At 51.0% G+C, this 70624-nt stretch overlaps 2 protein-coding genes across 2 annotated transcripts in view; both read left to right on the top strand.

The window, feature by feature from the left end:
- Positions 1-25877: 25877 nt before the first annotated feature.
- On the top strand, positions 25878-42376 carry LOC128826471 (epididymal sperm-binding protein 1-like). Its single transcript, XM_054009760.1, has 9 exons — positions 25878-25980; positions 31250-31396; positions 31901-32065; positions 32478-32633; positions 36526-36690; positions 37114-37278; positions 38783-38947; positions 39818-39971; positions 42170-42376. Exons 1-8 carry the CDS (start codon positions 25914-25916, stop codon positions 39964-39966), a joined length of 1179 nt encoding a protein of 392 aa, XP_053865735.1. The 5' UTR covers positions 25878-25913; the 3' UTR covers positions 39967-39971; positions 42170-42376.
- Positions 42377-68138: 25762 nt separating this feature from the next.
- Positions 68139-70624, top strand: part of LOC128826472 (epididymal sperm-binding protein 1-like) — an 8446-nt gene continuing 5960 nt past the window's right edge. The window contains exons 1-3 of the mRNA XM_054009761.1: positions 68139-68223; positions 69772-69918; positions 70349-70513. Of these exons, the coding sequence (XP_053865736.1) occupies positions 68157-68223; positions 69772-69918; positions 70349-70513 (379 nt within the window). The 5' untranslated portion in view covers positions 68139-68156. The remainder of the gene's footprint in view (positions 68224-69771; positions 69919-70348; positions 70514-70624) is intronic.

The raw sequence follows: 70624 nt of genomic DNA on the forward strand, positions 1-70624 counted from the left end.
CTCCATTCACTGCAGCATGAGGTCTCAGGTACCTCCCTCCCTCCCCCTCTTTCCTGTTGGTAGTGGCCAAGGGAATGCTGGGAAATGTAGTTCTTTCCCTGCTCCAGGGCTGGCTCTATAGGCAGGGAGCTAACCAAGGAACTTCAGCTCCCAGGGCCCCCTGTTGGTTCTCAGCTGCCATGCTGGATCCCTGCCGCCCCTGCAAATGGGCTGCCCCAAGCATGTGCTTGCTTTGCTGGTGCCTAGAGCCGCCCCTGCATAAGACATACCCACAACAACACCGTGCTAAGGTCGTACAAGCAACCTTCATACTGGTGTTTCCTAACGTTTAAAGGCCTGGTCTGCACACAGTTCTTGGTAGTTCTAGAACTATTTTGGGTAGGGATGCATTTATTTACATCTCCCTTAATAGTTGTCCCAGCACAACTTCTACTGTGCACACAGTTCTATCCTCATACAAGTGTCTTACACCAATATAGCTTATTCCCCTCACTGTACTGGTCTAAAGCACCGTTATACTGATAGGACTGTCCCCATGCTAGGGGGGTTGTACGGCTTCAACTATACTAGTAGAGCTCAAGCACTACAACTTTCTAGTGTAAACAAGCCCCTGCTCACTATCACTAGTGGACCTTTATATTGAAATAGAACAAAAAAGTCAGTCTCTTGTTACGGGGGAACAGAGATTGCCTCCCCACAGGACAAATGACACTCAGATACTTGGCCCTCAGATACTGTGGTGATGGGCACCAACTGAGAAACCTCGATAAATAGCTCCATGTAGATGAACGAATGTCAGTGCAGAGGTGTCATGGGGTTGCTGGTCCCTTTAAGTGGAGTCTGGGCCCAGGCTACGTATGGGAAGCTAATTTAAAAGCAAAGAGCCCATGTAGGGCAGATGATTGTCTGTCAGGCACCTGGCCCTGATCAAAGGCCATCAGGACTCAGTGGCAAGGAGGGGCTCTTGGGACAGGCCCGTTCTGTTGCTGCAGGACGAGACCTACAGCCTGTTTAACTCTCTAAGCTGTCAGGTAAACTGATGGAGTAGAAAGGGTCCAGCTTTAGCCCCCAGCTCAGCCAATCAGCATTGAGACTCTGCGGGGCGGGAGGCTGAGGGGTCTCACCACATAGCCCAAAGGATGGCCCAGCTCACCTGTGGGGATCACTGTCAGAGCACTCTTCCTGTCCCATGGCTTTGTGAGGGCCTCCCACAATGAGGGCTGGAGAGCAGCCCCCTCCTCGCCTGTGGAGGGAGGGAAGAAGGGAAAAGGGAAAACAAAAGAGACACAAACCCCAATGTCCCCAGTGACTCTAAGGGACAAAGGCCAAAGTGGGGGGAAAATTCTCCCACCTTAACCTAGTGTTTTCCATGCCTAGAATTTGGCCGGCACCAGATGGCTCAGGCTGAACAGGTTCCAAATCGCTCGGAGGCTCTGACCTTCTCCACAGGGACGGCTGTTTTCCAGCTAAATCAGTAGTGGGAAAGGGGGAAACGCCGAAGAGGCTCCTCCTTGCGCTCACGTACCTGAACCTGAATTCTCCCTCAGGCCTCAAGGGGAGACCTCGGGAAGGAGACTGGCTGCAGCAAACCAAGGGGAGTCTCTGAGATTGCCCCTGACCTGCAGCCTGTCCTGCCTCCCCGTTGCCATGGACTCTCTGTGAGGTCACCGCCTCCCAACCTCTTTTCACCAATCAGCCGAGGTGCTGCAAAAGGCCCTTATGATGTCACTGCCACACCCACCCTGCCCTGTGGGGCTAATGTCCTACTCCTGGCCAGCCCCTTTCCATGTTTGAACTACTCCCCCTCTATCGCCCCCCCCCCCCCCCACTCACTGTTAACTCTGGGGATCAATCAGGCTACTCATGGAAACATCAGAGGCTGCTCAATGTGCCACAATCCGGTTTTCAGAGATTTCTAGACTTTAAGGCCAGAAGAGACCATTAGATCATATAATCTGAGCCCTCCTGCCCCCCGCCTCTTGCATAGCATCTTGTATAGCACAGTGGCTAGATATCACAGACCTCTTGTATAGCACAGTGGCTAGTTTTGGACCAAAGCACACTCCAGAAAGGCATCTAGTCTTCATTGGAAGACATCAAGAGATGGAGAAACCACCACTTCCCCTGGTAGTTTGGAGGAAACTGATGCAGAGAGGGGAAGGGAACTGACCCTAAGGCCACACCTGTGAGTCTGTATCATAAGACATATGCACAACGACACCGTGCTAAGGTCGTACAAGCAACCTTCATTCTGGTGTTTCCTAACGTTTAAAGGCCTGGTCTGCTCACAGTTCTTGGTAGCTCTAGAACTATTTTGGGTAGGGATGCATTTATTTACATCTCCCTTAATAGTTGTCCCAGCACAACTTCTACTGTGCACACAGTTCTATCCTCATACAAGTGTCTTACACCAATATAGCTTATTCCCCTCACTGTACTGGTCTAAAGCACCGTTATACTGATAGGACTGTCCCCATACTAGGGGGGTTGTACGGCTTGAACTATACTAGTAGAGCTCAAGCACTACAACTTTCTAGTGTAAACAAGCCCCTGCTCACTATCACTCGTGCACCTTTATATTGAATTAGAACAAAAAAGTCAGTCTCTTCTTACGGAGGAACAGAGATTGCCTCCCCACAGGACAAATGACACTCAGATACTTGGCCCTCAGATACTGTGGTGATGGGCACCAACTGAGAAACCTCGATAAATAGCTACATGTAGACGAACGAATGTCAGTGCAGAGGTGTCATGGGGTTGCTGGTCCCTTTAAGTGGAGTCTGGACCCAGGCTACGTATGGGAAGCTCATTTAAAAGCAAAGAGCCCATGTAGGGCAGATGATTGTCTGTCAGGCACCTGGCCCTGATCAAAGGCCATGAGGACTCAGTGGCAGGGAGGGGCTCTTGGGACAGGCCCGTTCTCTTGCTGCAGGAGGAGACCTACAGCCTGTTTAACTCTCTAAGGCCCGGTCTACACTACGAGTTTAGGTCGACTTTAGCAGCGTTAAATCGAATTAAGCCTGGACACGTTCACACGACGAAGCCCTGTCTTTCGATTTAAAGGGCCCTTTAAACTGGTTTCTTTACACCACCTTCGACGAGGGGATTGGCGATAAAATTGGCCTTTGCGGGTCGGAATTGGGGTAGTGTGGACGGAATTCGACCTTATTGGCCTCCGGGAGCTATCCCACAGTGCCTCATTGTGACCGCTCTGGACAGCACTCTCAACTCAGATGCACTGACCAGGTAGACAGGAAAAGACCCGCGAACATTTGAATTTCATTTCCTGTTTGCCCAGCATGGACAGCACAGGTAACCACGCAGAGCTCATCAGCACAGGTAACCGTGATGGAGTCCCAGGATCGGAAAAGAGCTCCAGCATGGACCGAACGGGAGGTACGGGATCTGCTCGCCATATGGGGAGATGAATCAGTGCTAGCTGAACTCCGTAGCAGTAAAAGAAATGGCAAAGTATTAGAAAAGGTCTCCAAGGCCATGAAGGACAGAGGCCATAACAGGGACACACAGCAGTGCCGTGTGAAAATTAAGGAGCTAAGGCAAGCCTACCACAAAGCCAGAGAAGCAAACGGAACGTCCGGGGCAGAGCCGCAAACTTGCCGCTTCTACGCGGAGCTGCATGCCATGCTAGGGGGTGCAGCCACCACTACCCCAACCCTGTGCTTTGACTCCATCAATGGTGAATCACGCAACAGGGAAGCGGGTTTGGGGTACGAGGAAGATGATGATGAAGACAATGAAGATAGCTCACAGCAAGGAAGCAGAGAAACCGGTTTCCCCAACAGCCAGGATATGTTTATCACCCTGGACCTGGAACCAGTAACCCCCAAACTCACCCAAGGCGTGCTCCCAGACCCTGAGGGCACACAGGAGACCTCTGGTGAGTGTACCTTTGTAAATATTACACATGGTTTAAAAGCAAGCGTGTTTAATGATTAATGATTAATTTGCCCTAGCAATCGCGGCCAGTACAGCTACTGGAAAAGTCGGTTAATGTGTATGGGGATGGAATGGAAATCCTCCAGGGACATCTCCAGAAAGCTCTCCTTCATGTACTCCCAAAGCCTTTGCAAAAGGTTTCTGGGGAGAGCTGCCTTATCCCATCCGCCATGGTAGGACACTTTACCACGCCAGGCCAGTAGCACGTAGTCTGGAATCATTGCATAACAAAGCATGGCAGCGTATGGTCCCGGTGTTTGCTGGCATGCAGACAACATCCATTCCTTATCACTCTTTGTTATCCTCAGGAGAGTGATATCATTCACGGTCACCTGGTTGAAATGGGGTGATTTTATTAAGGGGACATTCAGAGGTGCCCGTTCCTGCTTGGCTGAACAGAAATATTCCCCGCTGTTAGCCACAAGGTGGGGGGAGGGGTGAAGTGATCATCCCAGAGAATTGGGTGTGGGAGGGGAGGGGGGTTTGTGCTGCATGTTAACCCGGAAACTGCAGCCCCTCCTTTTATATTGCAAACCCATTTTAAATGGCCAACCCAATGGGTGCTTGGTATGGGAAATGAGGGCGCTGCTGTTTGAAACCATTCCCACATGTTATGAAGGTTAAAAAAGCCAAAAGACTGTGGCTTACCATGGCTGCCTGCAAGCCGAATTCTGTTGCCTGGCACTGCATGAGTGATCTCTCACACCAAACTGGCAGGCTCTCAATATAAGAGGAAAAATGCGACTTTGTAATGAAAGCACATGTGCTGTGTAATGTGAACAGCAAAATTTAATGTGAAAGAGTGTACCCATTGTTCTCTAAAATGTGTCTTTTTAACCACCTCTCCTTTCTCCTCCACCAACTGCAAATGTTTCTCCTTTGCAGAGGCTAGTGAAGATTAGAAGGAGAAAACGGTGGACTCGGGATGATATGTTCTCGGAGCTCCAGATGTCCTCCCACGCTGACAGAGCACAGTAGAATGAGTGGAGGCAGTCAATGTCAGAGTGCAAAAAAGCACAATATGAACGAGAGGAGAGGTGGCGGGCTGAATCGCGGGCTGAAGAGAGCAAGTGGCGGGCTGAAGAGGCTAGGTGGCGTCAGATTGCTGACAGAAGGCAAGAGTCGATGCTCCGGCTGCTGGAGCATCAAATTGATATGCTCCAGCCTATGGCTGAGCTGCAGGAAAGGCAGCAGGAGCAGAGACCACTGCTACAGCCCCTGTGTAACCAACAGCCCTCCTCCCCAAGCTGCATAGCCTCCTCACCCAGACGCCCAAGAATGTGGTGGGGGGGCCTCCGTCCACCCAGCCACTCCACCCTAGACGATTGCCCAGGCTTCAGAAGGCTTGCCTTCAATAAGAGTTAAAGTTTTAAAGTTTTAAACTGCAGTGTGTCCTTGTCCTTCCCTCCTCCACCACCCCACCGGCGCTTCCCTTCTCCCCCACCCCTCCAGGGCTACCTTGGCAGTTATCCCCCTAGTTGTGTGATGAATTAATAAAGAATGCATGAATGTGAAGTAACAATGACTTTATTGCCTCTGCAAGCAGGGCTCGAAGGTGGGAGGGGAGGGTGGTTAGCTTACAGGGAAGTAGAGTGAACCGGGGATGCGGGGTTCATCAAGGAGAAACAAACAGAAGTTTCACACCGTAGCCTGGCCAGTACCAAAACTGGTTTTCAAAGCTTCTCTAATGCGCACCGCGCCCTGCTGTACTCTTCTAACTGCCCTGGTCTCTGGCTGCACGTAATCAGCAGCCAGGTGATTTGCCTCAACCTCCCACCCTGCCATAAATGTCTCCCCCTTACTCTCATAGATATTGTGGAGCGCACAGCAAGCAGCAATAATTGGAATATTGGTTTCGCTGAGGTCTATCCAAGTCAGTAAACTGCACCAGCGCGCTTTTAAATGTCCAAATGCACATTCTACCACCATTCTGCACTTGCTCAGCCTATAGTTGAACAGCTCCTGACTACTGTCCAGGCTGCTTGTGTATGGCTTCATGAGCCATGGCATTAAGGGATAGGCTGGGTCCCAAAGGATAACTATAGGCATTTCAACATTCCCAATGGTTATTTTCTGGTCTGGGAAGAAAGTCCCTTCCTCCAGCTTTTGAAACAGACCAGAGTTCCATGCGCAGCGAGCATCATGTACCTTTCCCGGACATCCTATGTTGATATTAGTGAAACGTCCCTTGTGATCCTTGTGTCTAGGTTGGACATTAGGAAAAAGTTCCTAACTGTCAGGGTGGTTAAACACTGCAATAAATTGCCTAGGGAGGTTGTGGAATCTCCATCTCTGGAGATATTTAAGAGTACGTTAGATAAATGTCTATCAGGGATGGTCTAGACAGTATTTGGTCCTGCCATGCGGGCAGGGGACTGGACTCAATGACCTCTCGAGGTCCCTTCCAGTCCTAGAATCTATGAATCCATCAGGGCTTGCAGCTTTTCGGTTTATGTACTCGGTGGCTTGGTGCTCCGGTGAAAAGATAGGATATGGGTTCCGTCTATCGCCTCACCACAGTTAGGGAATCCCATTGCAGCAAACCCATCCACTATGACCTGCACGTTTCCCAGAGTCACTACCCTTGATATCAGCAGGACTTTGATTGTGTTGGCTACTTGGATCACAGCAGCCCCCACAGTAGATTTGCTCACTCCAAATTGATTCCTGACTGACTGGTAGCTGTCTGGCTTTGCAAGCTTCCCCAGGGCTATCGCCACTCACTTCTCAACTGTGAGGACTGCTCTCATCCTGGTATTCTGGTGCTTCAGGGCAGGGGAAAGCAAGTCACAAAGTTCCATGAAAGTGCCCTTACGCATATGAAAGTTTCACAGCCACTGGAAATTGTCCCACACCTGCAATACGATGCGGTCCCACCAGTCTGTGCTTGTTTCCCGGGCCCAGAATCGGCGTTCCACAGCATGAACCTGCCCCAGTAACACCATGATTTGCACATTGCTGGGGCCCGTACTTTGTGAGAGGTCTATGTCCATGTCAATTTCTTCATCTCTCTCGTCGCCACACTGCAATTGCCTCCTCACCTGGTTTTGCTTTGGCATGTTCTGGCTCTGCATATACTCCAGGACCATGCGTGTGGTGTTCATAGTGCTCATAATTGCCGCGGTGATCTGAGCGGGCTCCATGATCCCAGTGCTATGGCGTCTGGGCTGAAAAAAGGCACAAAACTATTGTCTGACGGAGGGAGTGAGGGAGGGGCGAGTAACGACATGTCTTACAGGGAATTAAAATCAACAAAAGTGGCTGTACATCAGGGAGAAACACAAACAACTGTCACACAGAATGGCCCCCCCAAAGATTGAAATTAAAACCCTGGGTTCAGCAGGCACTGATTTCATGGAGGGAGGGGGAAGCAAATGAATACAGAACAAATCTGGTCCATTTACTGTTTGGACCCACTCCATCTATCTTTTACATCTTAGGCTGGCAGCAGACGGTGCAGTACGACTGATAGCCATCGGCATCTTCTGGGTGCTTGGCAGAAGATGCTGCATTACAGTTGCTAGCCATCATCATCAAGACGGTTCAATAGGACTGCCGGCAGGACTGAGTCTCCAGGAGACAAAACATGTCTGTCCAGGCACCTCTGACCAAACTCACCGAGGAGTACGACGACAACGGATATCAATCGTAATACACCATCAGCTGCCAAAATGCAATGAGCAATGCAGTCCCATGTCTGCCAGCACCCAGATCGCTGATGACGGCTACCAGTCATACTGCACTGTCTACTGCCAAAAGGCAATTAGCTGCTGCTGTGTAGCAATGCAGTACCACGTCTGCCGGCACCCAGATGACATATGGTGACAGTGAGCTGAGCTAAGCGGGCTCCATGCTTGCCGTGGTATGTTGTCTGCACAGGTAACCCAGGAAAAAAGGCGCGAAACGATTGTCTGCCATTGCTTTCACGGGGGCGGGGGGGGCTGACGACATGTACCCAGAATCCCCTGCAACACTGTTTTTGCCCCATCAGGCATTGGGATCTCAACCCAGAATTCCAATGGGCGACGGAGACTGCGGGAACTGTGGGATAGCTACCCATAGTGCAACGCTCTGGATGTCGACGCTAGCCTCAGTACTGTGGATGCAGTCCACTGACTTAATGCACTTAGAGCATTTTGTGTGGTGACACACACATTTGACCTTATAAAAACGATTTCTAAACAACCGACTTCTACAAATTTGACCTAATTTCATAGTATAGACATACCCCCAGTCAGGAACCTAATGTCACACAGCAGCCTAATTAAGGCATGGTTCCCTGTAGGCGAATTGAAGTGTTTGAAGCAAATTTTGGCCCTGTCAGGAACCTAATACCCCCCCCCCTTCCCCTCTGCTTCAGGCAGACAGGGGGAGTGAGGAAGGAGACAGGACTGGAATTTGGAGGTGTGTTGCTGAGATTTGAAAGATCAGAGAATTGGAGGAAGGGAGCCCCTGTCCCAGCAGAGCAGGGAGACTCCCTCCCCCAGTTAGGAACCTGCAGGGGTTGAGAGGGGCTGGGGCTCAGACCCAGATCCCTTCCCTGTTTCCCTTCTCCACCACCTTCCTGGGCCACTAGCGGGGCCCTCGGTGCCCCAAGAGCAGGGACAAGGAATGATGTCCTAGCTTGCTGCAAGAAAAGAGTGGGACCCACTATACCAACATCAGCCATTTTGTCACAGTGCTTTTAGTAAAAGTCCTGCACAGGTCATGGGGAATTGACAGAAATTCATGGGCCGTGACCTATCTATGACCTTTATTATGAATACCCCTGACTAAACCTTATCTGGGGGACCCCTGGGGCTACTGCTCTGGTGGGCCTCTGTGAGGACTCTCGATGCTGCTGTTCTGGGGAACCCGGGGGCAGCCCCACTGGCCACTACTCCATCCGTCCATGGGGCTAGTGGCACCAGATGCTGCTTGGGTAGGACCTGGGGCCAGCCGCTGGGCATCGCCCAGCAGTGGCTGCTCCAGCCACACAAGCCGCTGCTCCCCATCTTTGTCGCAAGTCCCAGTGCCCCCTCCACTGGTGCACAGGGAGATGATCAAACCCTGCAGCACTAGGGCGGGGGAGAGGGTTATGGATACGGATTGGGGGAGCTGCTCCCTGGATGACACCTGAGGGTGAGGCCATGTTGGTGATGAGGGTTCTGGGGTGGAGAGCACAGTGAGGTTGGGGGTCCCTGAGCAGGGGCACAGTCAGTTTGGGTGGTCCTGGGGAAGCGGCTGCAGTTGAGGTGGGCATCCCAGGCAGGGGTCAGAATCTGTGTGGGGATAGAGTTCCTGGGGCAGGGGGCAGAGTCAGAGTGGGGAGTGGTCTCCAGACAAGGGGATGGAATTGGGGTGGGGATCCTGGGGAAGGAGGTGCACCTGAGCCAGAAGTCCAAGGGCAGGAGGTGCAGTCAGGCTGGGGGTCTCTGGGGCAGGTGGTGAAGTCGGGATGGGGGTCCACAGGGGCAGGGGGTGCAGTCACGGTCTGGGTCCCCAGGGGAAGGGGGTGCAGTTGGAATAGGGGTCCCTGGCCAGGGCCAGCTCTAGGTTTTTTGCTGCCCCAAGAAAAAAAAATTTTGGCTGTCCCCCACTCCAGCCCTGAGCTCCCCGCCCCAACCCCCTGCTGCCCCAGCCCTGGGTTCTCCTCCCACCCTCCCACACACCTGCCGCCCCAGTGCTGGGCTCCCTCCTTTCCCCCCCCACTAGTGCCCTACCCCCACCCTCCTGCTGCCACAGCCCTGGGTCACTGGTAACTCGCTCCCAGGGTGGGTCATTCAGCAGGAATTTTGGATGTGCACAGAACACAGACAGGATTGGTTCCCATATGGTTACAGAACTGCAGTAAAGTGGAACAATTTTCAGCTTGTGTGATTGGAGGATATCTGGATGCATATTATAAGACTGTCCTACATAAATGAGGAAAAGTTGAGGTGCCTTTATTATTCTTTTGTTCCATTCTTTGTTTCTATGGGGAATTGGCCAATGCAATATCACTGTCTTCCTTTTAAACAAACAAACAAACAAACAAACAACAATGGCTGTTGAAAATAGCAATTCCAGTCCTAATAACCACTGGGAAGCATTTCTTGCTCAATTTTATCCTACTTTTTCTACAGCAAGTTACAGTGGATCAGTAGATTTGATTTGGGAGAAATGAAGTAACAGCTGCCCAAACTGAGCTTGAGCACTCCTGAATGTTGAGGGTGTTCAAATCTGGAAGGCAGGTGCTGGATTCCCTTTCTGAATATTAGCTATATCTGGAAAGGAAAAGTCCATTTCTGCTTCCATGGCTCAGAAGTGGAAATCCTCCTACGTGCCTGGTACTGTATCTAAAGCAGCCCAGTCTCCTCCCCTCCCTTACTTTTCATTTTAAATTCTAGTGGGATCCACGTACCTCCCTTGCTAGGCGTCAGATAGAGAGGGGCACTGTCCATTTAGTCCACCCAATTCTTTCTTTGGGGGAGAGCCCAGGGCTGGGGCAGCAGGAGGTGCGGGTGGGGGAAGAGCTGGGGCAGCAGGGGGTGAGGGTGCAGGGGGGGAGAAGAGCCCAGGGCTGGGGCAGCAGGAGGTGCGGGTGGGGGCCAGAGCTGGGGCAGCAGGGGGTGCGGGTGCAGGGGGGGAGAAGAGCCCAGGGCTGGGGCAGCAGGAGGTGCGGGTGGGGGCCAGAGCTGGGGTGGCAGGGGGTGCGGGTGCGGGGGAGAGCCGGGGTGGCAGGAGGTGTGGGAAGGGAGTGAGGGGAGAGCCCAGGGCTGGGGTGGCAGGAGGTGCAGGTGGGGGGAGAGCCCAGGGCTGGGGCAGTAGGAGGTGTGGATGGGGGCCAGAGCTGGAGCAGCAGGGAGTGTGGGCAGGGAAGAGTCCAGGGCTGGGGCAGCAGGGGGGTGCAGGTGGGGGCCAGAGCTGGGGTGAGGGGACAGCAAAAAACCTAGAGCTGGCTCTGTCCCTACCATTCACAGCAAGCTGCAGCATGAGGTTTCAGTTCCACACTCCTTCCCCCTCCCTTTCCTGTTAATTGCAGCCAAGGGAATGCTGGGAAATGTAGTTCTTTCCCTGATCCAGGGCTGGCTCTATAGGCAGGGAGCTAACCAATGAACTACAGCTCCCAGGGCTCCCTGTTGGTTCTCAGCTCCCATGCTGGATTCTTGTGCCCCTGCAAATTTGCTGCCCCAAGCACCTGCTTGCTTTGCTGGTGCCTAGAGCCAGCCCTGGGTGTGACCTCACCTTGCAGCAGCCCCCAAAGAAGGAATTGGGTGGACTAAATGGACGGTGCACCTCTCTATCTGAAGCCTAGCAAGGGAGGTACGTGGATCCCACTAGAATTTAAAATGAAAAGTAAGGGAGGGGAGGCTCTGCTAGGGGACTTCGGCAGATTTAGATACAGTACCAGGCACTTAGGAGGATTTCCACTTCTGAGCCATGGAAGCAGAAATTGACTTTTCCTTTCCAGATTTAGCTAATATTCAGAAAGGGAATCTAGCACCTGCCTTCCAGATTTGAACACTTTCAAAATTCAGGAGTGCTCAAGCCCCCTGCAAATGTGCCACCCCAAGCACCTGCTTGTTTTGCTGGTGCCTAGAGCCAGCCCTGTCCCTGGCACAGGGGGTGCAGTCAGAGTGGAGGTCCCTGGGGCAGGGGGTGCAGTCAGAGTGAAAGTCCCCAGGGGCAGGGGGTGCAGTTGGAATGGAAGTCTCCAGGGGTACGGGGTGTAGTCAGGGTGGAGGTCCCCGGGGGCAGAGGGTGCAGTTGGGATGGGGGTCCCCGGGGGCAGAGGGTGCAGTTGGGGTGGGGTCCAAGGCTGTGCCCATCTCCTGGCTTTTACACATGTTCCCCATGGGGGCTCACAAATATGTTTGGTGCCAGGCCAACAAAAGGTTAATCCAGCCCTAGCCACCGGCAGAGCAGTCCCTTCCCCCACAGAAAGGCTGAGGGGCTTGGGAGGGAGGCCCTCGCCAGCCCCCTGCCGGAGATGAGGCTGCCAGCGGCTGCTCCCTCGGGGGCTCAGGCCGGGGGCCCTGCAGCTCTTGTGCCACCAAGGCCGCAAGGGCCGTTTATTTCTCAAGCCGCAGTTGTGCGCATGGGGGAGGCCCAGCCAGGGCTGAGGTGACTGGTAGGTGTGAGACTCAGGAGTGAGGGCTCCCAGCCGCACAGTTCTTGTGCCACCGTCACCACCACAAGTGGCCGTTTATTTCCCAACCTGCATTTGCAACAGAAGGGGGAACTTGATCAGCAGAGATGCCCTGTGCCTGGCCAGGTGTGGGGAGTTGGGGTGGGGTGTCACCCAGCCAGGCTGGGCCATGAACCCCTTTGCCAGGGTGAGCGCCCCACAGGGACAGGCACCAGCCCAGCCAACGAGTGACATGACCCAGCCCTGTCCCATTGTTCCCAGTGGGGGTCCAGCCCCCACACGCAGCCTCCCTGGGGCGGGGGTGCTGATTGGGCACAGATAGTACACGCAGCATGATGGCTTCCTGACTGTGAGGGGCTCAGTGCCTCCCTTCCAAGCCCTGACCCCAAACAGCCTCTTCACCACATGTCCAGCCCGTCCCCACGAAGCCGTTACTGGCAGGGATGGCACCGGGAGCTCCTGGAGGATGGGGGGCTGGCAGGGAACCCAGCCAGTGTCCTGCCCTCAGCGCGGGGTTCACAGCCAGGACAAGGGCCCCTGCATCCTGCCCAGGCATTGGGCGCAGCCAGAGTGAGAGCAACATGGAGCAACAGTAACAGGGAATCGCCCCATCCCTCCGGGGAGCCACCCCAGCCCAATTCCCCCTGCTGGACCCTGGGCACCTGGCTCCCCAAGGACCCCAGTGCCCTGGAGCCCGGCCAGTGGCTGTGGCCCTGCTCCGACCAGTCAGGGGAAAGGACCCTCATGGGTTATGGCTCCCTCCTTGGGAGGGGCGTCCAGGCCAGGAGCACCCCAGCCAGTAGATGCACTCGCTGTGCTGTTCTACCTCCCTCCTGCCCGCTGGAGACTCCTGCTCTGCCCTGCTCCCTCCTTCTAACCCGGATCCTGGCCACATTCTCCTGGGGGCTCATGGCTGGGGCCAGGGAGGTCCCTTCACCCCCAGAGGAAGGGTGAGGGGCTTGGGAGGGAGGGACTCGACTGCTCCCTACTCCCTGCCGCAGACGAGGTCACCAGAGGCTGCTCCCCCAGTGGCTGGAGGCTGCTGGCCCCATGACTCTTGTGCTACCATCACACTTGCAAGTGTCGTTTATTTTTCAAGCCGCAGTTGCACTAGCAGGGGGAGCTGGACCAGGGCTGATGGCAGCTTGGGGAGTGGGAGGGAGAGTCCCACTCAGCCAGGCTGGGTTATGAACCCCCTTCCCAGGGCGAGTGCCCCACAGGAACCAGCATAGCTGCCAAAGGGCATGACTTGCCCAGCCCCTTTGCCCTGGGGGGGGCACCACTTGGGCGCAGAAGGAACACGCAGACTGGCGATCTCCCCAGGTGTGTCAGACACTCAGTGGGTCTTTCCTTCATCCTAATGTCCACAGGAGGCTGTAGGGGGCGGAGATGCTGCTGGCGTGGGGCTCTCGGTTACATTTCTCTGTCGCAGACCTACCTCAAACCTCCATCAGTCCTGGATCCTAGCGACTGAGAAACGCTGGCTGGTTTGGCAAGGGCTGTGCTGCATTTCTGCCTGTCTCTGTGGGGCATGGTGCACTTTCCAGAGGGAATATCTGCCCCTGCTGAGCACCAGTATGGAACCCATACTATGTGTCAGGCTCCAATCTAGAACCCCCTCTTCCCAGAGTGTGTAACAACCTCCAGTCTAGAATCCCTACCCCTCCTGAGTGTGCACCTGGCTCCGGTCTAGAACACCCAGCCTCTATGTCCATGTGGCTCCTGTCTAGAATGTCCACCCCATCCGGAGTGTGTGCCCTGGCTCAAATCTAGAATCCATACCCTGTCCTGACTTTGCTCAAGACTCCAATCTTGAACCCTCCCCTCACTTCTTAGTGACCTCTGTGCTTCAGTCTAGAACCTCTGCCCCTTCCCTGAGCAAGTGTTAAACTCCAGTCTAGATACCGCACTCTGAGCATGGTCTAAGTTCCCCACTGGAGCCTCTCCCCAGCCTGGGGTTAGCTTGGAGAGAGAATTCCCAGCTGGAGCAGCTCCATTGATGTCAGGGCCGATTGGCACCCGCTGGGACCTGCCTGACGTCCCATTTCATTGCACAGTGCTGCTGGCACAGGCAGCCGCAGTCCAATCTCGTTGAGCGACAAATGGGCATGTTCGGCCTCCTGCCCCGTCCCCAGCACTCTGTGACTGGCCCGACAGGGTGGAAGAGAGCCGGACACACGGACAGAGATGCGGGCGCCTGTGATGGGTTTTCTGGGGGTGCAACCTCAAACCGGGGTACCGCTAAGCCCTGTCTGCCACCAACCTGGCCTCCCTCTCACCCCCCAGCCTCCTGCCTCCCTCATTAACCTGCCTGCCCTGTCGAATAGACTGACCTGGAGCACTGGTCTCTCCCCATTGCCCCTGGGGATTGTTACACTCAGGGTTCTGATTTCCTGTCAATCCTTCTGCTTGGTAGTGGGAGCTACCCAACCAAAAACTGCACCGAGTTTACTAAGGGGCCAACAGTCCCCTTACATAAAGGACAGATCCAGCCAAAACCAGCCCCGTTAGGAGCCAGCACTGCTCCCATGGGGTCAGTGTCTTATGCTTAGAAGAAGCACATGGGACGTTTTTAGGGGAAAAGGCAATATGCCGCATCCATTGAAGATACAACAATTAGCGTATGCATTTAATTATATCACACACACACACACACACAGTCCTACCAGTCGACGTCATAGTTACCAGTTTAGAGTTTGGATCTACCTAGCGGTCAGCTGGGTTGATCACCAGTAGGGAGAAGCTGGTCACAACACGATGCTCCGGGGAAGTCTTGGCAGGATGAACCCAAAGTTTCATGGCAAGGCATCCTGTTCATATAGTGATTTTTTTTTTATTGGGAGCAATGAATTTTGCACTATCATGTTGTTTTGTTCTTTGACGAGTGCTTGTTATTTTAAATTGTTTTTTTTTATTTTATTTCATTTTTTTTATTAAGTTCCTCAGGGAATTATTTTATGCTGGTTTTGATTATGGCTATTTTGTTCCCATTCATAGGTGCCTGTTTTATTTTTAGACTCGTTAATTTGCCCTCCTCTGACATTTTAATAGGGTCATGTTGCAGCCTTCTGGCACCCTTGTGTCTGTGTCCAGTTCCTCCCTAGACCATCTGGATCAGCGATGGCCTTCACACTTCTCTTTTAACACACACATTTCTTATTCACACACAAAACAACATTAATTGACACAGAACATTTTGAACAGGAACATAAAATTTCAATGCAAAAGAAAAACAATTATTGCATTTTTTGTACTTATTTTAAAATGCTAAACTTACAACAAATTGGTGACCCTCAAAGGTCTGTCACTGCCTTGAAATCAGCACAGACACAGATTCCGGCTGATGTATTTCCACCAATGGCCCGTTAGGCCATTCCTTTTTGCTTTTAGAAAGGGTGGCTGGCAGGATATGATTAAATCATACACCAATACATTGAATACATGCTAGATTATTACTTTTTATTTTTTATTTTAAATTATATAAACTACAAATATAAAATCCTACTACTACATGTCCCCCTTTTGACCCCTCAAGAACAATTCTTGAGTGGGTCATATTTTATATAACTATTTTATAGCAATCTAATGAGAGACAATTTGAGCTTGTGGTTGTATTTTAACAAACTTTTGTTTGTTTGTTTAATAGCACGTCCAACACATTCCCAGCAAGCAAACACAGGACAATATTAATACAACTAGTAGTGGGTGAAACATCATAGACAATATGCCCTTAAAGGTTGGGGACCATCCTGTAAAAACATCATACCAGTGATAGGCTGTTAGGGTTTTTTTAGGCTTAGCAATTTCTAACATGTTTTTATTTGCATGCAAGATTTGAATGATAAGCTTTTTTATATTTTTTTGTGGTTTGATGTAAAAACTGAGTTACCTTTGTTTTTGACAACAAGTGATTAGTTAGATTGTGGCAATTTAGGCCAAGGGTAACAGAGAAATTAACCGGGGTGGCCGTTATAGAGCTCTGTGCTTTTTTTATTTTTGGTAAATAGAATGTGTGATTGCTAGTATATAATACATGGGCATTACATCTACATTCATTTACTGGGGGTTGCCTAATACTTGCTGTCATAACTATAAAGGGAAGGGTAACAGCTCTCCTGTGTACAATACTATAAAATCCCTCCTGGCCAGAGACTCCAAAATCCTTTTCCCTGTAAAGGGTTAAGAAGCTCAGGTAACCTGGCTGGCATCTGACCCAAAGGACCAATAAGGGGACAAGATACTTTCAAATCTTGGTGGGGGAAGGCTTTTGTTTCTGCTCTTTGTTTTGGGGGGGTGTTTGCTCTTGGGACTGAGAGGGACCAGACATCAATCCAGGTTCTCCACATCTTTCTGAACAAGCCTCTCATATTTCAAACTTGTAAGTAAACAGCCAGGCAAGGCGTGTTAGTTTTTATCTTTGTTTTCTCAACTTGTAAATGTACCTTTGTGTTTATCTCTGTTTGCTGTAACTTTGAACCTAAGGCTAGAGGGGATTCCTCTGGGCTCTTTAAGTTTGATTATCCTGTAAAGTTATTTTCCATCCTGATTTTACAGAGATGATTTTTACCTTTTTCTTTAATTAAAAGCCTTCTTTTTAAGAACCTGATTGATTTTTCCTTGTTTTTAAGATCCAAGGGGGTTGGATCTTGATCCACCAGGAGTTCGTGGGAGAAAGGAGGGGGATGGTTAATTTCTCCTTGTTTTAAGATCCAAGGGGTTTGGATCTGTATTCACCAGGGAATTGGTGAAGAGTCTCTCAAGGCTACCCAGGGAAGGGAATTAGCATTTTGGGAGTGGTGGCAGCGGACCAGATCTAAGCTGGTAGTTAAGCTTAGAAGTTTTCATGCAGGCCCCCACATTTGTACCCTAAAGTTCAAAGTGGGGAAGCAGCCTTCACAATTGCATTCTCCAAAAATACTGTTTCCTAGGATGTAACACATACAAATTGTCCATTGTATAAAACACGTTGTCGTCAGACGCTACCGGTGTGGTGCTGTGCTCTGTTCAATGTTGATATCAATCGGGTGTGTGTGTCTGTTCCCTCAGCTCTGCGCAGATAGTTGACACAGCAGATCTTGTTGGCAAATATTAATATATTTTTTATCAAATACAATTTTTTGCCAAATGTATTGTATTAATTTGGTAACAAGGAATTTTGCAGAAGTGAGGAGAGGCGGGGAAAGGGGAGGGGTGAAGAGCAACCTAGGAAGGTAGCGAGACCTGAGCCAAGAGAGATTGACTCTATCAAGGTACTGTATTTGAAAGTACAGGCAGCAGCAGCAAGTTTAGCAAACTGAGAAAGCATATAAAGGACAACACTTAACCGGTACGTAAAAATATTTGAGAAAGAAGGTTCTATTTTCAGATATGAGTGCGGACTGTGGTTCCGTGGGTCAAAGGAGTTGGGAACCTGCACAGTTGGGAATCGCGCCCCTGTTTTTTATCCTGGCTCTGAGAGGAGAGTGGGGGTAGTTACCTGCCCTTGTAAAATCTGAATTTGTTCCTCCAGCGTCTGTTGCTTTTGTGTGCATGCCAAACGGATGGTGGGAGTGCACTTTTTTTTGCTGCAGTTAACTGGTTTGGGGCAACTCCATGTGTTAATGTATCAATTCTAGGTGTTAACCTGCTTAATTTTGGTTTTTTACTTTGAAATTCTTCTTTATTCACTCCCCTGCGATTGAGTCGCAGCTCCTGTCTCCTAATGTGCTCTGTGAACTGTTCCATATTTTCCTTCATCTGATTTACCAATTCTGTGAAAGTATTGTGTGCTACTCTTTCCTTCTGTGCACTTACTTGTCCCGTTCTGACAGGCACCAGTCTAGGTCTCAGTTTAAGTTTAACTGGAACGTGGCTTTTATCATAAGGTGGTGGTTGCCATGTAATGGACCCCGTTTCATCTTTTAATTTTTCTAGGACCACCTTTATCCACTTCTGTCCCCATTCTTCAGGCACAGGGGAGCTACCTGAAGCCTGCTGTTTACCACCAATATTTATAACAGGGGACGGCACGTGTATTTTTTGTAGGTTCCTTGCAGCTATTTCCAATGTTTTATTCTCCTGCTTTATTTGCTTGAGCATATGGTGAATCTGGACCACCTGTTGCCCTGCTAAAAGAGCAGATCCCGAGAGAACCTCCAATGACCACAGGCTCTCGTAAGGTACGAAGGCACCCGGGCCAGGTTTATTGTCGAAGAGAAACACAGTCTCCAGCTCCCTGGCATAGAAGTCCTAGGTGCTGCTAGCTAGTACATATATGCTCCCTGACAATGGACTCAGCTCAATCAGTGGGGGGACTTTGCCCCCTAGGCTGGACAAAGACATCCACTCAGGGGTGCATTCTTATACACAGGTACAAACAAGTTACACATCACTCCTGACATATTGAGGTGCAACCCCTCTACGTAGCAAGGTACAACCCCTCTATGTAGTAAGGTACCGCCTCTCACCTTGTACATGTTGGTTCGAACAAAACAACTCTATCCATCATATTGCCCTTTTGACCCTGTCATTGGGATGGGTCAGCTTCTTCCTTGTTCTCTGTGTGGAATGTGCAAGAATGTGAATGTTCTGATATCTGGTGTTTTAGGTATGTCTCTTTTTGCAGCATCAGCCCTTTCCTTGCCAGCTTCTGTGAGCAGGGCCTGCCTCTGGCTCACAGCTTAACTTTGCTTTATGTTAGCAAAGTCTTGACCATTACTTTAGTTCAGGCCTCAGGGCTCATACTGGGCCTCTGATAAGGGTTTGTGTTTCAGGGCCTCCTCTTACTACACACGTGTCATATTTTTTAGTTCATCCCATACTCATGTTCCCAGTGATGTGTCTTTGCTACATGGTTCTGTGGTGACAGGTAGGGACAAGCACACCCATTTCTGAGGGCTTTATTTTGTACACCCTCGGGTATTTAATAATTTCTCCTCTTTTTTAGCCCACTGACCCATAACCCAGAGTAGCCAAAAGGATCCCATGGTTAATTTTGGGAGCAGGCTTACTTTCCATATCTCTGTCTCCACAGACTGTTGGTGAGCAATTTTAACAATAATTTCACCTAATAACAAATGAGGCTTAACCATGCTGGAAACACATTGCATTCATTAATATTTGTAGGTGTTAAACAAGGACCTTTTTTGTTGTTTTAAAAGATGTGTTAATACCTGAACATTCCCAGATATTGCCCAAAACATTTTGTGTTTAAGAATTTACATTTTATGACCAAGGCAGGTTTATTTTCTAATTGTATTTGTTGTTTATACAGCAGCCAGGAGGTGGTGTTTAGCCACCGCCACATATTTTATGTTGCTTTTAGGTTTCCCAGACCTATTTGTACCAAATTTACAGTATTATTTGCCTGCTTGTGACAAGAAACTTAACTTATTCTTAATTACCTTTAGGTTTATAGTGTTTATAATTTTTGCTTTAAATTTAACTCCTCCTAATATGGTGTTTACTACATTTTGTTTTGCTTGGCCATTGGTGTCTTGATGTGTTTTTATTTAGGCCGTTATAATAGGAAGGGAGTAGGGTGAACTTTTAGGTTTTAATTTACTACGGGGTATTGGACAATACTTTAGAATAACTGTTAGTATTGTTCGTGTTTTAACAGGCTTATTTTACTGATATGGTAATTGTGAGTAACTGGAACTTTAGGTGGTAAACCCAGAGGGACTTTTTATTTTAACCCCTATTCCCCAGTGGTTTGGTATTTTTGTGGTGTTTATAAGGTGAACCTTAAGTCCAACATCCCCTTCCCAGGCATACAGATTGGTATTTTTAGGTTTCAAAGTAGCAGCCGTGTTAGTCTGTATCCGCAAAAAGAACAGGCGTACTTGTGGCGAGCTGTAGCCCACGAAAGCTTATGCTGAAATAAATTTGTTAGTCTCTAAGGTGCCACAAGTACTTCTGTTCTTTTTTCTAGTATTTTTATTACACTATTTTATGAGGATTACTGGATCACAGGTAGGAATTCATGATTGGTTGGTGGGGAGGGAATTATTTTTTAAATATTGGCTTATAAGGAAGGCTGCATCTTCTCCCATGATTGTTCTAATTATTTGGGCAGTAAAAGTTCCCAGAAGCAGGTAAAGCCAAACCTTACATTGGAGTCTCATTTTCTGTGGATTAAAATTGTGGTGGTTGAGCAGCGATTCGTGCTCAGGATGTCCTTTTCTGCAAAGAATTTAAACATCATTAGTTATGTTAGTCTCTGATTCTATGATTCCACAGGGCTGCCTTTGTGGGCCTTTGTTTTTGAATTTTGTTGTTTATGTGTTTGATGGCTTGATTAACCCTATCCTGGAGGATGGTTTTATTTTTTTGTAATTGTTTGAGCCATTGAAAATAATTATGCTGGATTATATTAGGGCTTTTTTCGGATCCTGTGCCAAGTCATTAGGATCAATTATTCGGTGCATTGAATGTTCAAAGAGAATTTAGAAGGGTTAAATTTTCATCCTTAGTGTATTACTGCTGTGGACGGCAGCCAAAATCAGAGGCAGTTTAACCAGCCAGTTTTTGTGTGTGTGTGTGTGTGTGTGTGTGTGTGTGATTTATTATTTTTTGGAGTGCTTCCTTAACAGTGCAGTTCATGTGCTTCACTTGGCCCGAGGACTGAGGCCGGTCTGGTATATGGAACTTTTCTTTAATTTTTAAGGCTTCCATTATTGTGGTAAAAATTTTTTTACAAAGGCTCCCCCATTGTCAGAATTTATTATTTCACGGGTGCCATATTTACATTAAAAAACTTTTTGGCCACTACCCTAGTGCTATTATTTTTAGCAGGAAATGCCTCCACCCATTCTGAAAAGGAATCAATTATCACCAATAAATACTGGAATTCTTTTTTATTTCCTGGCAATTTATTAATAACATCAGTTTGAACCCTGTGCCATGGAACAAGCCTTCACTGGTGCATTCTGAGTTGCCGGTGTGGAGTACGAGCCTTGTTTTGAGCACACCGCACACAATTTCGCACCCATGTTTAATCATTATTTTTATACACTTTTATTTTGCTACTTGCTTTAGCCTTTTTAAAGTTCCTTTTATTTTTTTTATGCATAAACTGATGGGCTACATGAAGTAACTCTTGTCTCTATTTTTCTTGGAACTCCAATAGGATGATCTGTAGTGCCATTTGTTGGCTCAGATGTGTCAGCACAGACATTTCTTTTCTGATTTCTAGTTACAACTGCTATGTCATGCTGTCGGGCTATTGTATCCACCTGATTATTCCAGGTGGCCGCCATGCCCGTTCCTTTACTGTGTGCCTTTACAGGTCGCACCTTTAACTGTTTAGGGTTCTTTGCTACCCACTGGTACATTTATTTTCATTTTTTTGAATATGCAATATTTTTTTTATTTGCTGCTTTTTACCCATTCCTATACCAATCATGTATCCAAAACTATATTCCCTTTACACAAAAATGACTGTCAGCATAAATGTACATGGGCCGTGGGGAATTTTCATATTGCCTTAAAACCTGATAGATTGCGTGGAGCCAATCCATAGTTTAAGTGTTCCTGAATGACTTCTTTTTCTAAGGGTATCAGAGTAGCAGCCGTGTTAGTCTGTATCCGCAAAAAGAACAGGAGTACTTGTGGCACCTTAGAGACTAACAAATTTATTAGAGCATAAGCTTTCGTGGACTACAGCCCACTTCTTCAGATGCATATAGAATGGAACATATATTGAGGAGATATATATACACACATACAGAGAGCATGAACAGGTGGGAGTTGTCTTACCAACTCTGAGAGGCCAATTAAGTAAGAGGAAAAAAAAAAAACTTTTGAAGTGATAATCAAGATAGCCCAGTACAGACAGAAAAACTTCAAAAACAGACTCCAACGAGAGACTGCTGAGCTGGAATTGATATGCAAACTAGACACAATCAACAAAGGATTGAATAAGGACTGGGAATGGCTGAGCCATTACAAACATTGAATCTATCTCCCCTTGTAAGTATTCTCACACTTCTTATCAAACTGTCTGTACTGAGCTATCTTGATTATCACTTCAAAAGTTTTTTTTTTTTTTCCTCTTACTTAATTGGCCTCTCAGAGTTGGTAAGACAACTCCCACCTGTTTATGCTCTCTGTATGTGTGTATATATATCTCCTCAATATATGTTCCATTCTATATGCATCCGAAGAAGTGGGCTGTAGTCCACGAAAGCTTATGCTCTAATAAATTTGTTAGTCTCTAAGGTGCCACAAGTACTCCTGTTCTTTTTTCTAAGGGTATGTCTACACTATGAAATTAGGTTGATTTTATAGAAGTTGATCTTTAGAAAGAGATTTTATACAGTCGATTGTGTATGTCCCCACTAAGAGCATTAAATCAGGGAGTGCGTCCTCAATACTGTGGCTAACATCGACTCAAGGAGCAGTGCTCTGCGGGTAGCTATCTCGCAGTCGCGGCTGCCCATTGGAATTCTGGGTTTAGCTCCCAATGCCTGATGGGGCAAAAACATTGTCACGGGTGGTTTTGAGTACATGTCGTCATCTCCCCTCCCTCCGTGAAAGTAATGGCAGACAATCGTTTTGCGCCTTTTTTCCTGGGTTACCCGTGCAGATGCCATAGCATGGCAAGCATGGAGCCCGCTCAGCTCACCCTGCTGTTGTGAGCATTGTAAACACCTCGCGCATTATCCTGAATATGTGCAGAACTTGGCTAGGAGATGCCAGCACGAGGACAATTGTGAGGAGGACATGGACACAGACGTTCCTGAAAGCATGGGATCAGGGGCGGCTCTATGTATTTTGCTGTCCCAAGCACGGCAGTCAGGCGGCTTTCGGCGGCACACCTGCGGGAGGTCTGGCTGGTAACACAGATTCGGCAGCATGCCTGCGGGAGCTCCGCCGGTCCCGCGGATTCGGCGTACCCGCCGCCGAATTGCTGCCAAAGCCGTGGGACTGGCGGACCTCCTGCAGGCACGCCACCGAAGGGTCCCTGACTGCCGCCCTCACAGCAACCAGCAGGCCGCCCCCTGCGGCTTGCGGCCCCAGGCACGCGCTTCGTGTGCTTGTGCCTGGAGCCGCCCCTGCATGGGATGTGGCAATTGGGACATCATGGCGGCATTGGGGTAGGTTGATACAGTGGAACGCCGATTCTGAGCCCGGGAAACAAGCACGGACTGGTGGGACCACATACTGTGGCAGGTATGGGATGATTCCCAGTGGCTGCAAAACTTTTGCTTGCGTAAGACCACTTTCCTGGAACTTTGTGAGTTGCTTTCCCCCACCCTGAAGCGCAGAAATACCAAGATGAGAGCTGTCCTGACACTTGAGAAGTGAGTGGTGACAGCCCTGCGGGCGCTTGCAACACCTGATTGCTACCGGTCAGTCGGGAATCAATTTGGAGTGGGCAAATCTACTGTGGGGGCTGCTGTGATCCAAGTAGCCAATGTAATCACTGACCTTCTGCTAACAAGGGTAGTGACGCTGGGAAATGTGCAGGTCATATTGGACGGCTTTGCTGCAATGGGGTTCCCTAACTGTGGTGGGGCGATAAATGGAACGCATATCCCTATCTTGGCACCGGAGCACCTCTACCACCACTGAGAACAGCTGAGCTCCATCCTCTTTGGAACACCTCCCCCCTTCAGGTAGTTGAAGGCTGCTATCAAATCCCCCCTCACTCTTCTCTAAATAACCCCAGTTCCCTCAGCCTCTCCTCATAAGCAGTGATGAGCTGCCAAAATCTTAGGAACCGGTTCCCTATGGGGTCTTCGATGGCACAGTGGTGGCGGTTCCTTCAGTTCCAGAGCGAGTGAAGGACCCGCTGCCGAAGTGCCGCTGAAGACCTGGTAGGGAACCGTCCGGTGAGTACATCCCCCCTCCTCTGACCCGCACCCATGTCCTGCCCCTGACTGCCCCCCTCAGAACCTGCAACCCATCAATGCCCCCTCCTTGTCCCCTGACCACTCCTTCCCGAGACCACCCACCCTAATTGCCATCCAGGACCCCACCCCCTACCCAACTCGCCCTGCTCCCTGTCCCCTGACTGCCCTAACCCCATCCACCACCACCCCGGCAGACCCCCGGAACTCCCATGCCTATCCAATCCCCCGTTTCCAGTCCCCTAATCGCCACCCCAGAACCTCTGCCCCATCCAACTCCCCCCCAACTTCCTGTCCCCGGGACACCCTGCCCCTTATCCAACCGGCCCCGGCCCCCTGCTATGCTGCTTACCCCCACCTGCCCCCTCTCCCGGAGCCACAGCATACCGCATCCAGGAGCGGTGTGGTGGCACCAGCGGGGCCTGAGCTCCCGCCACTCGGCCCGGAGCTCGCAGAACCCCCATAGCCTTACCACCTGGCTCTGAGCAGCGGGAGCTCAGGCCCTGCTGGAGCCACCACGCCACTGCAGCGCTGTCCAGGGCCACTCCGGGAGAGGGGGCAGGCGGGGGTAAGCAGCATGGTAAGAGGCCAGGACCAGGGGGTTTGGATAAGGGGCAGGGAGTCCCGGGAACAGGGAGGGGGGGCTTGGATGGGCCAGAGGTTCTGGGGGTGGTCAGGGGACAGGGAATGGGGGAGTTAGGTAGGGGGGAAGGCAGGGCCGGGGGGAGCCTCAGCTTCTTGTGGGGGCCCCTGCGGGGCCCAGGCAAATTGCCACACTTGCCTCCCCTCGGCCCTGGAACTCGCAGCCCCCCCCCCGCCCCCTTACCTTGCTAGCGGCTGCTCAAAGCGGGATCTGGGGAGCTGAGCTGCCGGCGGCTAGGCATGCTGCAGCTCTGGGGCCGGGGGAGGTCCCAGCTAGGACTCCTGGGAGCTTAGGTGGGAGACAGGACGGTCCCGCAGGCCGGACGTGGCACACGGACCGGAGTTTGTTTGTCCAACCCCCGACCCTTTAATTGCTGGCTCTCCACCGTCGTCTAATTTTAGCAACCGGTTCTTGTGAACCGGCTCCAGTTCACCGCTGCTCATAAGTCATGTGCCCCAGCCCCCTAATCGTTTTTGTTGCCCTCCGCTGGACTCTCTCCAATTTCAGTCCATAATGTATGTAATATGAGGCGTTGTGCTGCAGGGAGGGGGGTGGGGACTCAGTAGGGGCGCTCTCCCCAGCAGTCAGTGCTGGCCCCAGGGGGTGCTAGGGGAAACTGTGCCGCATAACAGAACCCCGCCGAGCCGAGGACTGGCCAGAGCTTCTGGAGCCACTTGCTGACCAAGGCACTGAGGAGTCGCTGGGCCTGCCACTGGCCTTCTACCCTGAGGAGATGGAGGACCCCCATGGATCCAGGTACACCCCAAGGGGACGGGAGGAAGTGGCTCAGGGGCAGCTGACCCCAGTCTGGCAGGGTTGCTGGGGTGGCAATCTCCCCTCTCATGGCAATCTTATAGTCAGATGTTCTGTCCAAAGCCTTCCAGAAGCTGGTGTCGGTTCAAGTTTCTGTGGTTGGCTGATGTCATTATCCCCCCTTACATTCTTCCAGTTCCCCAAAACGTATCCATTACCTACGTTTATCTATGCCAAAGGCCTCAAGCCTCATGCTAGCTGCTGAAGCCAATGGCTTACAGGAGCCAAGCCTGTCTATATACTGCTGAATATAATCAAGCAGACTATAATGCAAAGCCGAGGTAAGCTGGACCCCTGGACTACAACAGTCATGACCAAGGAGTGAGGTGTGTAGAGGGCTCCAAAGCCGGGAGGGTGGGACAGGTTCTGGCACCCAGGGAGCTCGGGTTTCAGGAAGCAGAGGGTTCATGATTTGCCATGGGCGTGGCAGGGTGGTGCGGTGGCAAGCCAACTGGCGAGCAGGAAATCCTCTAGGGGGTGGCCAAGGGGAGGAGTCCCAAGGGAGGCTGTATATATGGGGCTGGGGCTCCAGGGCTGGGGCAGTGTGGACGGGACAATGGCTTCACCCGCAGCCACGTGCGTCCTGGCCTGGGCCCTGGCACTGCTCTGCGAGGGGACCCAAGGTAAGGGAGGCAGAGGCTGTCTCGGGTCGGTGTGTGTTGGTGTGTAGTGTAGTAGAGTGTGTGGCTGTGCAGCAGGGTGTTGGTATGTAGTAGAATGTTGTGGAGCAGTGTGCTGTGTTGTGTAGTAAAGTTCATGTTGTGGAGCAGTGTGTTGTAGTGGAGTGCATGTTCTGAAGTGGTGTGTTGTGGAGTGGAGTAGGGTGCATGTTTTGGAGCAGTATGTTGCTGTGTTGTGGAGCAGTGTATTGTTGTGAAGTGTATTAGAGTGCGTGTTGTGTAGTAGAGTATGTACTGTAGTGCAGTGAAGTGCATGTTGGGGAGTGTTGTGTTTTGTAGTGTAGTAGAGTGCATGTTGTGCAGCGGTGTGTTGTGTTGTCGATCAGTGTGCTCTTGTGCAGTGGAGTGCGTGTTGTGTTGTGTAATAGAATGCATGTTGTGGAGCAGTGCAGTGGTGAGCTGGAGCCGGTTCGCACCAGTTCGCAAGAACCTGTTGCTAAAATTAGACGCCGGCGGAGAACCGACAGTTAAAGGGCCGGGATTTGGACAAACAAAGCCGGTCCGTGTGCCACATCCGGCCTGGGGAGCCTCCTCTCCCTTGGAGCAGACTGTCTTCAGGGCAAGAAGCTCACATGGCTTCACCTCCTGGGTCTCTCCTGGGAGCATTCAGCATATGCCCCTCCGTGTGCTTCCCCAGGCGGGGTCCTGGGGAAGTCAAAGGGTTCTGCACCCCTCACTTCGCAGTCAGACGTGACTCTCAGCCAGCCAGTAAAACAGAGGTTCATTAGATGACAGGAACACGGTCTAAAACAGAACTTGTAGGTACAGCAGCAACGGGACCCCTCGGCTGGGTCCATTATGGGGTTCAGAGAGCCAGACATCCATGTCTGCCCTCACTCCTAGTCCCCAGGTAGCTCCAACTCCCAAACCCCCTCCAGCCCCTCCTTCTCTTGGCTTTGTCTCTTTCCTGAGCCAGGAGGTCACCTGATCTCTTTGTTCACCTTTAGCTATTTCCTTGCAGGGGGGGGAAGGGGCCCTGGCCATTTGTTGCCAGGGAGACAGAGTGTCAGTGATTTATGCACACTGGCCTTTCCCCACCACCTAGAGACTTAAGAAATGCATAGGGGAAACTGAGGCACCCACACAATATTCAGAGGAAACATTAAGAATAGTCCCACTTTGTCACATCTCTCCCCCCTTCGAGACTGAACTGAGCGAGGTCACTTTAGCCAGTGACCTTGGGAAGTTCAAACCCACCAACGTTTCCATGGATGCCCCATCATCTCTCCCATTCCTTGGTGGGAGTTACACCAGGACATTCCAGTTTCAGGCCCACCTGTGGGTATGTTGTGCTTGATGGCGCTTGCATGTGGGAAGGTTTATGTGGCCTGTACCCTTTTGCCACCCCAGTACCCCTGGGGTCTAAACTGAGATTGGGTCTTTTCCCAGCGCTCCAGTTTGGCTTACCCCTCTCACATAGCTCAGGGATGGGGGCAGCTAGGGATCTAACGTGGGGTACAAACCTCTGGTAGCACCCCACCATCCTGATAAAGGCCTGGACTTGTTTCTTGGTCTGGGGAATGGGCCAATCTCTGATCATCTCCACCTTGCACTTCTCAGCTTTTACCGTCAGTCCTGCCTCCTTGAGGCAGCCCAGCACCCTCTTCACCTGGGACACCTGTTCCTACCAGGTCTGGCTAAAGACACACATGTCATTGACATACGCCAGGGCCACATTCTCCATCTCCCACAGCTTGTCTAGAATCTCCCCAGGCCTAGGTGTGGGGTAGGCATTGGACACGGTGATGGCTTTAAGCTTCCGATAGTCCCCACAAAACCAGATCATCCTGTCTCCCTTGGGGACCAGCCCCACGGGTGAGGCCCATGGGCTGTTGAACGGCTGGATCACATCTAAAGCCAGCATGTCCTTGACCTCTCTCTCCAGGTTCTGGGCTGTTTTCCCAGTGACTGAACAGGGAACACCTGATGGGGAGATTGGCTCCCACCTCAGGGAAGAGATCCACCCAGGGGTCTTCCCCCTTCTCCTCCCATACAGCAGCTCGAAAGGGAAGAACCCTGTGGATTCCTGGGGCACCACCAACTGCCTCCCGATTCCCCACAGTTCTACTTCCCTTTGGGGAGCCCATTCCCGATACAGGAATCCCTTCTCCCACAGGACTATGTCCCTGCAGCCTTCCCCAAGGGGGTTTGCAGCGCTGTGGCCAGCAAGTTCCCTCAGCTTCTCCAAGGAGGGATCCTTCTGCAGCTCGGTCTGGAATTCAGCTGGCGGGGAAGGGAGTGGGACTTGTTCCCTCTCGCTGGCTGGGCCTGGGGTCACAGCCCCTCTGAGCCCTGTCCCTGGTAGCTCCCTCCCTACTGTGTAATCACTTCCCAGCAGCACATCTGGACCAGGCAAACCTGGTTGGCAGCCAACCTGCCCTGCCTGTGTGTCCCCCTACTCAGCTGGGGTCTCAGCTCCCACCGTGCCCAGCACTGTCCTTGTCACAGTGGGGGCAGGCAGCGAGCTCTCTGCTCTGGTCACAGCATCAGAGCCAGCATAAGCCCCCTCTCCAGTGTGCATGGGGGCGGGGAGCATCTCTCCCTCCCACTCAGCCCCAGGGGGTCTGGTTACAGGTAGGCAGGTATTCTGAGCCCAGCAGCCCCTCCCTCCTGCCAGCCAGGTCATTTGCATTTTCACTGACCATTTCCCTCTTAGCCAATTGGTTAGCGGGATTCAAATCCTTGGCCGTTAATAGGGACAGGGCCTGGATCTTGTCCCAAAGAGACACAGTCACCCCCCAACAGGACCTCACAGCCGATATCCTGGAGAACCCCAATGGCCAGCCAGCCTGACCCCTCCTGGGTCTGCACAGGGATCCGGGCCATAGACAGGGTGAGGGCCTTCATCCCGGGGACCTTCACCCAGGTCACACAGCCCCTCAGCATCTGCGGCTGCACCACCCGGGTCCCGACAACAGTTCTCTCTGTCCCAGGGTCTCGCCACCCCAGGCATGTCTCCCCATTGACCCCCACCATCCGCTCCCACTGGGGGTCCAAGGGATCTGAGCCCAGGAGACTCCACGCAGACATATAGGCCGGGGCCAGGAGTGGGAGCCTGTCCACCACCCCACCCATCTGGCTGACAGCATTTATGGCCTTGGGACCCAGCAAGGGGGCTAGATACCGGGGCTTTTCCACAGGGTCCCCCTGGTTCAAATCCCCAGCCTGCTCGAAGGCAGTGCGGTGGGCATCCACCCCCCCCCCCCCCCACTCCTTAACCAGGGGCAGCAATTTAGTGTCGAGGCTCCCTGCGTAATTGGCAGCCCGGGATCTATCCCCACTCACCCCTGGGGAGCCCCCTATGCCTCTCTGCTCCACCATTGCCAGTCCACGCTGCTGTTGCTTTTCCTGCAGCTTTTCCTCGGGTTCTTGCTCTCTCTCTCACGGTCCTCTCGCTCTCTCTGACTCAGCTCCAGTCCCATCTGTCTCTGATCTCCTGATGGAGAACCTGATCATGAAGACCCCCGTCTGGTTGGGGACCAGACTCTTGGGGATGCCTGGCTACTGCTCCAGCTGCTACCAGATCCTCTTGTAGCCCCGTCTGGGTCAGGATTCTGCTCCTTAGAGCGGTCCTCATCCTCCAGCTGCACGATTGACTGGTCCTTGGTGAACTTCCCAATGCGTAACCCTCTCTTTTTGCACAGGATCACAATGTCCTTCTTGAGGAGATGGTGATAGGCCATCACTTCACTGTTCCCAAGTTGCTTTGGACTCAGAGGCCCGTGTGCTCTCAGCTCCCCCACGGTTTTGAGGAAGAACCCCTAGTGTGCCAGCCATTCTCGTGGTCACCACCTCTTTGCCAGGGTCGAGCTTCAGACTCCTCCGCCCCTGGGACCGCTCGCTGCAATCCCCAGGGGAACCCTGTTACTGCAAATGTCCTTCTCTCTCCCAGGATCGAGTGGCAAGCTCCTCCGCCCCTGAGACTGCTCGCTGCAGTTCTCCAACAGTCCTTCTCGCTGGTCACACACTCCTAGGGGTTAATCGCCCCCTGAAACCATCCCCCCTCTGTTTTACTGCTCCCCAGTCACTTACTGCAAGAAGCGCCATTCACAGGGTGCTGTACATTCCACCGCTGCCACCAGTTGTCACGGAGTCCCCGGGCAATGCTCTGGAACTGCTCCCCACAGAGCCAGTCAGGACTTTGGGGATACTCCTCTCCCTTGGAGCAGACTGTGCTCAGGGCAAGAAGCTCACACGGCTTCATCTCCTGGGTCTCTCCTGGGAGCATTCAGCATATGCCCCTCCGTGTGCTTCCCACAGCGAGTCCGCCCAGGCGGGGTCCTGGGGAAGCCAAAGGGTTTTGCACCCCCCACTTCGCAGTCAGACGTGACTCTCAGCCAGCCAGTAAAACAGAGGTTTATTAGATGACAGGAACATGGTCTAAAACAGAGCTTGTAGGTACAGCAGTGAATGGGACCCCTTGGCCGGGTCCATTATGGGGTTCAGAGAGCCAGACACCCACAGTCTGCCCTCACTCCTCATCCCCAGGTAGCTCCAACTCCCAAACCCCCTCCAGCCCCTCCTTCTCTTGGCTTTGTCTCTTTCCTGAGCCAGGAGGTCACCTGATCTCTTTGTTCACCTTTAGCTATTTCCTTGCAGGGGGGGAAGGGGCCCTGGCCATTTGTTGCCAGGGAGACAGAGTGTCAGTGATTTATGCACACTGGCCTTTCCCCACCACCTAGAGACTTAAGAAATGCGTAGGGGAAACTGAGGCACCCACACAGTATTCAGAGGTTTCAGAGTAGCAGCCGTGTTAGTCTGTATCCCAAAAAGAACAGGAGTACTTGTGGCACCTTAGAGACTAACAAATTTATTAGTATTCAGAGGAAACCTTAAGAACAGTCCCACTTCGTCACACATGTGTAATGCAGTGTGTGTGGAGGGATGTGCTGTCGTTGTGTAGAGTAGCACAGTGTGTTTTGTAAAGCGGTGTGAAATATACCAGCCTGGCAGGAGGTCGGAGATGGACAGCAGGAGTCCTGGCCCCCAGACCCCCCCCACCAGACCCCCTCCCCTCCCAGAGCCAGGGAGAGAACCCAGGAGTTCTGGCTCTCAGCCCCCCTGCTCAAAACACGACGTCCCCTTTCCTCCCTGAGCTGCGGCTAGAACCCAGGCGTCCTGACCCCTGCCAGGTCTCTCCCTGCTAGGTTTTGAGGGGCCCCCTGGCAGCCGTTGTCCCCTTTTCTGATCTCTGCCCCTTGTTCATGGCCAGGTGCGGACCCTGCCCGCTGCGTCTTCCCCTTCACCTACAAGGGCAAGGTCTACACGGAATGCACAACCGAGGACAGTGACCGGCCCTGGTGCGCCACCACCGCCAACTATGACCGGGACAAGGCCTACAGGGTCTGCTCCGAGGAGGGTGAGTGCCCAGGGGTGGGACAGCTGGGGGACGGGATGGGAGGGAAGCCGGGGGATGGGATGGGGAAAGGGGGTGGCTAGGGCACGGTTCAGGGATGGGGATTGGGAAGAAGCCGGCGGATGGGATGGGAACGGGGGGCAGCACGGGGCAGCATGGAGGAGCGTCATGTTCCCTGTTTGTGATACCACATGCCCAGAGCTGGCGGGTCTGGCCAATGTCCAGGTGCTCGGCCACTGTTTTCCTGCCACCTGCCCCAGCGATGTCTCCAGAGCTGGGCAGGGGAGAGCCACCCACTTGGTCTGTTTGACTAGCCCAATACAACCCCACCCATCTGTCTGTCTGTCTATGGGTCAGACCCTTGCAGGGTGGCAGCAGAGTCCCCATCTCTGGTGGGCCTTACCCCCCGGCAGGCTCTGTCCAGGGTGGGGTGAGGGGTCCGCACCCGTCTGCACTAAACCCAGGGTGTCCCACCCCCTGACAGTCACTGTCTGTGTTTCCCCTCAGCCTATGGGGGGAACTCGAAAGGCCAGCCCTGCTTCTTCCCCTTCGTGTACAAGGGCAGCACCTTCCACACCTGCATCACGGAGCAGCGCCACAGGACCCAGCCCTGGTGTGCTACCACGGCAAACTATGACATGGATCAGCGCTGGAGCTACTGTCCCGACACAAGTATGGTGCCTCCGGGGGCCCCGCCCAGTGTCCCCCCACGCACCCAACCCTGCTGGTGCCCTTCACTCCTGACCCACAGCCCCTGCTAGCCCAGCCCTGGGCTCACCCCCAGCTCTGCCTTTGCCCCTCACTCCCGACCCACTGCCCCTGCTAGCCCAGCCCTGGGCTCACCCTCCTCACAGCTCTGCCAGTGCCCCATAACCCAGTCCCCCATTCCCTGCACTACCCCACGGTTGTTGGGGGCAGTGGCTAGGCTGCTGTGGGGCTCAGGGGAGACAAGGGGTTTTATTTACCTGGAAATGGGCTCAACTTGTGGTGACTCTGATTTGAAAGTGAGCCGTGTTACCCAGCATGCTCTCTGTCTCTTCTGCCTCCCACATCCCATCTTTCTCCCCAACCCCATCTCCCCCAGTGCTTGGCGGGAACTCGGAGGAGCCCTGTACGTTCCCATTCAGCTACAAAGGCAGGAGGTACACGGCTTGTACCATGGATGACAGCAAGCGGCCCTGGTGTGCCACCACTAGCAACTATGAAGCAGACCATAAATGGAGGTACTGCGGCACGGCAGGTATGTGGGGCCAGGAGAGGCTTAAGGGATGGGTTTGCTTTGTAGCTGCTATGTGCACAGACTGGGAGGTGGGGGGAAATCAGGACACATGCGTTCTATTCCTCATAGACTCCTAGACCTTAAGGTCAGAAGGGACCATTATGATCATCTAGTCTGATTGCCTGCACAATGCAGGCCACAGAATCTCACCCACCTGCTGCTGTAACAAACCCCTAACCTATGTCTGAGTTATTGAAGTCCTCAAATCATGGTTTAAAGACCTCACGGTGCAGAAAATCCTAGAGCAAGTGACCCATGCCCCAAGCTGCAGAGGAAGGTGAAAAACCTCCAGGGCCTCTGCCAATCTGCCCTGGAGGAAAATTCCTTCCCGACCTCAAATATGGCGATCAGCTAAACCCTGAGCATGTGGGCAAGACTCACCAGCCAGACACCCAGGAAAGAATTCTCTGTAGTAACTGAGATCCCAGCCCATCTAACATCCCATCACAGACCATTGGGCATATTTACCTGCTAATAATCAAAGGTCAATTAATTGCCAACATTCCTGATTTTGGCTCTGTTTCTATGCAGCACCGGGCATGATGGGGCCCCGATCTCAATGACTGTGTGTCTGGGCAATGCTCTATTCTACTCTATTCTATTCTATGTGTGTCTCCATTACTGTGGTATCTGAACAGCTAAACAAAAGGAGTGGACAAGAAGCAGTCATTTTTATATAGGTCCTGTAGGAGCAAGGAACAGCTCAGTACCCATATTGAACCACACCAAAATTTTGCCCAGTGCTGCCGATCGACACCTTGGATCTTTTCCCTAGCCTAGAAATATTTTTGGGAATTCAACATTTTTCCCCTCTGGGTTGGAGGGGGAAAAAATGAGACCTCAAAAATATTCATGAACTGAAAAGCCAAACTCTCTTTCAGTTCGGCTCAGTTAAAAAGTTTTGTTTTGAAATGTTCTGTTTCAATTTCAACCTTTTTTTTTTTTTTAATTTGTTTTTACTCTAATTTAGCTTAAATTCCTGTAACCCTTCTGCCAGTCAGAGCTGGCAGTAACAAGGGCCGGGTTCAGGATCTAGGGGTTCCTTTTCAACATTACAACACAGAACAAGCTTGAGCCCCCACCCAGTGACCTGGGACAAATTACACACCACCCCCTGGGCGCCCCTAAGAGGCAAAACTTCCCCACTCACAAGCACAGAGTCTGAGTGTAGCAAAAACTTTTAATAAAAGGAGGGAAGTAACTCTGTGTTAATTTAGGAAAACACCACAAACAGGGCTCAAACACAAACAATGAGCAAAAGACCCACCCCAAGTAAGTTGTGCGGTGTCCTTTTCCTCTCAGGGTCTTAAGTCCAGCAACCAAAAGTTCCTTTAACATGCCCATCCCTTCTCTGCACCCCACTCACAGTTGTTATCCTTGGCCAGTGAAGACCTAGAGTTCAGACGTGCATCTGCAGAGTTCACCTCCCATCCTGTGTGGAGGGAGGGTGGGTAAAGAGGCACCTTACTTGTTCCACTGCTCAGGCACTCACTCACTGCCCCTCTCTGCAGGGCTCTGCTCTGGCCCTCTCCACCAGCTGCCCTGCTGGCCACTCACTAAGCGCCCACCACTTAACACACCTCTCAGTGATTTCAGCTGTTAGTGGGGGAGCCTCACTGCTGGTGCACATGGGTCAGTCTCTTGCATCAGAAGCACTGTCCCAAAGCAGGCCTGTACATTAGTTGGCTGGGGCTCGACCCGCTCCTGGGCGGCGGGGAGCCACACCGACTCACTACCTGCTGGGGCTTGAGTGCTTTGTCTGGCTGCAGGGTCTCGCCCGGCAGCCCCTGCAGTCCTGAAAGATACAGGAAGCCCGACCCCGGTTCAGGGCGGGCACCAGCGTTCGGTCAGGGCTCAGACCCTTAGTCAGGGTTGAGCAACAGTAAATAAAGTGTTTAGCCCAGGCCCTAGGTCAGGGCAGGGCAACAAACACAGAGGCAGAGCTCAGGCCCTCAGGCAGGGCTGAGCCACAATAATAGGCCTGAGCCTCAACGGGCCTGGGAGAGGGGGAGACGGCCACCCACGGGTTGGGTGGCGGGGGGGACGCAGGCCCTCCCACTCCACCGCGTCCCAGCCCGGGGCCCCAGCAGCGGCAGAAGTCCTGCTGCTGCGTCAGTGGGGATCCTGGCCGCAACACACGGACATGGGCTCTGGCAGTGCTGCAGCCAGACTGGGGTTGCCTAGGGTTACCATATCTAATAAATAAAAAAAGAGGACCCTCCACGGGCCCTGGCCCCGCCCATTTCCCCACCCCTAGCCCCGCCCCAACGCCACCCCTTCCCCACCCTAACTCCGCCCCCTCCTCCCTCCCACTCCCAGCCAGGGGAAAGGGCTGCCCCAGCGCTACCGGCTTCAGGGTTTGCCGGGCAGCCCCCAGACCCTGCGCCCCCAGCCGGCGCTTCCCCAGCGCAGCTGGAGCCCGGGAGGGGAAGCGCCCAGCTGGGGGCGCAGGGTCTGGAGGCTGCCCGGCAAACCGTGAAGCCGGTAGCGCTCGGGCAGCCCGTCTCTTAAACAGAGCTGAAGAGTCGGGGAGGAGCAGAGCCGCCATTTTCCCGGACACGTTCGGCTTTTTGGCAATTCCCCCCGGACGGGGGTTTGACTGCCGAAAAGCCGGACATGTCCGGGAAAAAGAGGACTTATGGTAACCCTAAGGTTGGCTACCCCCGGGCTACTTCCAGACCCCCCCTTTGGACCTACCTGGGTGCTGGCGTCGGCCTCGGGGGGATCCTGGACCATGGATTCGTCCGGCCAGGGATCGTTTGGCAAGTCCGGGAGCTCCTCCGGATAGGAGGCACAGGGCAGGCCCGGCGGCTTCTCGGGGTAGCGGGTGCAGGGCAGGCCATGGAGGTTTCCCAGCCCCAAGCGAGGCTGGAGACGTCTGGTCTCTCCGGCTGCTGGGGCCAGACCGAGTTCTGAGGGCCTGGTTTTATACTTCCGGGTTGCTGCCTGACCCTATGAGGGGCAGACTCAGAACTCCCTAGTTCCACTCTCTCCAGCCTCTGGATGGGATCTTCCCCTTCCAGGGCACCCGCCCACCCCCCAGTTGTTTCCAGTAAGGGGACTCACTACAAGGCCTAATAGATATCAGTGATTTTAGCTTTGCAGCATGTAACAAGACCCTCAATCAAGTTCAAATTAGCTGTGTTATTACACAGTGGAGAGAGGAACAGTCAGAGTATCTGGGGGGCCTTGGACACAGCCCACACACAAGCACCTATCCCCATCCTCCTTCAGTTCACTGGGCTTTGGAACCCATGTCCCTGTCCTAGCGAGTGCTGTTTCGTTGAAGGTGAGTCCCACCATTGGGATATGCCAAGTATAGTTCTGCTGCCCTCGGTTCAAGCAAGGATAACAACCCTTTATTACTCCTGCCCCAAAAACAAGGAGACTGAGGATCCCCCACACCAGCCAAAAGGACCATTTGGACCAGCAATCCCATCATGCTGAGCACCTAGGCAGGGTGGGTGTGTCCATGCAAGTGAGATCAGCTCCTGAAGTCCTCTTCCCCAGCTCACCACTAGATGTCAGGGGAGAGCTCATTTGGACTCTGCTTACATTTCAAAACAAAAAGGTGCTCCCACCCGAGAACCCAGATTTTTTTTTTCCATATCAAACTTGTCTAAATGTTTCCACGCTTTTTTCCCTCAACATTTTTTTCAAGTAGGGAAATGCTTCAAAACCAGCAACTTTCATCCTCAAATACTTCGATTCCCATGAATTGGCATTTTTTCCACTTAAAAAAATTGTTTTGTTGGGAAAATTTGCGCCCAGTTCTTCCAGCATATCGCCTGCCCTGCGTCCTGCCTTCTGCCCTGTTTTTAACCCTTTCCTCCCTTGCCTCTTTTTCCACCAGCGGCAGGGGGAAATTCAGACAGCTCCCCTTGCGTCTTCCCTTTCATCTATAAGGGCAAGACCTACCACAGCTGTACGGCAGTCGATGACAAGATGGGACGGCCCTGGTGTGCTACCACTTCCAACTACGACAAAGACCATCTCTGGCGCTTCTGCTTGAGCAAGGGTGAGTCCTGGTCACGACCAGAGCGCTCCGTGTCGGCACAGGGGGAAAGGGTTTGTGGAGGACATGCCGGTACGTGGAGCTCTAGCACAGGGAGTGCTGTCACCCAGTCTTGCAGGTCAAATGAGCTCGCTGGAGGGGCTGCGTGCTACAAATGGCTTCCCCTGTGCAGCCAGATTGCCTGGCACCTCCTTGTGATGCGGCCATCAGAGACGGGATGACAGGCTAGATGGGCCCCTGGGGTGATCCCATGCTCCTAGGCGCAACGCCATTCACCCACTGTACAAAATTATCTTTGGCTTTCACCGCAGCACTGAGATGAGACACCCCTACCCCGGCTTTTCTTTTTTCTTAAGAAAACGGCCACGACGGTCGCTCTCTTTGGCATTCTTGCTGTTCACTCTAATTTACTCATTGCCTTTGCAGCCTATGGGGGGAACTCGAATGGTCAGCGCTGCATATTTCCTTTTGTCTACAAATCCCAGCTATATCACAGCTGCACCAACGCTGGAGACAAGATGGGGAATTTCTGGTGTGCTACAACCAAGAACTACAATGAGGATAAGCTGTGGAGCTACTGTCCAGATATCAGTAATGTATCCAGTCTCTTCGTATATTCCCTCTGGGGCAGATCTGACTCTGGCTTTTCCCATACAGCCGGGAAAATAACTAATTTGTGGTTTGCTGGTGATTCTGAAAAACCGGGGTGAGGGGAGGAGCTTGTCTTGGATTACCATGAATTTTTTTTTGAAATTGTCATTGAATCAAAAAATGGGGGGAGGGAGGTCATTTCAGGTAGCTTGTGAAAGTTCATTTTTTCTAAAATTGTCATTGCATTGCAAAGTCATAAAAATGGTTTAGAGTGCGTTCCTAAAACGAAATTTCTGAAATTTTCAGTGAATCAAAAAATTAGAAAAAAATTTGTCTCGGGTTGTCCAGAAAATGAAACATTTCAGTTTTTAATTAATCAAAAAAAATCAGGGGACAATGTGTTTTGGGAGGAGCCCAGAAACAAACTTGTTCAAAAATTTCCATCATTTGTAAGATCGGGGAAAAAACATTTTGGGTGGATCCTGGAATTGAAATTTTCTTTGATACTTTTCATGAATTAAAAAATCAGGAAACAAAATTGTTTTGGGTGGATCCCAAAAATTATTTGTTTTAAATTGTCATTGAACTGAAAATTTAAGGAAAAAAATCCCTTTGGGTTGAATGAAACATTTCATTTAAATCTTGAGCATTTTTTAAACTTTTTAAATTTTGGTTTTAATAAAATAGAAGGAGATTTTGAAAGCAGAAGTTGTTTGAAATTGAAGAATTGACTTTTTTTGCATTTTTGGTCATTTTTCCAACACGAACAATCCCACAAAACTGACACAAATTCACAACACATTTTGGCTTCACTGAAACCTTACTTTTCGCCCAAAACATTTCATCTGAAAAGTTTCATACACTTCTATTTACCGAGTTGTCCAGGGGCCTCCAGATCTCCTGTATGATCTCATCACATCTCTGCTGTGCCCCTGAGCCAATGAGGAGTTGTGACACATTGATACCAATGGGAGTTGGGCAGTGGGAGTCTATCTGATTGGTTGGTGGGATAGTGGCTTACAACACACCCCTCCCAGCAGTTGAAGGAGCCTCTAAGGATTCCTTCAGGAAAGGTTCAAGGCCAGGGTTTAGGAGCAGCCATAGAATCAGATCCAGAATCGATGGAGGGTCAAACCTCAGTGGGATTTGGAAATCCAGGTTCCTGTCCCAGCCCAGTGTTGGCTTTCCTGTTAGAAGCATTAGCCACAATGATGTCTTCAAATCCAGACTGGATGCTGTTCTAGAAGATACTTGAGTGAAACCCAAGTTATTGGGTTCAACACAGAGAGAACCAAGGGAAATTCACTGGCCTGTGTTCTACAGGTCAGACTAGATGATCACAATGGTCCCTTCTGGCCTTGGGATCTATGAAAGCCTACCTGAGATTTCTTGGCTGTTGGTGATGGGTAGCTGGGTTGGTGATGAGTGGGATTCGGGAGCCATTAGTCCATAGGCAGGTGGGCATGTTGGCGGTGTCTATAACCACCTCCCTTTGCCTCCCTAGTCCTGGGTGGGAACGCAGTAGGAAAGAGCTGTGCATTCCCCTTCGTCTATAAGAAGAAAGTGTACCACACCTGCACCAGCGACGGGGCGAGCTCAGGAAAACTGTGGTGCAGCACCACCAGGAATTACGACGTGGACAAGAAGTGGACTTACTGCTCCACGCCAGGTAGGACAGGGGATGGAGGAAGCTGAACCTTGCGGTTAAGGCGTTTGTCTCACCAAGGCCTAGGTCAATTCCTGGCTCTGTCATAGACTCCTTGGGTGAGTCGCTTAAGAGCAGGTTGGTTGGTTTTTTGGTCCCCACCCTCCGCCCTTTAGGAAAAGCTGAGCAAGCTGAAGTTCATGGGTAGCAGCTGTTCAGCAGTTCTTAAAACCATCCCCCAAATCGCCCTAGAGCGGTGGGGCTCCTTCTATTGGCTGTTTAGATTGGCAGCACTTTGAGACAGGGACTGTCCATCTCTATCTGTCTGGGCAGCACCTGGCACAACCCCGATCTTGGTGATTCTGTGTCTGGGAAGCGCCTGGCGCGATGGGGCCCCGATCTCATTGACTCTGAGGCTAGTATCTAGACGCCTTGACTAATGCACGTAATAACCACAGAGGATGTATCCCGAAAACACATCTGGAGTGTGGCTGTGTCTAACCACCTGTGCCTGTATAAACTGCCTAAATGGACATAAAATGCCCACAGACCCATTTTGCATACGTAACCCCCAACAGCAGAGACATTGTTTGCCTGTCCCCTTGACATCTTTGGATCGTTAGCCCCATGTTGCAGAATTGGGTAAACTGAGGCATGGAGCTGGTCTGTGCCTTGCTAAAGGTCACCTAGCAGAGCCAGGCATAGCACCCAAGTCTCTCATTGCTCTGCCTGACACCCCTGTCATGGGGCCGCGCTCTCTCCCATAGCCCTAAGCTGTGTGGGGAACTATCTAACAAAGTGTTTGCTTCCAGTCCGATGTTGCCTGCATTTGCTATGTGCTGCCTGTGATTCTGGCCATGGTTCTCACCTGCTGGTGGTGTGTTTGGTCTGCAGACTATGACAAGCCCTGTGTCTTCCCCTTCATCTACAAGAATTTTAAATTCCTCACCTGCACCAACCTGGTAGAGGCCAAGGGGAAGTTCTGGTGTTCCACCACAGACAACTATGACCGGGATCATCAGTGGAGCTTCTGCCCTACCTGAGACAGGTAGGACAGAGCAATGGGATGGTCTCTGTTTATAGCATCCCCATCTGGACCAGGGGTGTGTGTGATGGGTTTGGTCACAGAGATCCCCTTGGGACTGTCACCTGATGTGCTGAAATTACCTCTGAGCCCATTTTCCCTGCCAGCTTGGGACTTCCAGAACTCTGCCTTCTTGAGCCAGACACGCTAGCCTGCTGCAAACGCCGACTCAGTCTAAACCACACCCCCAAAGCTGCAGACTTTAACTGAAAACTGCTCAGCAGGTCACCTATCTCCAGCACCCAGACGCCCAGCTCCCAGTGGGAACCAAACCCCAAATAAATCTATTTTACTCTGTATAAAGCATATACAGGGTAAACTCATGCATTATCCACCATCTATAACACTGATAGAGAGATATGCAGAGCTGTTTGCTCCCCCAGGTATTAATCACTTACTCTGGGTTTATTTATGAACAAAAGTGATTTTATTAAGTATAAAAAGTATGATTCAATTGGTTTCAAGTAATAACAGACAGAACAAAGTAAGCCACCAAGCAAAATAAAGCAAAAACATGCAAGTCTAGGCCTAATACATTAAGAAACTGATTACAGGTAAAATCACACCCTCAGAGATGTTCCAATAAGCTTCTTTCGCAGACTAGTGTCCTTCCTAGTCTGGGCCCAATCCTTTCCCCTGGTACAGTTCTTGTTAGTTCCAGCAGACATCTCAGGTGGAAACTAGGGGTTTTCTCATGACTGCAGCCTCTTTTGTTCTGTTCCACCCCCTTTTATAGCTTTGGCACAAGGCAGGAATCTTTTGTCTTTGTGGGTCCCCACCCCTCCTTCTAAATGGAAAAGTACCAGATTGAAGATGGATTTCATTATCAGGTGACGTGGTCACATATCACTGTAAGATCCCTAGTCTCCATTACTCATGGGCATGTCCACACGTACACAGGAAGGCTTTCAAGTAACTAAGGCCATTTACAACTGATTGTTTCTGGAGCATCCTTAATGGCCTCCAATTAATATGTTTACATCAGTGATTCAAGTTTATATCTTATTCTCCTAACTCCAGATATAGAAATAATACATGCAAACAAATAGGATGAACACACTTAGTAGATTATAAGCTTTCTAATGACACCATAGAAGGAGTATTTATTCCAGTTATGCCATATTCATAAGCATATTTCCATAAAGTATGTGGAGTGCAACATCACAGGATGATCCTCCTTCTTTTGTCTGTTTACACTCGGAGCTCTTCCAGGCTGGGACCGTCTGCAGCACCTGTGTCTCGGCAGTGCCTGGTGCAACAGGGCCCCAATCTGGCAACTTTGTGTCCATCCATCTATCACCACATGCATCCATCCATCCTTCCCCATACACACCCATCCATACATTCCCATATGCATCCATCCACCCACTCATACATCCCAATCCACAGTCACCCACCCAACGATCCCCATACACATCCACCAGGTACCCAACTATGGAATCATAGTGATATAGGGCTGGAAGGGACCTGAAGAGCCTCCCTCTCCCTGCCCCATGCTGAGGCAGGACCAAATATACCTAAACCATCTCTGCCAGGTGTTTGTCCAACCTCCAATGACGGGGGTGCCACAACCTTCCCCTAGGTAACCTGCTCCAGAGCCAAACTATCTGTAGAGCTAGCAAGTTTTTCCTAGTATCTAACCTAAATCTCCCTAGCTGCAAACTCAGCCAATTCCTCCTTGTCTGTCCCTCAGTGGCCGTGGAGAACAATTGTTCTCCATCCTCTTTCTAGCAACCTTTTGCATATTGGAAGATTATCAGGTTCCCCCCCTCAGCCTTCTCTTCTCAAGACTCAACCTGCCCAATTTTTTCAACCTCCCCTCCTAAGTCAGGTTTTCTAAATCTCTGATCATTTTGGTTGCTCTTCTCTGGATTCTCTTCAATTTGCCGACATCTTTCTTCAAGTGCAGTACCCGAAACTGGACACTGTCCGCCAGCTGAGACCTCACCAATGCCAACTACAGCAGGACAATGACCTCCCATGTCTGACACACGATGCTCCCGTTAATACACCTCAGAATTTTATTTTCCTTTTTCACAACCTCACCGTGCTGTCCACTCATATTCAATTTGTGATCCACCCTAACCCCTAGATCCTTTTCTGCCATCCCGATGCCTAGCTAATGAAGTGGTGCTGAAGGTCTGTCCTTCTGTCCTTTTCAGGTGACAGCCCCAGAGCCGGGAGGAGACAGAACGATGACATTCAAAATTAAATGAAAGGAATGAGCCCCGCTCTGGACACCTCTGCTCTCCCAACAAAGATCGCTTCTGATCAACAGATGCCAGTGGCATAATCACCCTTGAATCCAAATCTAAATGTGCTCATTTCTCTAGTTGATTTTAGTAAATTCAAATAAAGCATCTTCTGAACCACGGCATCTGCGAGTTCTGTGTCCGGGCAGAAGGCAATAAATGACCCATTTCCCTGGGGTGAGGATGACAGCGCTATGGGTTTTGCTTCTGATGCATATTGGGCATTTCCCAATGAACATGGTTTATTGGAAGGGTTATAAATCCTCATGCTTCAGGGTTGAAGATGATCGCTCTTAGTGGTCAGTGTGACGTTGCACTCCATATGATTTTATGAAAATATGCTAATGAGTGTGAATATGGTGTAACTGGAATATACTTCATGCAAAAGGTCTCTTGTAAGGTATCATTACAAAGCTTATAATCTTCTGAGTGTGTTCATCCTATTTGTATGACTGTATCATTCTTGTATCTGAAACTAGATGTATGAAATATAACTCTGAAGTTCTATTGTAATTAGTCAAAGTGTGGGCCATTAATGGTGGTTTGGAATCTTGATGGCTCCCATTAACCAGGACAATTGGTTGTAAATGGCTCTGTTTGCTTGCGAGCCTTCCTGCAAGTGAGGCCGGGAAGAATGGAGCCTGGGGGCCTCACAGAACATGTGACCATATCACCTGGTACTGGAATCCATCTTAAACCTGATGCTTTTTCCATTTAGAAGGAGGGATGGGGGCCTAGAGAGACAAAATATTCCCACCTTGTGCCAAAGCTTTAAAAGGGGGTAGAGTCATGAGAAATCTCATAGCTACCACGTGAGCTGGAACAAGGACTGTACGAGGGGAAAGGATTGAGCCCAGACTAGCAAGGAGTCTCGTCTGTGAAAGAAGCTTATTGGAACATCTCTGAGGGTGAGGTTTCATCTATAATCAGTTTCTTACTGTATCCGGCTTAGACTTGCGTGTTTTTGTTTTATTTTGCTTGGTAACTTACTTTGTTCTGTCTGTTATTACTTGAAACCACTTAAATCCTACTTTTTAATCACTTTTTGCTTATTAATTAACCCAGAGCAAGTAATTAATACCTGGGGGAGCAAAAAGCGGGGAATATCTCTCTATCAGTGTTAGAGAGAGCGGACAGTTTATGAGTTTATCCAGTATAAGATTTATACAGAGTAAAACGGATTTATTTGGGGTTTGTATCCCATTGGGAACTAGGTATCTGGGTGCTAGAGACAGGAGCACTTTCTAAGCTGTTTTCAGTTAAGTCTGCAGCTTTTGGGGGATGTGGTTCAGACCTGGGTCTATGTTTGCAGCAGGCTAGCATGTCTGGCAAAGTACTGAAGTCCAAAGCTGGCAGGGAAAACGGGCTCAGAGATAGTTTCAGCACATCAGGTGGCAGTCCCAAGGGGGTTTCTGTGACCCAACCCATAACAGTCAGGAAGGGAACATCACAGGAGACAGATTACCCCACATTTCTCCAGTGCCTCCTCTGAAGATTGTCATCCTTCCATTGCCGGAGATACTGAACTAGACAGATCTTGGGTCTGGCCTGGCCTGGCCAGTTTTATGGTCGATGCATTGGAGGGAAATGACTCAAAGTACCCAGGGGAAATGGCTTTGTGTTCTTTGTGAGGTTGGGTGAAGTCCTGGCTCCATTGACATCAATGGCAAAGCTCTGGTCAAGTTTTCACCTCTTATTTCTAAGGTGACAAAAACACACAATCTGAGTTTTCAGCAGCGCTCAGGTCTTCTCATGAATATTTATGTGCCTGAACTGATCATTTCCATGCTTGCGAATGAAAAGGGGTCAGATCCCCGGCTGGCTTCAGTGGGTGTGGGTCAGTATTTAAATGATGGAGTGATGCCGACTTGATGGCAGTAATGGAACAACACCCATTGACACCAGCTGGGGGCCTGCCCCATTGACGCCAATGGAGCGATGGCTGATTCACAGCAGCTGGGGGCCTGCCCCATTGACTCCAATGCAGCTGCAGCTGGTTTAAGTCCAAATGTTCATAGATCTCATAGATTCGAAGGCCAGAAGGGGCCATTATGATCGTCTAGTCCGACCTCCTGTATAACACGGGCCAGAGAACTTCCCCGAAACAATTCCTGTCTGAGCTAGAGCAGATCTTTTAGAAAAACATTCAGGTTTGATATAAAAATCCCCAGTGATGGCGAATCCACCGTGACCCCTGGTAAATCATTCCAATGGTTAATTACCCTCCCTGTTAAAAATGAGTGCCTTATTTCCCGTCTGAATTCATTTAATTCAACTTCTGGCCATTGGATCTTGTTAGAGCTTTGTCGGCTAGACGGGCGAGTCCATTATTTAATATTTGTTCCTCGTGTAGGTCCTGATCCTTCCCCCTCCATCTCCTCTGTGTTAAAATAAACCAACTCAGCTCCTGGAGTCCAAGTTTTCCGATCCTTTAACCATGCTTGCAGCTCTTCTTTTAACCCTTTCCAACTTCTCCGCATCCTTCTTTGAATGGTGGCCACCAGGAATAGACACAGGATCCCAGCAGCGAACGCCGCAGGGCCAAATGTAGAGGGTACATAACCACTCTGCTCCTCCTCGAGATTCCCATGTTTACACGTCCCAGGATCACATTAGCCTGTTAGTCATTCTCAGTGGTAAGTGTGGTGGTCTTGGGGATGGGGTGGGGAATACGCCAGGAAGGACCTTGAAAGTGAAGACCACGTAAGTCTGATGTGCTAGAGAAGGGGTCAGACCACATTGCACCAGGGATTTTAAGCTTTTTTGCAGCAAAAATTTCCTTCAGTGCCTGTGTTTCTGCCTCCAGGCCTGCACTCTGCAGCCCCCCACACCAGGAGGCCTGTCCCCAAGAGCTATTCACAGCCTTGAGGGGCCCGATGTGGTGGTTGTGTGCAAAGGCCACCCACTGGCTCAGGAATCTTGGGCAAGTTCATGCAAGGAGGAGCTCCTGTAAAGCACTCCCACAATGCAACTAGCCGCAGGGCAATTTGGGAAGGGCTTGCAATGCCTCATGGGACCAAATCATTGTTGCAGGGGAGGAATGGGAACATGGCTTCCAGGGGAGTTCTCCAACCCCTGGGCTCATAGTTATGAGAGGGCCGCTGCTCGCCGAAACACCAGAGGTACCGAGCTCCAGAGAAAGCTCATAGCTGTGGATTCCAAGCAGAAAAGGGCTCCTCCCTGCTCTCTGGACTTAGGCCCCTCCCTCTGAGAGAAGGGTGGGGGCTTAGCACACGCCTCCTCTGATCAGCAGCTCCCATTGGCTAGCTTCGGCAGCTCCCCGCCTAGTGTGCTGGCTCTGGCCGCTCTTATTCTCCGGCGCCTTTCTCCCTGCATTCATTGTGCAGCCACCTAGGCGCGGTGCTCGGGCTTTATGAATCGCAGCGCGTTCCTGTGATCTTCCAGGACCCACAGCGTAGGTCCTGCAACGCTCAGCGCTGCAACAGTTAAATCCCTCTGTACATCCAGGCCCATAGTGCCTAGCCCTTAATCCAGCCCTGGGCATGGGCCTCAAGTGCCTGTGGAGTCGGAGACTATGAAGTAAGAAGGGACCATTGTGATCATCTACTCTGACCTCCCATGTAACACAGGCTTTAGAACGTCCCTGAATTAATTCCCGTTTGACCAAGAGCCAATCGTTTGGAGAAATGGCCCGTCAAGCTTCCCAAATGACCAGTGATAGAGAATTCCCCCGCCCAGCACTTGGTAAATTGTTCTGATAGGTAATTACCCTCACTGTTAATAATTTACACCTTATTGCCAGTCTGAATTTGTCTAGCTTCAGCTTCCAGCCACTGGATCACGCTGCCACCGGGGCCGGGCAGTCACGGGAGACGCTTGGCTTTCATTTAACTAAAAATGGGTTTTGGACCCTCCCAGTTGAGGAGCGAAGCTGGGAATCGTGGCCCGAGCACAAAACCTGGAGGCAAAGAAATGACTCGCCGGTGATTCCTTTGATAAAACCGATCTCCTGAGTTGAAAGCCGACCAGGGGATCGTTCTGAGTTCTGGCTCGCGAGTTTGAGTGTGACCCACAGGGGGCTGACATACCGCCGGGCTCCTCCCAGGGACTGCTCCAGAGCCGGGCCAGAGCACCGGATCCGTGGCTCCGTGACGGGGGGTGGGGGAGAGCTAGTGGCAGCCATGGCCAGAGGTTTCCCCTTGGAGCACTCGGGCGGCTCCGATCCGTGGCCCAGTGGCAGGGGGCATCCCGGGTCTGCCGCGCTGCCCGGCGTGGCCTCGGCCAATCCGGCCCCGGGCTGTCCACTACGGCCACGGGTTGCTTAGCAAGAGGAAGATGCTGTCACCGTGGTCTAGGGCCTGATCCACGGACGCCTTGGTGGGCACACGGTGTGTGAGCACCCACCTGTGGGGCGGATCCCAGCAGCCCGCAGCGTATACTGTCCCCCAGCACAGTCTGAGCCAGGGCAGGCAGGAGCGATGCCCTCAGACCCCGCGCCCTGCTCCCACCGGGGCTGGAGGTGGGGCAGAGGGGCAGCAAGGAGGGGTGGGGTGGACTGAGCCATGCCCAGAGGAGGTGCAAAGTGGAGGGGGTGGGCACCGGAGAGGGGTGCGGAGTTGGGGGAAACCCAATGCCCGGTGGTCTGAGTGGACGTATCGAGTGGCTGAAGGCCCCCTGACCCCCAGAACTATTCCACACCTGTCCGATTGCAGCCAGCAGGAGGCAGCGGGCTCACACCCACGCCCCTAGGCCTAACAAATTCTTCATTCTCCTGCATGCGTTTGGTGCTCAGAATAAATTCCTGGTCAGCCCCTGGAGGTGGGACCCGCCTGCGCCCAGCCTCGTAGCAGCTCACCCATTGGCCGTCTCGTGCTCGTTGCCCGACTGCGCGGTAGTTTCACCGCTTTGGTTTTATCCATGTATTGGTTCATTTACTGCCCCCTGCTGGGGAGAATCAGACCAGTTTCCCCCCACTCCATCCCACCCTGCCCCCGGATGGGTTCAATTCACTCAGAGCGAGTCCAGAGCTGGAAAATAAGGCCAGGCACTGCTGAACGGTAGCCGTGAGTCAATGCACAGTTGTGGATAATAACGCCCGTCTCTGTAAGGTGAGCGCTGTAAAAACCAGCATGGTAGCAGTCCGGGCCCCAAAATGCTTGCAATCAGAAGTAGACTTCATTTCCCATTTGGTCAGCGTGGCGAGCTCAGCAGAACAGGTGACCATGCAGTCCCAGAATCACAAACGAGCTCCAGCATGGAGCGAACGGAAGACACTGGATCTGATTGCTGTATGGGAATAAGAATCTATGCAGGCAGAACTCCAGTCCAGCAGCAGAAATGCTGATATATATGCCAAAATCGCACAGGGCATGGTGGAGAGAGGCTACACCAGAGACACACAGCAGTGCTGCATGAAATTAAGGTGCTCAGGCCCTACCAAAAGACAAAGGAAGCAAACAGTTGCCCCAGGTCAGAGCCCCAGACATGCTGCTTCTATGATCAGCTGCATGCCATTCTAGAGGGGGACCCTATCACTAGCCCACCGCTGTCCGTGGACACCTTCAAGGTGGCAGCCTCATGCAACAGGGAGGAGGATTTTGTGGATGAGGAAGAGGAGGAGGAGGAGGAGGAGGAGAATGCGCAGCAGGCACATGGAGAATCCGTTCTCCCCGCCAGCCAGGACCTTTTCATCACCCTAGAGCCAATACCCTACCAAGACCCTGAAGGCGGAGAAGGCACCTCTGGTGAGTGCACATTTGTAACTACACTACAGGGGTTAAAAGCAATTGTTTTTAATGTTTGATTTGCCCTGAACAATCAGGATGCATTCACGACCAGTACAGCTACTGGAAGTCTATTAACGTGCCTGGGAATAGAGCGGGAATCCTCCAGGGACATCTCCATGAAGCTCTCCTGGAGTTACTCTGATAGCCTTTGCAGAAGTTTTCTGTGGAGGGCTGCCTTATTTCATCCTCCACAGTGGGACACTTTACCACGACAAGCCAGAAGCAAGTAGTCTGGAATCATTGCAGCACAAAGCATGACAGCGAATGGTCCTGGGTTTTGGTCGCATTCATGCAACATTTGGTCTTTATCTTTCTGTGTCAGCCTCAGGAGAGTGATATCATTCATGGTCACCTAGTTGAAATAGGGGAAATTTTGTAAGGGAACAGTAATTCCCTCTGTTTGGTGATCCCCAGCACATTAGACCCCGATCATGCTGGGCTGTTTGCACTTGGCTAAAAGGGATCATCCCAGAGAATAGCCATCCGGAGTAGAGAGGGGTGTGCTGCACATCCACCCCAAAACCGCAGCCCCTCCTTTTAAACGGCAAACCCAACCAGCTTGGATTGCTATGGGAAAGGAGGGTGCTGCAGTTTGAAACCATTCCCACATGTTATGAATGCGGAAGAAGCTTTGGCTTCCCCAGCTTTGGCCTGGAAACCAAATTCTGTTGCAAAAAAAAAACAAAACGCAAATCATGGTGTTACTGGGGCAGGTTCATGCCGTGGAACACCGATTCTGGGCCCAGGAAACAAGCACAGACTGGTGGGACCGCATGGTGCTGCAGGTGTGGGACGATTTCCAGTGGCTGCGAAACTTTAGCATGCGTAAGGGCACTTTCATGGAACTTTGTGACTTGCTTTCCCCTGCCCTGAAGTGCCAGAATACCAGGATGAGAGCAGCCCTCACAGTTGAGAAGCGAGTGGCCATCGCCCTGTGGAAGCTTGTAATGCCAGACAGCTACCGGTCAGTCGGGAATCAATTTGGAGTGGGCAAATCTATTGTGGGGGCTGCTGTGATCCAAGTAGCTAACGCAATCACTGACCTTCTGCTAACAAGGGTAGTGACTCTGGGAAATGTGCAGGTCATAGTGGACGGCTTTGCTGCAATGGGATTCCCTAACTGTGGTGGGGCAATAGACAGAACGCATATCCCTATCTTGGCACCGGAGCACCTTGCCAACCAGTACATAAACTGCAAGCGGTACTTCTCAATGGTGCTGCAAGCACTGGTGGATCACAAGGGACGTTTCACCGACATCAACATGAGATCGCCGGGAAAGGTGCATGACGTTCCCATATTTAGGAACTCTGGGCTGTTCGAACAGCTGCAAGAGGGAACTTACTTCCCAGACTAGAAAATTACTATTGGGGATGTTGAAATGCCAATAGTTATCCTTGGGCACCCAGCCTACCCCTTGATCCCATGGCTCATGAAGCTGGACAGAGGCAGCCTGGACAGTAGTAAGGAGCAGTTCGACTATAGGCTGAGCAAGTGCAGAATGGTGGTAGAATGTGCATTTGGATGTTTAAAAGCGCGCTGGTGCTGTTTGCTGACTAGGTTAGACCTCAGCACAACCAAAATTCCCATTGTTATTGCTGCTTGCTGTGTGCTCCATAATAGCTGTGAGGGTAAGGGGGAGATGTTTATGGTGGGGTGGGAGGTTGAGGCAAATCGCCTGGTGTCCGATTTTGAGCAGCCAGACACCAGGGTGATTAGAAGAGCACAGCTAGGTGTGATGCGCATCAGAGAGGCTTTGAAAATCAGTTTCATGACTGGCCAGGCTACAGTGTGACAGTTGTGTGTGTATTTCTCCTTGATGCAAACCCGCTCCCTTTGTTGATTTTAATTCCCTGTAAGCCAACCACCCTTCCCTATTCATTCACAGTTGGCAAAGGAAATAAAGTCACTATTGTTTTGAAACCACGCATTCTTTCTTTATTAATTAAAAAAAAAAGTGAGATAACTGACAAGGTAGCCCAGGTGGGGTGGGGGAGGAGGGAAGGACAAGGCCACATTGCTTATTGTAGCCACACTACAAATCAAAGCTGTTTGAATGACAGCCTTCTGTTGCTTGGGCCATCCTCTGGAGTGGAGTGGTGCCCGGAGCCTCCCTCCCCCGCATTATTGGGCGTCTGGGTGAGGAGGATATGGAACTTGGGGAGGAGGGCAGGCAGTGGATGCAGCAGCAGTGTGTGCTCTTGTTGCCTTTTCTGAAGCTCCACCAGACGCCTCATCATGTCTGTTTGCTCCCCCATTAGCCTCCGCATCGCCTCCTGCCTCCTCTCATCGTGCTCACCTACTGCTTTCCTGGCCTCTGCCACTGAATGCCTCCATGCATTCAGCTGTGCCCTATCAGTACGGGAGGACTGCATGAGTTCAGAAAACATGTCATCGTGAGTGTGGTTTTTTTGCCTTCTAATCTGCGATAACCTCATGGACGGAGATGATAGGGGGAGTGTAGAAACATTTGCACCTGCTGGGGGATAAAAAGGGAGAGTAAAATTAAGATGATACATTTCTGAGAACAAAAGGGGGACTCTTTCACAGTGAATCAAGCAATTCACAGCAGACAGCACATGTGCTTTAGGTACAAGGTTGCATTTTGCCTTTTATATTGAGCACCTGCCGGTATGGTGACACATCACATATGGCTGGGCAACAGAACTCAGTTTCGAGGCAGCCATGGTAAGCCAAAGGGTACGTGGGGTTAGCTTCTTCCGCGTTCATAACATGTGGGAATGTTTTCAAACTGCAGCGCCCTCCTTTCCCATAGCAAGCAATGCTGGTCGGGTTTGCCATTTAAAAGGAGGGGCTGTGGTATTCAGGTGGATGTGCAGCACATCCCTCCCCCCACCCCACCACGTGGCTATTCTCTGGGATGATCCCTTTTAGCCAAGTGCAAAGAGCCCAGCATGAACGGGGTCCTTTTACTGTTCCCTTACAGAAATTCCCCTATTTCAACCAGGTGACCGTGAATAATACCACCCTCCTAAGGCTGACACAGAAAGATAAAGACCGAATGTTGCTTGAAAGTGACCAAACCCTAGGACCATTCGCTGCCATACTTTGTGGTGCAATGATTCCAGACTACTTGCTACTGGCTTGGTGTGGTAAAGTGTCCTACCGTGGAGAACGAAATAAGGCAGCCCTCCCCAGAAACCTTCTGCAAAGGCTTTCAAAGTATCTCCAGGAGAGCTTCATGGAGATGTCCCTGGAGGATTCCCACTCCATCCCCAGACACATTAAGAGACTTTTCCAGTAGCTGTACTGGTTGTGAATGCATCCCAATTCTTCAGGGCAAATAAAACATTGAACACAATTGCTTTTCAACCCTGTACTGTAGTTACAAATGTGCACTCTCCAGAGGTGCCTTCTCTGGCTTCAGGGTCTGGGAACCCGCCTTGGGAGGGTACTGGCTCCAGGTGATGAAAAGGTCCTGGCTGCCAGGGAGAACAGATTCTCCGCTTGCCTGCTGCGCATTCTCCTCCTCCTCCTCTTCCTCTTCCACAAAATCCTGCTCCCTGTTGCGTGAGACTCCCCCCTTGCAGGTGTCCACAGACAGCGGTGGGGTAGTGGTAGTGTCCCCCCTAGAATGCCATGCAACTGATCATAGTCTGGGACTATGACCTGGAGCAACCGTTTGCCTCCTTTGTCTTTTGGTAGGCTTGCCTGAGATCCTTAACTTTCAAGCGGCACTGCTGTGTGTTCCTGTTGTAGCCTCTGTCCACCATGCCCTGTGCCACATGTATATCAGCATTTCTTCTGTTGGATCGGAGTTCGGCGTGCACAGATTCTTCTCTCCATACAGCAATCAGATCCAGTGTCTCCCTTTCGGCCCATGCTGGAGCTTGTTTGCGATTCTGGGACTGCATGGTCACCTGTGCTGCTGAGCTCCCCACGCTGACCAAACAGGAAATGAAATTCAAAAGTTCCCGGGGCTTTTCCTGTATACCTGGCTAGTGCATCGGAGTTGAAAGTGCTGTCCAGAGTGGTCACATGGGAGCACTCAGGGATAGCTCCTGGAGGCCAATACCATTGCACTACCCCAAATTCGACCCAGCACAGTCGATTTTAGCGCTACTCCCCTCGCCGGGGAGGAGTACAGCAGTCTATTTTAAGAGCCCTTTAGGTCGACGGAACGGGGTTGGTTGTGTAGACGCATTGCTTATAAAATCGACCTAACGCGGCTAAATTCGACCTAACCTTGTAGTGTAAACCAGGGCTAAGTTAATGGCAGCGTATTTTACACATTTTTTCCCTTTTACTACCATTGCACTCCCATCAGTAAACCAGACATGCTTTTTTTGGCCCACAGTATTTAATTTTTTCAGTGCAGGTGCCTTTACCAGGGCAATTTTTTGCTCCAGAGTGACCTCTGGACATTCATGCCAGTTTCCTTTTTTAATATTTTGTAATAGTGTGGCAGCCAAGGCCATGTTATTAGCCGCCAAATGAATAACAAAAGGCTGAGATTTATCAGGGAAACAGGGCCGGCTCTAGGCACCAGCCCTCCAAGCATGTGCTTGGGGAGGCACTCCCCAAGGGGCAGCACTCCAGCTCCTTTTTTTTTTTTTTTTTGTCTTCTGGCAGCCGGCCCTGAGCGGAGGTGAGCTGTGGCGGTGTGGGGGAGGGGGGCGCAGAGGGCCACAGGAAGTAACCCGGGGGGGGGGCAGAGGAACTGCTCCCCTCCCCCAGCTCACCTCCGCTCCACTGCTGCCTGCTCCCCCGAGCGTGCCGCTGCTCTGCTTCTCCCCCCTCCCTCCCAGGCTTGCCACGTGAATCAGCTGTTTTGCGGCAAGCCTGGGAAGGAGGGGGGAGAAGCGGAGCGGCGGCGGCGCGCTCAGGGGAGCAGGTGGAGCGGAGGTGAGCTGCGGCGGTGGGGGGCACAGGGAGGGCCACATGAAGTAACCCAGGGGGGGCAGAGGAACCGCTCCCCCGCCACCTCACCTCCGCCTCCTCCCCCAAGTGCGCCGCTGCTCCGCTTCTCCCTCCTCCCTCCCAGGCGAGGGAGGGGTAGGAGGAGAAATGCGGCGCGGCCGGGGGAGGAGGTGGGGCCGGAGATTTGGGGAAGGGGTTGGAATGGGGAGGGGAAGGGGCAGAGTTGGGGCGGGACCGGGGTGCGCGGAAAACTTTTTTTGCTTGGGGCGGAAAAAAACTTGGAGCCGGCCCTGCAGGGAAATGCAGGGCTGGGGTTGTGGGAGCCTTCTGTTCCAGCAGGGTTAAAGCGGAGTCCTGCTCTTTTCCCCATTTTTATTTTTTTTTTAGCAGTTTTTACAATGGGTGAGTTATTTTAGCATATTTATAAATGTGTGGGCTAAGAAAATTGAATTCTTCTAGCAGTACTCTTAAAAAGTGGGTGTTGGTAGGGGCCAGCATTTCTACCACTGCCCTTACCTTCCTCTGATTTACCGGTCACCCTTCTTGTCCTTTGGTTTGACTCCTTTGTGCTGCCATGTATGGGCAGGGTTTTTTCCTCTTTATTAGTTAGTAATTTGCATTAACACAGACGCTTTTTGGTTTGCTTTTGTATCCAAAGCCATCAGCAGCTTAGTCTTAAAAGGGACACAATCAACTTCCACCAGGGTTTTGATTACTTTCCACTTTTAACTCCTGCTTCCAAAACACACAGCGATCTGAAAAAGAAAACACAACCCATTGTGGCTCCCTTTGGAGCCCTAATAGGATTTTAATTAAGTGGTATGGTATGTTTTTGCATTTTTTTAACCCCTTTTACAATATACACTGCATATATTCTGGGGGAAATGCACATTCCTTCCATATACTTCTATAACATTACCCATATCAATTTTTACATATGGTGTAACTGTTTTTTTTATGCTTACAGAGTTTTTATGTACCCTTATTAAATCATAGAATCATAGAATCATAGAATATCAGAGTTGGAAGGGACCTCAAGAGGCCATCTAGTCCAACCCCCTGCTCAAAGCAGGACCAATTCCCAGCTAAATCATCCCAGCCAGGGCTTTGTCAAGCCAGGCCTTAAAAACCTCCAAGGAAGGAGACTCCACCACTTCCCTAGGTAACCCATTCCAGTGCTTCACCACCCTCCTAGTGAAATAGTTTTTCCTGATATCCAACCTGGACCTCCCTCACTGCAACTTGAGACCATTGCTCCTTGTTCTGTCGTCTGCCACCACTGAGAACAGCCAAGCTCCATCCTCTTTGGAACCCCCCTTCAGGTAGTTGAAGGCTGCTATCAAATCCCCCCTCATTCTTCTCTTCTGGAGACTAAACAATCCCAGTTCCCTCAGCCTCTCCTCATAAGTCATGTGCTCCAGCCCCCTAATCATTTTTGTTGCCCTCCGCTGGACTCTTTCCAATTTTTCCACATCCTTCTTGTAGTGTGGGGCCCAAAACTGGACACAGTACTCCAGATGAGGCCTCACCAATGTCGAATAAGTGACAGTTTGATTACACAGAGCCACCTTAAGGCTCAGTGTGGGACACTCTTTTTTTTTTTTTTTTTTACTTCAGCTCTTATCTGCTATTTCGTTACCAAAAACCAAATCCAGAATCTTTTCCCATTCTCCTGGTTTTGACTGCCCTGCTGCAGCCACGACTTTGAATTTATAAAGTATTAAGGTACCTTAAGGGTTAAATGCTAAATACAAAAGCCAAACACCACTAGTTACCTGTGTCTGGCAAAAAGTCTTGCTTGGTTTTGCAACTTTGAATGAAGATTTAAATGGATTTTAGTGGTATTATTTAAAACAAAACCAATTTATTTTAAACCTACAAAACACAAGTTTTACAAACCAGGAGTGTTGGTTTAGGTCCTAAACACGCCACATATTTACAAAATATATTTACAAACAACCCCCCTCCACTCCCCGAGTGCTGCTCCACCACCCCAAGATTGGCTGCCCCTTACAAGGTGCCACCCCAAGCATGTGCTTGGTCGACTGGTGCCTGGAGCTGGCCCTGGGTGTGTTGCTGAGATTTGAAAGTCCAGAGAATTGGAGGAGGGAGACCCTGTCCCAGCAGAGCAGGGAGACTCCCTCCTGCAGCGTCAAGGACCGAGGGTCACCTACTCGGGGGGAAGAGGGTTAGAAAGCTGCGGGGGCCGAGAGGGGCTCAGACATAGATCCCTTCCCTGTTTCCCTTCTCTACCACCTTCCTGGGCCAGTTGCAGGGCCCTCGGTGCCCCAAGAGCAGGGACAAGGAACGATGTCCTAACCCACTGCCAAGAAAACTGTGGGACCCACCATACCAACATCAGCCATTTTGTCACAGTGCTTTTAGTAAAAGTCCTGCACAGGTCATGGGGAATTGACAGAAATTCATGGTCCGTGACCTATCTATGAGCTTTATTATAAATACGTCTGACTAAACCTTACCTGGGGGACCCCTGGGGCTGCTGTTCTGGTGGGCCTCTGTGGGGCCTCCGGGTTCTGCCACTCCCGGGGGCCCAGGAGCAGCCCCACTGGCCACTGCTCCATCCGTCCATGGGGCTAGTGGCACCAGCTGCTGCTTGGGCAGGACCTGAGGCCACCTGCTCGGTATCGCCCAGCAGTGGCTGCTCCAGCCACACAAGCCGCTGCTGCTCCCCATCTTTGTCGCAAGACCCAGGGCCCCCTCCACTGGTGCACAGGGAGCTGATCAAACCTTGCAGTGCGAGGGCAGGGGAGAGGGTTATGGATCCGGAGTGGGGGAGCTGCTCCCTGAGCCCGGTGGATGACACCTAGGGGTGAGGCCATGTTGGGGGTGAGGGTTCTGGGGTGGGGGCACAGTGAGGTTGGGAGGGTCCCTGAGCAGGGGCACAGTCAGATTGGGGGGTCCTGGGGAAGCGGCTGCAGTTGAGGTGGGCGTCCCAGGCAGGGGTCAAAGTCTGTGTGGGGATAGAGTTCCTGGGGCAGGGCACAGTCAGAGTGGGGAGTGGTCTCCAGACAAGGGGATGGAAGTGGGGTGAGGGTCCTAGGGAAGGAGGTGCACCTGAGGCAGAAGTCCAAGGGCAGGAGGTGCAGTCAGAGTGGAGGTCCCTGGGGTAGGAGGTGCAGTCGGGATGGGGGTCCCCAGGGGCAGGGGGTGCAGTCAGGATGGGGGGCCCCAGGGGCAGGGGGTGCAGTCAGAGTGGAGGTCCCCAAGGGCAGGGGGTGCAGTCGGGATGGGGGTCCCTGGGACAGGGGATGCAGTTGGAATGGGGGTCCCCAGGTGCAGGGGGTGCAGTTGGGATGGGGGTTCCCAGGACAGGGGGTGCAGTCGGGGTGGGGGTCCAAGGCTATGTCCATCTCCTGGCTTTTACATGTGTTCCCCATGGGGTCTCACAAACAGGTTTGGTGCCAGGCCAACAAAAGGTTAATCCAGCCCTAGCCACCGGCAGAGCAGTCCCTTCCCCCACAGAAAGGCTGAGGGGCTCGGGAGGGAGGCCTTGGCCTGCTCCCTGCCGGAGATGAGGCTGCCAGCGGCTGCTCCCTCGGGGGCTCAGGCCGGGGGCCCTGCAGCTCTTGTGCCAATAAGGCTGCAAGGGCCGTTTATTTCTCAAGCCGCAGTTGTGCGCATGGGGGAGGCCCAGCCAGGGCTGAGGTGACTGATAGGTGTGAGACTCAGGAGTGAGGCCTCCCAGCCGCACAGTTCTTGTGCCACCGTCACCACCACAAGGGGCCGTTTATTTCCCAAGCTGCATTTGCAACAGAAGGGGGAACTTGATCAGCGGAGATGCCCTGTACCTGGCCAGGTGTGGGGAGTTGGGGTGGGATGTCACCCAGCCAGGCTGGGCCATGAACCCCTTTGCCAGGGTGAGCGCCCCACAGGGACAGGCACCAGCCCAGCCAACGAGTGGCATGACCCAGCCCTGCCCCATCATTTCCTGTGGGGGTCCACCTCCCTCACGCAGCCTCTCTGCGGCGGGGGTGCTGGTTGGGCACTGATGGGACACGCAGCCCAATGGCTCCCCTGATTGTGAGGGGCTCAGTGCCTCCCTCCCAAGCCCTGACCCCAAACGGCCTCCCCTCGGCCACATGTCCAGCCCGTCCCCACGAGGCCGTCACTGGCAGGGACGGCACCAGGAGCTCATGGAGGGCAGGGGGATGGCAGGGAGCCCAGCCAGCATCCTAACCTCAGCGTGGGGTCCACGGCCAGGACAAGGCTGTGAGTGTCCAGCCGGACTCCTGCATCCCGGGCCTGCACCCCCTGCATCCTGCCCAGGCCTTGGGCGCAGCCACAGTAAGAACAACATAGAGCAACAGCAACAGGGCATCGCCCCATCCCTCCGGGGAGCCGCTCCAGTCCTGATTCCCCTCGCTGGTCCCTGGGCACCTGGCTCCCCAAGGACTTGAGCACACTGGAGCCCTGGCCAGTGGCTGTGGCCCTGCTCCGACTAGTCGGGGGAAAGGACCCTCATGGGTCATGGCTCCCTCCTTGGGAGGGGCGTTCAGGCCAGGAGCACCCCAGCCAGTAGATGCACTCGCTGTGCTGTTCTACCTCCCTCCTGCCCACTGGAGACTCCTGCTCCACCCTGCTCCCTTCTTCTAACCCGGATCCTGGCCACATTCTCCTGGGGGCTCACGGCTGGGGCCAGGGAGGTCCCTTCACCCCCAGAGGAAGGGTGAGGGGCTTGGGAGGGAGGGACTCGACTGCTCCCTACTCCCTGCCGCAGATGAGGTCACAGAGGCTGCTCCCCCAGTGGCTGGAGGCTGCTGGCCCCATGACTCTTGTGCTACCATCACACTTGCAAGGGTCGTTTATTTCTCAAGCCACGGTCACACTAGCAGGGGGAGCTGGACCAGGGCTGTTGGCAGCTCGGGGCGTGGGAGGAAGAATCCCTCTCAGCCAGGCTGGGTTATGAACCCCCTTCCCAGGGCGAGTGCCCCACAGGAACTAGCATAGCTGCCAAAGGGCACGACTCACCCAGCCCCTTTGTCCTGGGGGGGCACCACTTGGGCACAGAAGGAACACGCAGACCGGCGATCATCCCAGGTGTGTCAGACACTCAGTGGGTCCTTCCCAAACCCGGATGGCTGCGTGACCCCAAACACTCTCCGCCCCCCGGCTGTGCCTTCAGACCCATTGTATGGGGTTTTCGCTGGCTGGGCAGCACTGGGAACCCCCAAATGATGGGGATGTCAGGGAGCCCAGGCCCAGCTATGACCCAGGCTGGCCCTACCTATGCTCTTACCCCTCCCAGCACCTACACCTGCCCCACATTAACCCTGCGTTACAACAATTTGTGCCCGCTAGGGGCCTGATCCCTGCTGAGCCCCCGGGTACTGGACAGAAGCTGCTTGATCTTAGCACAGGCCATCCCCATGCACCGCCGAGGCATGCCTCAGTTTCTCCTCACCTGGGGAAGCAGACTTTCAGGCACCAAACAGCGACCCTTTGCAGGGGACCAACGCAAACCAGAACTTCATCCTAATGTCCCCAGGAGACTGTAGGGGATGGAGATGTTGCTGGCGTGGGGTTCTCGGTTACATTTCTCTGTCCCAGACCTACCCCAAACCTCCGTCCTGGATCCTAGCGAGTGAGAAACACTAGCTGGTTTGACAAAGGAGGTGCTGCGTTTCTGCAGGGCATGGTGTACTTTTCAGAGGGAAAATCTGCCCCTGCTGAGCACCAGTATGGAACCCACACATATGTGCCAGGCTCCAATCTAGAACCCCCTCCTCCTGGAGTGTGTAACAGCCTCCCGTCTAGAACCCATGACCCTCTTGAATGTGCACCTGGCTCTGATCTAGAACCCCCGGCCTCTATGTCCATGTGGCTCCTGTCTAGAAGGTCCACCCCATCTGCAGTGTGTGCCTAGCTCAAATCTAGAACCCACACCCTGTCCTGACTCTGGTAGCGCATGATAATCCCTTTTCTGGTCACTTGGGGGTACAGAGGACGTATGACAGGCTGAGGAGGAATTTCTACTGGCCAGGGATACAGAATGATGTGAGGGATCATTGTAGGACTTGTGGAGTGTGTCAGGAGAGGAAGAAACTGGTGGGATCCCAGAAGGCTCCACTGTGTTCCCTGCCTGTCATCCAGGAGGTGGCAATGGACATAGTGGGTCCCATGCCGCACCCCACTCTGAGGGGGAACAAGTATATCTTAGTGGTAGTAGACTTCGCCACTCGGTATCCTGAGGCAGTCATGCTGTCTAACATAGAAGCTGAGACAGTGACAAGAGTCCTGCTCACCATATTCAGCAGAGTGGGCCTCCCTAAGGAGATTTTATGTTGCAGTTGTTCAAGGAGCTATGGAAGGTGTGTGGAGTGAAATAACTTTATATGGTCCCCTACTACCCCCAAGCCAATGGGCTGGTGGAAAGTTTCAATGGGACCCTAAAATCCATGCTGGGGTTGTATGCAAAGAAAAGGGGCCAGAGTTGGGATGAGTTATTGCCCTTCCTGCTGTATGCCTACAAGGAGGTACCCCAAGAGTCCACGGGATTTTCCCCATTTGACCTTCTATATGGGAGGAAAGTGAGGGGACCTCTCCATCGCATCAGGGATACCTGGGAAAGATGCAACACGGTGAGGGAAAAACCCATGACTGAGTTTGTCCAGAGGTTCAGGAGGGAGTTGACAGACATGATGGAAATTGTCCAAAACAACCCCCAGAGCAGTCAGGCCAAGCAAAAGGCATAGTCTGACAAAAATACTTGTAAACGCACTTTTGACTTAGGGGATTTGGTCATGGTACTCAGCCCCACAAAAAAGTTCAAGATGCAAAACTCCTGGGAGGGGCCCTTTGAAGTGGTAGAAGTGGCGAGTGAGGACACTTATAAAGGTAAAAAGCCCCTTGATGATACCATGCCCCAATTGGCACATGTAAACAGACTCAAGGCCTATCACAGTAGAGTGGCCAGGGTAAACATGATCTGTTGTGTCAAAGGGGAAACTGAGGCACACCCACTCACTGATTTGATGGCTGAATGCCAAGATGGGTCAACTCTGGAAAGTATGGAAATCCGTAGTGAGCTGACACCAGTTGAAAAGGAAGGAAGCGTTGTCAATGCTGCAAAGGTACAGTGAGATATTTTCCAAAAAAAACAGGAAGGACACACTTGCTGTCCCATAGAATCCTCACGAAAGGGGCTCAGCCCACCCCTTCCAGGGTGAAGGTGAAGGAGCAAATTCGGGCTGAGATACAAAGCATGTTGGACCTGGGGATGATTAAGGAATCTGACAGTGATGGGCTTCAGCTGTGGTCTTGGTCCCCAAAAGGGTTGGCACTGTAAGATTTTGTGTAGACTATAGGAAGCTCAGTGCTGTCACTGTAACAGATGCCTACCCCATGCCAAGAACTGATGACATGCTGGATGTGCTGAGCCAAGCCAAGTACCTCAGTACCTTTGATCTAACCAAAGGTTATTGGCAGATCCCTTTGGAGGGGGAGGCACAACAAAAATCATCTTTTATCACTGACATAGGGCTCTAGGAATTTACAGTGTTACCTTTTGGTCTGGTAAATGCTGGTGCAACCTTCTAGAGACTGGTCAACAGAGCGTTAAATGGTTTGCAGAATTATGCTGGGGCATACAGAGATGACATTGCTGTATTCAGCAACACCTGGGGTGACCACAAGGAGAAACTGACAGTTGTGCTATCAAAGCTCAAAGAAGCTGGGCTAACTGTGAAACCCTCTAAGTGCAAGATAGGGGCAGCCAAAGTCCTTATCTGGGACACTGGGTAGAGGGGGCAAAATATCCCCCGACCCTCTTAAGGTGGAAGCCATCGTAAAATGGCCTACACCCCAACTAAAAGGCAAGTCCAAACCTTCATAGGCTTGGCAAACTATTACAGGAGGTTTATGGAGGGGTTCAGTGACGTATCCCCAATCACAGACTTCTGTAAAAAGCATCAACCTAATAACGTAATTTGGTCAGAGGCGTGCCAGAAAGGCTTTGACCAGGTAAAAGCACTCCTGTCTGCGGAGCCTGTGCTGGTCAGCCCTGACTTCAATAAGCCTTTTGAATTGTGTACTGATACATCAGACACGGGGTTGGGTGCTGTGCTGATGCAGACAGGGGAAGACAGCAAGAAGCATCCCATTGCCATCCTGAGCAAGAAGCGGAACAGAATTACTCTATCTTAGAGGAGGAATATGTAGCCTGATTTAGGGTGTTCTAATAATATTAATTTAATTGATCCATTTTATTTTAATTAATGTTAATACTAATTAATTATTAATAGTATGGGTTTTAGGTTCACCAATCTGTTTGATCAGAAGATAAAAGTTCTTGTCCCAAATCAGGCTGCACAGAATTTACAAAGGACCCTGGGGGGTATGACAGGAAACTCACACTGAGACAGATCTAGTCATAAAGACTTTTTATTAAAATCAGTAATAGTAAGTAAATGGTAAAATACTCAGAGTCACCAAGTTACAATGGCATTACAGCTATTCAAAAGATACATATGATAATCTAGTATTATATTTCACAAAGCTTTGGTTAATATACTCACACCCTTCCTTGATAACCTGGTGGCAAGAGACACAGGACCAGCCTTGCGGTTCAGGTTTCTCAATTCTTGAGTGAGGGATGCGGTGCTTAGAAGAAACTAATGCTAAGAGCTATCAAAACTAACGTAGGGTTTACTTGACTAACTTAAACTTAAAATCAAAACCTAATAAACAAACTAAGAATAAAACTTAGGGAAACCAAGCTTAGGCTAGTTCCCTTGAAACTCAGGCCTGGTCCCCACTAAGTCCCCACTTCGGACTAAGGTACGCAAATTCAGCTACGTTAATAACATAGCTGAATTCAAAGTACCTTAGTCCGAACGTACCGCGGGTCCAGACACGGCACGGAGGCTCCCCCGTCGATGCCGTGTACTCCTCTCGACGAGCTGGAGAACTGGCGTCGACGGCGAGCACTTCCGGGATCGATCTCAGAACATCGATTGCCTGCCGCCAGACCCTCCGGTAAGTGAAGACGTACCCTTAAAGTTTAAGAAGAACAAGTACAGCCTACGAATAGTAGTAGTCATAGTAGATCGATAGAATAAAATAAAATAGAAAGAGTGAGTGAAAGTAAGATAGAGTAAGTGAGAAAGGAGTACTCTATTGAGGTGGGTTACCTCTTTTATAGGGCACAAGTGCCGGAAATCCTTCCTCCTATGCCCAAATTTCATTCCTCACCCACGAAATGTTAGAGTACACTTACCCCATAGGCTAGTATGTAGGTGCGTATTGATGACATGTACGTACACACATACGTTTCCTTGTGGTGTACCTGTTAAGTCTGTGGATACAACATTAAAAAAAACCCTATGCCATTCTTCATTGTCAATTGGTCTAGATAAAAGGTCTTAGACATACGTGTCGGTACTTATCTATTTAGGTAACAAGATATAGGTCAACTTTAATTTCTGGGTAGAAGGTCTTAATATAGATATGTTAACTTTGCTTTAGCTTAACATACAGGACATGGCCTGTAGGTCTCTTGCCTTACAGCCAAACTTACTTTAATATAAATCTATAAACCTATTACAATTAACCAAATACTTAAACTATAAGAAAAGATATATATATATGAAGAAAGCAGGTTGGTCCTATAGGCTACAAGTGCTATACCATTGTGTGGGCAGTCAAACAACTAAGGCCTTACCTCTTCAACAGGAGGTTCAGGATACTAACTCACCATCCACCTTTGGTATGGCATCACCGGACTAAGGGCACAAACTCCAAACTGCTACTCTGGAGCCTGGTCCTGCAGGAATTTGATGTGGAGATTATGCATATTAAAGGAAAGGAGAACTTGGTAGCAGATGCCCTGTCCAGAAAAGAGGAATTTTAGGTATACTGCCTCTGCCATGGACAGTGTCCAAGTCTCTGGCAGTAAGTTCAGGAGGAGGGTGTGACATTATTGACATGAATTGTGACTGAGATCATTGTTGCAACCAAGGTCCTATAGATGTACCAAATCTTGTACAAAGAGATCGAGAAGGGTGTCTATAGAAAGGTTGTAATTTGCTGGTTATGATTACGCTGTCTGTATGTGTGTATCATTTTTGTATATGAAGTTATGAATATTGGCTATGTACTTGTATCTCAATGTGTTTGATTCTAAGTAGCCTCAGTGAAGCTTCTTGAGAAAGGGTTATTCTCAGTAAGTGCCCAATCAAGAAACACTTAACTGACAATGGACTTTGGGAGACGCCAATCCACATCTGAGCTTTCTTAGGAATGTTCAAACTAATATGTAAACAATGGCATTGGTCTGCAAAAAGCTGAATCATTCGTGGACATGTGACTTGCCCAGGTGGCTACAAACTCCATCTTGTTGCTGTGATTTTTCACAGAAGAACAAAGGGGTTTCCACCCACAAGAGAGAGAATATAAAAGGCCCTGGAAGCCCCTCCATTTTGTCTTCAGCTGGCTCAAGAAATTGCCTCTCCACACCCAAGAGATGCCTGAAAGAAACTGGAACAAAGGACAGTAACAATGGGGGTGGGGGGTGAGTGGTTGCTGGACCCAGACTAGAAAGGAGTCCAGTCTGTGAAAGAAGCTTATTTGAACATCCCTGGGGGTGAGTTTTCATCTGTAATCATTTTCTTAATGTATTAGGCTTAGACTTGCATGTTTTATTTTATTTTGCTTGGTAACCTACTTTGTTCTGTCTGTTATTACTTGAAACCACTTAAATTCTACTTTTTATACTTAATAAAATCACTTTTGTTTATTAATGAACCCAGAGTAAGTAATTAATACCTGGGGGAGCAAACAGCTGTGCATATCTCTCTATCAGTGTTATAGAGGGCAGACAATTTATGAGTTTACCCTGTATAAGCTTTATACAGAGTAAAACGGATTTATTTGGGGTTTGGATCCCATTGGGAACTGGGTATGTGGGTGCTGGAGACAGGAGCACTTCATAAGCAGTTTTCAGTTAAGTCTACAGCTCTGGGGCACATGGTCAGACCCTGGGTCTGTGTTGGAGCAGACTGGTGTGTCTGGCTCAACAAGGCAGGATTCTGGAGGCTCAAACTGGCAGAGAAAACAGGCTCAGAGGTAGTCTCAGCACATCAGGTGACAGTCCCAGGGGGATCTCTGTGAACAAACCCGTCATACAGCTAAACACTGCGGTTCTGAAAATGTTGATGAGGCACTCATCAACGTGGTGTGGCGATATGCGCTCCAGGCGCATGATTTCTAAGACGCTCTAATGTGTTTTGCATTAATTGGTCCTTAATTGGACTACAATATGTCGACCAACTCTGGGGAAAAAGTGATCAATGTGCCAGACACTAGCTGTGCAAATACCATATTCCTTCCTCGATGTTAGATAGTACGGGCCTATAGAATAAGTGTAACTTGTCGGCAGGTGAGATCGAACCTATGAAATCTGGAGCTTAATGCATGAGCCGGCTTTAGGACAATTCCACCAATTCCCCCGAATCGGGCCCCGTGCCTAAGAGGGCCCCGCGCCCAGTGGCAGGGCCACTGGGATGGGGGCAAGTGGCCGAGAATCCCTTCCCTGGCTAGAGGCTCCTTTTTAATTTTTACTCACCCGGCAGCACTCCAGGTCTTCAGCGGCACTTCAGCGGCGGGTCCTTCACTCGCTCTGGGTCTTTGGCAGCACTTCTGCAGCAGGTCCTTCAGTGCCACCAAAGACCCGGAGCGAGTGAAGGACAAACTGCCGAAGACTACGAGTGCCGCCCGGTGAGAACAAGCCCCACATGTTTTTTGACGTGGTTTTTTTTATTTTCAGTCATCACTGCCGGGGCCCCGTCAAAACTGTTCAAATCGGGCCCCGCACTTCCTAAAGCCGGCTCTGCTTTTCTGAATGAGTTAAAAGCCAACTACCTCTTATCTAACGTTGTAGAGCAGACTAATTTGATCTCTCCAAGTGCCACTAGATGGGGCGGAACACCACACCCAGGAGATGTGTGGGTTACATAAGCATCCCCCTCTCTTTCGTGTCCCGTTGAGCATCTGGTTTGGGGTCTGGGCAAAACCAGATTGGACCCAATCTGTTTGCCCCTTCAGAGCTGTCGGAGTCCAGAATCTCCAAGTCCTCTGAAGAACCATTGCTCAGCTGCTAAAAAATGTACAGTAAGAAATACATGTAAGACATCTTTGTACTTTTTCCTAACTTTTTTTAAAACCTTTTAAAACCTGTGTGTCAAGAGACTCCTTCAGCTTGCAGCTTAATTAAACAAAACAAAAACAATCTGTCGCCGTGGAGGCTTGATCCAAAAGGTTCTAGCCAACCAAGCACTGGTGACCAGGACCCCGCCAAATCCCCCTTGAACATTCTTACATAAAATGTACGGGTGCCTCGTCTTCATACATCCCTTTGTTTGAATCGTTTGGGTTCTCCTGGTCGGCGTCCGGACTCTCAAACAAAACTTGGCTCAACGGTCTGGCCTCGTGTTTCTCCTCTGTGTCATTCTTGTGGTCACAGACAGTCGTCATTGGCTATCATTGTTTCGCCACTCCCATGACCCGTCTCAAACACCGTTTGTGTCAACGGTATGTTTGTTTCTTCAGGTCCCATGTCACCTGTATAATGCCTCTTCATGAGTGGTTAGGCTGCTAGTGTTGGCCGGGGTCTTGCCATCTTTAATCAACAGGTTCCCCCGCATTTAAATGGCTCATCCTCTTTCATACAATGGACACACAATACTCTTAGCCAATAGTCTAGGGCTAACAATTCAGAAGTAAATGAGTCTCTCTCCCTAAGTAAGGAGGAGCTTCTATTTAAAGACATAGGAGGATGGAAGCTGTTGCACCTTTAGTTTTGTACTATTTTTATACCCTTATAATTAATTCCTCTTACACTTTTATTGTAAATGATATTCGCCCTTTACAAAGCTAATGTCAGTCTTCAGTAAACGAAATAAAGAAGTTTGATATAATTTTCACAAGGGTCTTTAACAAAACTAAAGAAAGAATCTACGCACCTGTTCCCTTTAATTCATGTTTTAAAAGTTTGTCCTTAGGTTTAGATTTAAAAAAACATTAGGAAAGAAGAAAATGTGGGATGGGGGGTATCAATTTTTATCTACCTCCTTCACACAATTTTCTTCTAGGGAAAAAAACGTGAGGGACCTATTGCTACATAATTCCTCTCCTTTAAACTTTTATTGTAAAACAGTTAAAAAGAACATGTTAAATACTTTTTTTTTTTTACAGTAAATGGTTATATGGCTATTTCTTTACAATTGACATTCCTGTACACAGGGGTTTCTTACTAGGCATGGCCGTTAGACTAAAATCTTTATGTTGCAGAGATAACTATTTAGTTATGGAAATTGAGTAAACTTAGGATCTTTTTTAAATGTAAAAACACGCTTACGTTATTTTTAAAAGTTGTGATAACATAGCTTTTAATCACTTTATTTAATTTGATGCCTGTGCTTTTGCTGCAGCTTTAAAAAAAGCGTGCAGCTTCAAATAGGCCTCACTGCATATGAAACATTCCTAAAAGATGCCTTGTAATATTACAGCTCATTCAAGGCCGTATTTTCATGTTAAACTTTTGAATAACTGTATTTGATATGATACTGCATGTTTAGCAAAAGTGTTAAATAAGGGGGGAGTCAGCAAGGAGCGTGAGGGGTGTTTCTTCAGATAGGCTATCTGAACTTCATGCAGTCACAAGAACATGGCTCTTGTCTTTTCAAATTTGTATAAAGCTTTATTCCTAAGAAACATTATTTTGTGGCAGTAGTTAACAACTTCAAATAATATGGGAGGGGGATATTTATCTTATTCCTTCGTGCAGTTATTCATTCCTCTAACACTTTTATTGTAGATGATATTCACCCTTTACAACACTAAAGTCAGTTTCCAGTAAATGAAATAAGGATGTTTGATATAGCTTTCATAAGTGTCTTTAACAAAACAAAACTAAATAAAGAAATTTACAAGCCTGTTCCTTTGTGCTTCTTTAAATGTTTTATATATTATTTAATTTCATAGAATCATAGAAGATTAGAGTTGGAAGAGACCTCAGGAAGTATCTAGTCCAACCCCCTGCTCAAAGCAGGACCAGCCCTAACTAAATCATCCCAGCCAGGGCTTTGTCAAGCCAGGCTTAAAAACCTCTAAGGAAGGAGATTCCACCACCTCCCTAGGTAACCCATTCCAGTGCTTCACCGCCCTCCTAGTGAAATAGTGTTTCCTAATATCCACTGAGGACAGTCTAGATCCATCCTCTTTGGAACCCCCCTTCAGGTAGTTGAAGGCTGCTATCAAATCCCCCCTCACTCTTCTCTTCTGCAGACTAAATAACCCCAGTTCCCTCAGCCTCTCCTCATAAGTCATGTGCCTCAGCCCCCTTATCATTTTTGTCGCCCAATGCTGGACTCTCTCCAATTTCAGTCCATAATGTATATAATATGAGGCATTGTGCTGCAGGGAGGGGGGTGGGGACTCAGTAGGGGGCGCTCTCCCCAGCAGTCAGTGCTGGCCCCAGTGCCCCAGGGGATGTTAGGGGAAACTGTGCTGCATAACAGAACCCCGCCGAACCGAGGACTGGCCAGAGCTGCTGGAGCCACCTGCTGACCAAGGCACTGAGGAGTCGCTGGGCCTGCCACTGGCCTTCTACCCTGAGGAGATGGAGGACCCCCATGGATCCAGGTACACCCCAAGGGGAGAGGAGCAAGTGGCTCAAGGGCACCTGACCCCAGGCTGGCCGGGTTGCTGGGGTGGCAATCTCCCCTCTCATGGCAATCTTGTTGTCGGATGTTCTGTCCAAAACCTCCCAGAAGCTGGTGTCAGTTCAAGTTTCTGTGGTTGGCTGATGTCATTATCCCCCCTTACATTCTTCCAGTTCCCCAAAACTTATTGGTTACCTACGTTTATCTATGCCAAAGGCCTCAAGCCTCATGCTAGCTGCTGAAGCCAATGGCTTACAGGAGCCAAGCCTGTCTATATACTGCTGAATATAATCAAGCAGACTATAATGCAAAGCCGAGGTAAGGTGGACCCCTGGGCTACAACAGTCATGACCAAGGAGTGAGGTGTGTAGAGGGCTCCAAAGCCGGGAGGGTGGGACAGGTTCTGGAACCCAGGGAGCTCAGGTTTCAGGAAGCAGAGGGTTCATGATTTGCCATGGGCGTGGCAGGGTGGTGCGGTGGCAAGCCAACTGGTGAGCAGGAAATCCTCTAGGGGGTGGCCAAGGGGAGGAGCCCCAAGGGAGGCTGTATATATGGGGCTGGGGCTTCAGGGCTGGGGCAGTGTGGACGGGACAATGGCTTCACCCGCAGCCACGTGTGTCCTGGCCTGGGCCCTGGCACTGCTCTGCGAGGGGACCCAAGGTAAGGGAGGCAGGGGCTGTCTCGGGTCGGTGTGTGTTGGTGTATAGTGTGGTAGAGTGTGTGGCTATGCAGCAGGGTGTTGGTATGTAGTAGAATGTTGTTGTGGAGCAGTGTGCTGTGTTGTGTAGTAAAGTACATGTTGTGGAGCAGTGTGTTGTAGTGGAGTGCATTTTCTGAAGTCGTGTGTTGGGGAGTAGAGTGCATGTTGTGGAGCAGTATGTTGTTGTGTTGTGGAACAGTGTATTGTTTTGTAATGTATTAGAGTGCATGTTGTGTTGTGTAGTAGAGTGTGTATTGTATTGCAGTGAAGTGCATGTTGGGGAGTGTTGTGTTTTGTAGTGTAGTAGAATGCATGTTGTGAAGCAGTGTGTTGTGTTGTGGATCAGTGTGTTCTTGTGCAGTGGAGTGCATGTTGTGCTGTGTAGTAGAATGCATGTTGTGGAGCAGTGTGTTGTGTAGTGTAGTAGAGTCTGTGTTGTGGAGCAGTGCGTGGTGGGTGTAGTAGATTGTTTGGCTCTGCAGCAGAGTGTTGATGTGCAGTGTCAGAGAGTGTGCGCTGAGGAGCAGTCTGTTGTTGTGTAGCTGTGTGGTGTGAAGTGTAACAGACTATATTGTGAAGTAGTGTGTTGTGCAGTAGAGCCATATGGTGCTGTTCAGGGGATTGTTTTGTTGTGGAGTATAATACACTATGTGTTGTGGAGCAATGTGTTGTTGTGTTGTGGAGTAGGCTGTTGTGTTTGTGTAGTAGAGTGCATATTGTGAAGCAGTGTGTTGTTGTGTTTAGTAAAGTACGTGTTGTGGAGCAGTGTGCTGTAGTGCAGTGCAGTGGTGTGGTGTGTAGTAGAGTAGAGTGTATGTTGTGGAGCAGTGTATTGTGTAGTGTAATAGAGTCTGTGTTGTGGAGCACTGTGTTGTAGTGTAGTAGATTGTGTGGCTCTTCAGCAGTGTGTTGGTGTGCAGTGTAGAAGAGTGTATGCCGAGGAGCAGTCTGTCGTTGTGTAGCTGTGTGGTGTAAAGTATAATGGACCATGTTGTGGAGCAACATGTTGTGTTGTGGAGCCATATGGTGCTGTTCAGGGGACTGTTTTGTTGTGGAGTGTAATACACTGTGTGTTGTGGAGCAGTGTGTTGTTGACTAGTATCGTGGTGTGGGGATTGTGGTGTAGTGGATGCTGTGTGGCAGTGTGCGTGTGTAGTGCAGTGTGTGCTGAGGGATGTGCTGTCATTGTGTAGAGTAACACAGTGTGTTTGTGAAGCTGTGCGAGATATACCAGCCTGGCAGGAGGTCGGAGATGGACAACAGGAGTCCTGGCTCCCAGACCCACCCTCCCCCACTAGATCCCCTCCCCTCCTAGAGCCAGGGAGAGAACCCAGGCGTCCTGGCTCTCAGCCCCCCTGCTCAAACCATGATGTCCCCTTCCCAACCTGAGCTGTGGCTAGAACCCAGGCATCCTGACCCCCGGCCCGGGGCTCTCCCTGCTGGGCTTTGAGGGGCCCCCTGGCAGCCGTTGCCCCCTTTTCTGATCTCTGCCCCTTGTTCATGGGCAGGTGCGGACCCTGCCCCCTGCGTCTTCCCCTTCACCTACAAGGGCAAGGTCTACACAGAATGCACAACCGTGGACAGCAGCCGGCTCTGGTGCGCCACCACCGCCAACTACGACCGGGACAAGGCCTACAGGTTCTGCTCTGAGAAGGGTGAGCGCCCAGAGGCGGGAAAACCAGGAGACGGGAAGGGAGGGAAGCCGGGGGATGGGATGGGGAAAGGGGGTAACCGTGGCACGGTTCAGGGACAGGGGCAGCCCGTGGACAGGATGGGGATGGGAAAGAAGCCGGGGGATGGGGGGCAGCACCGGGCAGCATGGAGGAGCATCATGTTCCCCGTTTGTGATCCCACACGCCCAGAGTTGGCGGGTCTGGCCTGTGTCCTGTCTTCCTGGGCAGAGCCACCCAGTTGGTCTGTCTGTCTAGCCCCATATACCCTCCTCTGTCTGACTGTCCAGCCCAATACACCCCCACCCATCTGTCTGTCTGTCTATGGGTCAGACCCTTGCAGGGTGGCAGCAGAGTCCCCATCTCTCGTGGGCCTTACCACCCCCTGATGGTCCCTGTCTGTGTTTCCCCTCAGCCTATGGGGGGAACTCAGGCGGCCAGCCCTGCTTCTTCCCCTTCGTGTACAAGGGCAGCACCTTCCACACCTGCATCACGGAGCAGCGCCACAGGACCCAGCCCTGGTGTGCTACCACGGCAAACTATGACATGGATCAGCGCTGGAGCTACTGTCCCGACACAAGTATGGTGCCTCCGGGGGCCCCGCCCAGTGTCCCCCCACGCACCCAGCCCTGCTGGTGCCCTTCACTCCTGACCCACAGCCTCTGCTAGCCCAGCCCTGGGCTCACCCCCA

This window comes from Malaclemys terrapin, chromosome 20, assembly GCF_027887155.1.
Source record: "Malaclemys terrapin pileata isolate rMalTer1 chromosome 20, rMalTer1.hap1, whole genome shotgun sequence".
NCBI lineage: Eukaryota > Metazoa > Chordata > Testudines > Emydidae > Malaclemys > Malaclemys terrapin.

Coding starts and splice junctions, on each gene's coding strand:
- LOC128826471 (XM_054009760.1), top strand. CDS start 25,914: ATGGCTTCACCCGCAGCCACGTGCGTCCTGGCCTGGGCCCTGGCACTG. Junction 32,634..36,525: donor GAGGTACTGCGGCACGGCAG/GTATGTGGGGCC, acceptor TTTTTCCACCAG/CGGCAGGGGGAAATTCAGAC. Junction 38,948..39,817: donor GACTTACTGCTCCACGCCAG/GTAGGACAGGGG, acceptor TTTGGTCTGCAG/ACTATGACAAGCCCTGTGTC.